This window comes from Grus americana, chromosome 27, assembly GCF_028858705.1.
Source record: "Grus americana isolate bGruAme1 chromosome 27, bGruAme1.mat, whole genome shotgun sequence".
NCBI classification, from domain to species: domain Eukaryota; kingdom Metazoa; phylum Chordata; class Aves; order Gruiformes; family Gruidae; genus Grus; species Grus americana.
In genome coordinates this window covers 1,784,504-1,854,070 of record NC_072878.1, presented here as the reverse complement: position 1 = coordinate 1,854,070, position 69,567 = coordinate 1,784,504, and the positions used below count along the sequence as shown (strand labels likewise).

The 69,567-nt window shown below is 54.8% G+C and overlaps 3 protein-coding genes and 1 pseudogene across 3 annotated transcripts; 1 reads left to right on the top strand and 3 right to left on the bottom strand.

Moving 5' to 3' along the window:
• Positions 1 to 1,918: 1,918 nt before the first annotated feature.
• LOC129196886 (olfactory receptor 14A16-like) lies at positions 1,919 to 2,846 on the bottom strand (annotated as a pseudogene).
• Positions 2,847 to 29,922: 27,076 nt separating this feature from the next.
• LOC129196885 (olfactory receptor 14J1-like) lies at positions 29,923 to 36,438 on the top strand (the record flags this gene model as incomplete). The annotated part of the gene is made up of 2 exons (XM_054804855.1): positions 29,923 to 30,384; positions 36,313 to 36,438. Coding segments are annotated over 2 exons (588 nt in total), but the record flags the coding sequence as incomplete, so codon positions are not given.
• A 5,970-nt stretch (positions 36,439 to 42,408) lies between these two features.
• LOC129196883 (olfactory receptor 14C36-like) lies at positions 42,409 to 43,206 on the bottom strand. Its single transcript, XM_054804854.1, has one exon. It carries the CDS (start codon positions 43,204 to 43,206, stop codon positions 42,409 to 42,411), a length of 798 nt encoding a protein of 265 aa, XP_054660829.1.
• Positions 43,207 to 53,627: 10,421 nt separating this feature from the next.
• LOC129196882 (scavenger receptor cysteine-rich type 1 protein M130-like) lies at positions 53,628 to 62,222 on the bottom strand. The gene is made up of 13 exons (XM_054804853.1): positions 62,012 to 62,222; positions 60,367 to 60,675; positions 59,821 to 60,139; positions 58,584 to 58,900; positions 58,184 to 58,498; positions 57,045 to 57,359; positions 56,498 to 56,560; positions 56,100 to 56,414; positions 55,648 to 55,683; positions 55,218 to 55,355; positions 54,361 to 54,456; positions 53,873 to 53,945; positions 53,628 to 53,652 (listed from the first exon to the last, which is right to left on the bottom strand). Exons 1-13 carry the CDS (start codon positions 62,220 to 62,222, stop codon positions 53,628 to 53,630), a joined length of 2,532 nt encoding a protein of 843 aa, XP_054660828.1.
• Between the last annotated feature and the right edge of the window lie 7,345 nt (positions 62,223 to 69,567).

The window sequence follows — 69,567 nt, the reverse complement described above, 5'->3', positions numbered from 1 at the left end:
GGACAAGAGATTTGAGGATGATAAGATCATTGAGCTTCAGAGTAGACATTGAGAGGTCTATGGGAAAACCCTCTAACCAAAGCAGGGTCAGGTATATGGTCAGACCTGGTTTCTCAGGCCTTGGTCCACCTGGGTCTTGGAAAACCTGCAAGGATGAAGGACTTCACAGTCTCTCATGGTGATCAATGCTTGTTCCAATGCTTGGCTAGCCTCGTGGTGAAAAAGGTGAGCCTCCCCTTGCTGTGAGGTGTCCCTCAGCCATCCCTTCTCCAGGCTGAAGGAGCCCAGCTTCATCAGCCTTTCCTCACAGAGACACTGATCCAGCCTCCTGACCATCTCAAGGCCCTTCACTAACCCCACTCCAGCTGGGCAACACCTTTCCATTCTTGGGGTTCCCAAAAGTGGACACAGTGTTCTGGATGTGGGCTAGAAAGTTCCACATAGAGAGGGGAAGTCCCTACCTTCCATCTCCTGGCCATGCTGCTGGTCCTACAGCCCAGGGCACTGCTGTCCTCCCCTGCTGCCAGGGCACACGGCTGCCTCCTGTCCAGCTCCCTGCCCACCAAGACCCTTCCCACAGAGCTGCTCCCCAGCCAGGCAGCCCCCAGCCTGTGCCATTGCCAGCGTGAGTCCCCTGCAGGGGCAGAACCTGGCACTTGTCCTTGGGGGGTTTCATGAGGTTCCTCTCAATACCTGCTTTCCTCCTCCTTGAGCCCTCTAAGCACAAGGACAGTGCTTGGCAAGACCATGGTATGTCTCCAGTGGCACAAAGGGCAAGGGAGGGCTGCACTAGGTCCAGCCCACAGGGTTTCCATGATGGTGTGATGAACCACTGTCTAGACTTATGTCCCTTTGCCTTCTGGCTCCTCACAGCCTCTCCTGCCATTGCAGAGCCCTCGTTAGCCCATGGTCTCCTCAGGTTTGCCTTCTCCTCTGGGACACTCCTCCTTGGATTGTCACTCATTTTATGAGGTGCCACTCACTGCCACTTCAGACTCACACACTGTCCCTGGAGATCCCCTCACTTCTCCTGGCAGATCTCCATTCTTCTCCAGGATGGCATCTGCCATCAGCCCCACCACAAGTGGGACAGCACCAGGTAGATAAGCCAAAGACCAGTTGCTGTCTGAATGGACATGTGCAACCAAGAAGGAAGGTCTTCATCCAGCCCTTGCTCCCTAACAGATCCCCCTGGGACTCTGAGCTTGTCCCCCTGAATCCATCAAGAACCCCAAAGAGCAAAAGTCCTTTGGAGGGAGCAGCTTCTTGGGTGTATTCCTGACAGCAGCTTTGGAAGGGGTGTCCAGCCTTCTGGCTGTGCCCTGAGGAGCCCTTCTGGTTATGGTGGTGCTAGCAGAGAGGCACGCTGCTCCACATGGCCTGCTCCTGCCTTCAGGCACAGGGATGCCACTGTAGAGACAGCAGGACTGTCACAAGTTACACGAGACCTTGGGGGTAACAGCAATGCCAGGACACAGCAGGACAGTGTGGAAGGGAGGAGAGAGCAGCCCTGTCCAGGCCGTCTCCTGCTGCTGGCCTTGGCCATGGCTCCAGGGCAGCAGCAGCCCCGACGTGAAGGCAGCGGACAGGGAGTGCCTGCTGAGGCAGCGAGGGGCAGCCCCAAGGGCAACCCAGGCTGCTGCTCCATGGGGCAGCTGGGCATTTGGCTCCTGAACCCTCCTGCATGCTGGGGCTGCTCCCCCAGCTCCAGAGGAGATGTGCACAGATGGGAACTGAGAGAATTAACTTCCCACTGCTTTCTCCATGGAGTTTATCTATAACCGGGAGCCTGGACCCATATGTACATGAGGTATATTGGTTAAGAAAAAAAACAAGTAGCAGGCTAAGAATAATAATATCACACGTATAAAACAAACAAACAAAAATTAAAAAACAAAACAAAACAACAAACGAACCCCTACAAAACCCAAATAGAGACAAATAAAAAGACAAGTAAGTCCTGGCTTTTCTTGAGATACAGTGGGAACCCTAGTGGGATCATTGGCGCCTTATTAATCACAAGTAAATGAAATTCAAATATTTTCCACAGGGCATCTATGATTTCCTGGTTCCTCATGCTGTAGATGAGGGGGTTCACTGCTGGAGGCACCACCGAGTACAGAACTGCCACCACCAGGTCCAGGGATGGGGAGGAGATGGAAGGGGGCTTCAGGTAGGCAAATATGCCAGTGCTGACAAACAGGGAGACCACAGCCAGGTGAGGGAGGCACATGGAAAAGGCTTTGTGCCGTCCCTGCTCAGAGGGGATCCTCAGCACGGCCCCTGAAGATCTGCACATAGGACAGCACAATGAAAACAAAACAACCAAATGCTACACAGACACTAACCACAAGCAGTCCAGCCTCCCTGAGGTAGGCATCTGAGCAGGAGAGCTTGAGGATCTGGGGGATTTCACAGAAGAACTGGTCCAGGGCATTGCCCTGGCAGAATGGTCTAGAAAATGTATTGGCCATGTGCAGCACAGCATGGAGAAACCCAGTGCCCCAGGCAGCTGCTGCCATGTGGACACAAGCTCTGCTGCCCAGGAGGGTCCCGTAGTGCAGGGGTTGGCAGATGGCAACGTAGCGGTCATAGGCCATGACAGTGAGAAGGGCGTACTCAGCTCCAAGCAGGAAGACAATCAGAAAGGCCTGGGCAGCACATCCTGTGTAGGAGATCGACCTGACATCCAATAGGGAATTGGCCATGGCTTTGGGCACAGTGGTGGAGATGGAGCCCAGGTCGAGGAGGGAGAGGTTGAGGAGGAAGAAGTACATGGGGGTGTGGAGGTGGTGGTCGCAGGCTATGGCAGTGATGATGAAGCCATTGGCCAGGAGAGCAGCCAGGTAGATGCCCAGGAAGAGCCAGAAGTGCAAGAGCTGCAGCGCCCATGTGTCTGCAAATGCCAGGAGGAGGAACTCAGTGATAGAGCTGCTGTTGGACATCTGCTGGTTCTTGGCAAGGGGACTGGTTGAAAAAAATGAAAGGAGAGGGAAAATTAGGACATCTTCCTCTGAGCAAAGCCACTCCATTTTTCATAGAAACACCCCCCAATTGAAATGCATTTCCCTTCTCTGGTTTGTGCTGGCTGAGTGTGTTGTGAGGAGCTGAGGAGTCAGCTGTGCTCAGCTGCAGTGAGTACATGGAGCTGGCTTGTGACACCTCCAATGTTCACAACCAATGTAATATGTTATCCACCTTTAATGGAAAAGTTCACTCTCTGCTCTCATGACTCAGAAGACTGTGGGCTTCAGAAGAGAGGCTAGGCATTTCCTTAGAAGAATTTTATCTGTGGTTTATTATTTTCCACCATCACATCTGGAGAGTTTTCTTTCTGAGTGGGAAAATACTTATTTTATCATGGAAAAAGGGAAGAGTCTTGAGACAGGACAGGCAAAAGGGTTCAGCTCTTTGTAGCTTAGTGCAGAGTCAGGACAGCTGCAGTGTTCATTAGACTGTCAGCCAGCTGCCCTGCACTTTTATTTGTGATGCCTTGAAGATGACCTCACACACAAATGACACTTTAAAAAAAACCCAAAACTAGACTGTGATGAGAGATGGGGAGTCCTGGCTGAAAGGGCAGATCTGCAAACTGTTCTCTTTCCCAGCTCAGATGTGGACTTGTAATTGAGAGAGGACACAGCCCCTCTCAGAGGGAAGCAAAGGCCTCTGAGAGGAGAGAACTGACCTCCAAGGGAAAGCTCAGCACTCCCTGGGATCCTACAGCACAGCCGTGCTCTTCTGGGGCAGCTCCCAAGCCCAGCAGCACAGGCAAAGCAGACAGTCCGATGTCCTGAAGATGGGATGTCCTAAAGGCAGAGTCAGCTCATTGCTCAGCAGACAACACCCAGCAGACATCTAGAGTGAGGGACCACAAGAGAGCAGCCTGAAGGCAGCCTAGCCCAGGGCTTGGCTGCAGTTTCCTCCCACTCCCTGCCCATGTCTCTGCTGCCTGGAGCTGTCCCTGCCAGGAGCTGGTGCTCTGCCCACACCTCTCCTCCCTGTCCCTGCTCACAGAGCCCATCCCACCCTCTGTGTGCTCAGCTCTGCCCTGCAGACCCCTCCTGGCACCAGGGCCCTGCCCAGGGGCACCTCTGTGTTGGCAGGTCTTAAGGAGAAGAGCAGATCAACCCTGAAGACACCACAAAGGTGATGTGAATGCTTTCTGTAGGCAGAGAAAAGGGTGAAGTGAATTTTTCAGGTGCCTTGAGAAACCACATTCATCACTCACTGTAATTCTAGAGGTGTTTCATTCTTGTGCAATCCTGACAGCTTCATTACCATTTTCACCTACCATCACAGCAAGAAATATAAAGCACCAACCCTGGGACGCACCTTTACTTCCAGGTAGCCCCTGCCTTGATTTCCTTCTTAAAAAGTTCCCTGTGAAATGTCCCAGGGGTGGTCTGGAGCTGTGAGCAGCCTGGAAACATGCAGCACTCTCTCAACAGCAGAACCACACTGCCCTGCCCTACCAGACATTCGTCCTTCTACCCACAGCTTCTGCCTGCAGTGCCATGGGGAGATCCCCAGGCAGGCTGAGCGTTGATCCTGGAACGCAGAAAAGTCCCTGTCCCAGCACACAAAACCCTGCGTTGAAGGGACTCTGATCTGAAATACAGCCCTGTGCATCTCCAGATGCAGACTATGTCTTCACAAGTTATTTAAAATTGTCTAAAAAAAGCCCCTCTTACAGATCCCATCAGCTGTGGGCTCTGCCAGCTTGAGGAGATGCCTCCAGGAACTACAGCTGCATTGCCCTGCACCCAGAGACTTACCATGTCAAGGGCTCTGAAGATTTCTCTTCTTTTCAGCTCTCAGTCAGCCTCCCAGTCCTGACCACCTTTAAACTCTTCACCTGCCTTGCTCATCTCCCTGAGATACCCTGGCAGAGCCCTTCGCCCTGCTGGGCTCTGCAGAGGAGCTGCTCCTGGCCAGAGATGTCTCTCTGCAGCACAGCCCACTTGCCATGAGCTCCCTCCATCCCAGGAGCCTGGAGCAGCTCAGCAGCAGAGGACCAGCCCAAGGCGGCATGTTAATGACCCCTCTGGTGGGTTTGGGGATGAGTCCATGAAGCTCAGACCCTCAGAGGAAGCTGATGAAACCTCTCCAGAAGTCACAGTCCGATGCAAACTCCACAGTTTCTTGGAGCATTAATGGGTCCCCCTGAGGGCCATCCCTGACAAAGCAACTCTGGGGCTGGTTAGAGCAGGCAAGTGGAGGCAGTGATGACAGGTAGGCAAAGGCAATGGCAAGGTGGCTCTGATGCTGAGTAATCCTGGGTGTGTTTGATCAACCCAAAGGGCCAAGCTGTGACCCCCAGCCCCTGGGAGGGGAGACCCTGTCCCTCACACACAGGGCTCAGGGCTCTTCCTGGGGCAGGGTGTTGTGGGGACGTGCAATGCCAAGTGCAGGACAATGGTACGACACCTCCCAGGCTCTTGGCTGGAGACAAGGAGGCCATGAGGCTCTCGTGCTGTAAGGCTTAGGTGTCTCCTGGTAGGCCTTGGTGAGACAGACAACAGCCACAGCCAATGGGAGCAAGACCTCAGCTCTGTTGGGGGCTTTCGACTTTGTCAGCTCCTTTGACCATCTCCACCACAGGTTGTCCTATGGTGTTCTATGCCTGCACCTGTTTTCTGGAAGGCTGTGGACATCCACTGTGCTTGCCAACTGTGTTGGGTTTGTGTGGCAAGGTTTTGGTAGCGGGGGGGCTACAGGGGTGGCTTCTGTGAGAAGCTGCTAGAAGCTTCCCCTGTGTCTGATATAGCCAATGCCAGCCGGCTCCAAGACGGACCCACCGCTGGCCAAGGCCAAGCCAATCAGCGCCTCTGTGATAACATATTTAAGAAGTAGAAAAACACTTAGAGAGAGAGCTTCTGCAGCTGGAGAGAGGAGTGAGAAGATGTATGGAACTCTGCAGACATGAAGGTCAGTGAAGAAGGAGGGGCAGGAGGTGTTCCAGGCGCTGGAGCAGAGATCCCCCTGCAGCCCGTGGTGAAGACCATGGTGAGGCAGGCTGTCCCCCTGCAGCCCATGGAGGAAGGATGAGGGCGTGTAGAGATTCCACCTGCAGCCCGTGGAGGACCCCACACCAGAGCAGGTGGAGGCACCTGAAGCAGGCTGTGGCCCGTGGGAAGCCCATGCTGGAGCAAGCTCCTGGCAGGACCTGTGGACCCGTGGAGAAAGGAGCCCACGCCAGGGCAGGTTTGCTGGCAGGACTTGTGACCCCGTGGGGGACCCCATGCTGGAGCAATTTGCTCCTGAAGGTCTGCACCCCGTGGGAGGGATTCCATGCTGGAGCAGGGGAACGATGAGAGGAGTTCTCCCCCTGAGGAGGAAGAAGCGGCAGAAACAACGTATGATGAACTGACCGTAACCCCCATTCCCCATCCCCCTGTGCCGCTGAGGGAGTACCTGAATGGGGCCTACAGGAAAGCTGGAGACGGACTGTTTATCCGGGAGTGTCGTGATAGGACAAAGGGGAATTGGGTTTAAGCTAAAAGAGGGTAGATTCACACTAGATGTTTGGAAGAAATTCTTCATTGTGAGGGCGGTGAGGCACTGGCACAGGTTTCCCAGAGAAGCTGTGGATGCCCCATCCCTGGATGGTTTGAAGGCCAGGTTGGATGGAGCTTTGGGCAGCCTGGTCTAGTGGAGGGTGTCCCTGGCCATGGCAGAGGGGCTGGAACTAGATGACCTTTGGTGTCCCTTCCAAACCCAAGCCATTCTATGATGATTCTATGATGATTCTAACAGAAGGAGACATTCAGAAAGCTGGTCAAAATCTCCTTTTATGAAGGAAAAAGAAACAAACAAACAAACAACCCCCCCCAACACCAGTTTAGACTTAAACAACAGATGAGCAGAGCTTTAAGTGATGTGGAGGGAAGTGATGCCATCTGTCCCAGGTAAGATTTGGTACTCCAGTGATAGAACAGAGTGGGGTAAATTCAGTGTTATAATCACAGTTAGTTCTTTGGCAGGTAGAACTGGTGGAGAATCTTTATTGTCATTCATGTTCTGTCTAGTGAGAGGGTGCATACAGATTGCGTATAACAGAAAGAATCTCAGAAGATTATGAAAAAGTGAAAGATTTGAAACAGGGAGGAAACATCTGAATAGAATAGAATAGAATAGAATAGAATAGAATAGAATAGAATAGAATAGAATAGAATAGAATAGAAGAGTTCAAGCTGGAAGGGACCATGTACTCAGGACTATTATCACTCAAGCCATTAAAGATCAAAGGGGCTTTGGATTATTGGGTGTGCGGTCACTGGTGTGTACATGTTCTGGCAGGGGCTTTTCCAAAGGCAACCATCACCTCAGCTGATGTACCTCCAGTGTGAACTTATCCACAGGTCACTGTCCATTTGACTCCAGTTCACACGGGAGTTTTAGCAAGTTCCCTTGCTGCCCCCAAACCTACTTGCTGGTGGGAGCAGAGTGGAGAAAAGAAGAGATGAATGCACTGCAGGACTACATGCTTACAAAGAAGGAAGAGCTGGTCAGAGATGTAACATTCAGGGGCGAGAAAGCAGAGTGTAGGATCCTGAGAGAAGGGAAGAAGGCCAAGAGCAGGACTTGAAGAGAGCAGAAGCTGACCTCCTGGCCGCCATGCTTGGAAGAATCCCTTGGGATATGGCCCTGCAGAGAAGAGAGGTGCAGAGAGCTGTTTGATGTGCCTAATGCAGAAAGTGAAGAAAAGGTGGCCAGAGGAAGGCATGGATGAGAAAGGAGCTCCTGACGAAAAACCAAGCATGAAGAGGAAGCACAGAGAAGGTGGAAGGTGGCTGCCTTCCAGCCTCAATGGTGCTGTGCTGTTGGGCTGGAGAGAGTCATTTGTACGTGAGTGTCTGTCTGTGCGTGGGGGAACTGGGGAGCTGAGGTGATCCTGGGGCCAGCGCCTGGATAGACGGAAGGTCTAAGACCAGCTCCTGGAGGGATCCATGCTGTCTGTGTGTCTACACAGCTATACATTTTCCTCTAATATCACCATGCGTCAAACAGCCCCACCCTAATTTCTCCTTTCTCTGCTGACCCTGGTTTAGCTTGTTTTGTACCCTCCTTTGGTGTTTTGCAGACTCTCTTCATGGCAATTCCTACCTGGGTCTGTAGAGATCTGCAACTCCTCATGCTGTTCTCTTGTGAGACTACACCACCATCAGGGTGAGCCACCCACACACAAACAGTAACCGCTGACCAAATGGAGCTTCAGTCCAGAGGGACCTGGAGAAACTTGGGGATTTGGCCAAAAGAAACCTCGTGACATTGACAAGGAGAATTGGCCAATCTGGCCTCAGGGAGAAGAACCAACGTGTACATCAGGGCCAGCTGGGACCTGCTGTGCTGAGGAGGGACTCTGAGGAGGAGAAGGGCCTGGCAACTGCAAGGGACACCATCCGAGCCAGGGGTTTCTGCTCACTGTGAAGAAGGCCACTTGCATACGGGGCTGCGTTAGGATGAGCGTGGTCTCCCAGAGCAGGGCAGTTCTTCTGGCCCTTGACACCGCACTGGTAGGGACCCCCACACATGGCTTTGTCCCAGTTCTCGGCTCCCTCTTTTGCTGGAGCTGGGAGGAGCTGGAGAGTGGCCAGAGGAGATGTGGCCAGGTGGAGTTTGGGGCCTTAAGCAGATGGGCTGTGTGGAGGGGCTGAGAGACCTGGGCTTCTTTGGCCCCTTTGCCCAGTGGTGGAGAGGCTCAGGGCGGTCTAGGAGTAGCCTGAGACTGCTTGAAAGGTGGTTTCAGAGATGGTGGAGCTTTTCTGAAAACTGGGAAACATCATGAGAAAGACAAGATGCCACCAAGTGCATGTTGGGAGGTTGAGATGGGACACAAGGAGAAAGAAATGTCCCTGCAAGTGCAGTTCTGTGGTACAAGAGGCCACCCAGCAAGAGTTTGGATCAGCCAGAGCTTTGCCTTTCAATGAAGAGTCTGTGAGGATGGAGAGATATCAGTAAGGGTAGGAAGACGCTCAGGTGAGACCCAAGTTGGTAAGCAGGCTGGGTGTCCAGAGCCTGCAGGGAAAGAGGTGCATGTGTGGGACACCGTAGGACATGCTGTGGTGGAGACATCTGGGGGCAGTGGCAAGGCTGAAAGCCCCCAAGACAGCCAAGGTCTTGGTCTGCTGGGCTGTGGCTGTTCTCTCTGCAGGGGATGCCTGTGAGGAGACATCTTCTCATTAGAGCACCAGGACTTCATCGCCCCCTTGTCACAACCTGTGAGCCTGAGAAAGAGTGTGTGGTAGTCCTGCTCTAGGCATTGCACATCCCCACATCACACTGGCCCAGGAAGAGCCCTGAGCCATGTGTGAGGGACAGGGTCTCCCCTCCCAGGGGCTGGGGGTCACAGCTTGGCCCTTTGGCTTGATCAAACACACCCAGGATTACTCAGCACCAGAGCCACCTTGCCATTGCCTTTGCCTACCTGTCATCACTGCCTCCACTTGCCTGCTCTAACCAGCCCCAGAGTTGTTTTGTCAGGGATGGCCCTCAGGGGGACCATTAACGCTCCAAGAAACTGTGGAGTTTGCATCGGACTGTGACTTCTGCAGAGGTTTCATCAGCTTCCTCTCAGGGCCTGAGCTTCATGGACTCATCCCCAAACCCACCAGAGGGGTCATTAACATGCCGCCTTGGGCTGGGCCTCTGCTGCTGCTCTCCTGGGATGGAGGGAGCTCATGGCAAGTGGGCTGTGCTGCAGCGAGACATCTCTGGCCAGGAGCAGCTCCTCTGCAGAGCACAGCAGGGCTAAGGGCTCTGCCTGCAGGCACCGAGGGGAGAACAGCGAGGCAGAGAGAGCTTAAAGGCAGTTGGAAATGGGAGGCTTGCTGAGAGCTCAGCGAGGGAGAAATCTTCAGAGCCCTTGACACGGTAAGTCTCTGGGTGCAGGGCAATGCCGATGCGGTTCCTGGAGGCATCTCCTCAAGCTGGCAGAGCCCACAGCTGCTGGGATGTGCCAGGTGCACTCCCTGTGCAGAGGCAAGTTTGAGTGGCTGGGAATGCAGGTGTGCAGGCAGGGGTGCCCAGTTGTGTCCTTCAGAGCAGGGTCCCTGCAGCCCAGGGGCTGTGTGCCGGGGCAGGGACCCTGCCGCCTGCCAGGGTCAGCCCTCAGCCTGCCCGGGGAGCTGCCCAGGGCACTGCAGGGAGCAGCTGTGGGTGGAAGGAGCGACCCCCTGGAAGGGCAGGGCAGGGTCCTTCTGCTCTTGAGAGGGTGCTGCGTGTTTCCAGGCTACTCACAGCTTCAGATCACCCCTGGGACATTTGCCATGGCACTTCTCAAGGAGCATTGCGATCCCCTTGGGCAGTGCCCTGGTGCCAGGAGGGGTCTGCAGGGCAGAGCTGAGCACACAGAGGGTGGGATGGGCTCTGTGAGCAGGGACAGGGAGGAGAGGTGTGGGCAGAGCACCAGCTCCTGTCAGGGACAGCTCCAGGCAGCAGAGACATGGGCAGGGAGTGGGAGGAAACTGCAGCCAAGCCCTGGACTAGGCTGCCTTCAGGCTGCTCTCTTGTGGTCCCTCACTCTAGATGTCTGCTGGGCGTTGTCTGCTGAGCAATGAGCTGACTCTGCCTTTAGGACATCCCATCTTCAGGACATCGGACTGTCTGCTTTGCCTGTGCTGCTGGGCTTGGGAGCTGCCCCAGAAGAGCAGGCTGTGCTGTAGGATCCCAGGGAGTGCTGAGCTTTCCCTTGGAGGTCAGTTCTCTCCTCTCAGAGGCCTTTGCTTCCCTCTGAGAGGGGCTGTGTCCTCTCTCAATTACAAGTCCACATCTGAGCTGGGAAAGAGAACAGTTTGCAGATCTGCCCTTTCAACCAGGACTCCCCATCTCTCATCACAGTCTAGTTCTGGGGTTTTTTTAAAGTGTCATTTGTGTGTGATGTCATCTTCAAGGCATCACAAATAAAAGTGCAGGGCAGCTGGGTGACAGTCTAATGGACACTGCATCTCTCCTGACTCTGCACTAAGCTACAAAGATCTGAGCCTTTTTGCCTGTCCTATCACATTCCCACTGCTGTCCTCTTCCCATTTTCCGTCCTAAAATGAGTATTTCTACCCCTCAAAAGAGTGCTCCCCAGATGTGATGGTTGAAAATAAAAACCACAGACAAAATTCTTCTAAGGAAAGGCTAAGCCTGTCTTTGGCATCCTGCGCTCTTCTGAGTCATGAGTGCAGAGATTTAATTTTTCCATTAAAGGTGGATTACATCTGACATCGGTTGTGAACATTGGAGGTGTCACAAACCAGCTCCATGTACCCACTGCAGCTGAGCACAGCTGACTCCTCAGCTCCTCACAACACACTCAGCCAGCAGAAACCAGAGAAAGGAAATGCATTTCAATTGGGGGGTGTTTATATGAGAAATGGAGTGGCTTTGCTCAGAGGAAGATGTCCTAATTGTTCCCTGTCCTTTCATTTTTTCAACCAGACCCCTTGCCAAGAAAGACCCAATGTCCAACAGCAGCTCCATCACTGAGTTCCTCCTCCTGGCATTCGCAGACACACGGGAGCTGCAGCTCTTGCACTTCTGGCTCTTCCTGGGCATCTACCTGGCTGCTCTCCTGGCCAATGGCCTCATCATCACTGCCATAGCCTGCGACCACCACCTCCACACCCCCATGTACTTCTTCCTCCTCAACCTCTCCATCCTTGACCTGGGCTCCATCTCCACCACAGTGCCCAAAGCCATGGCCAATTCCCTATTGGACGTAAGGACCATCTCCTACACAGGATGTGCTGCTCAAGGTTTTCTGATTGTCTTCCTGCTTGGAGCTGAGTGCGCCCTTCTCACTGTCATGGCCTATGACCGCTACATTGCCATCTGCCAACCCCTGCACTACGGGACCCTCCTGGGCAGCAGAGCTTGTGTCCACATGGCAGCAGCTGCCTGGGGCAGTGGGTTTCTCCATGCTGTGCTGCACACGGTCAATACATTTTCTATACCACTCTGCCAGGGCAATGCCCTGGACCAGTTCTTCTGTGAAATCCCTCAGATCCTCAAGCTCTCCTGCTCAGGCTCAGACTACCTCAGGGAGGCTGGGCTTCTTATATTAAGTTCTTTTTTATCATTTGGGTGTTTTGTTTTCATTGTGCTGTCCTATGTGCAGATCTTCAGGGCTGTGCTAAGGATCCCCTCTGAGCAGGGACGGCACAAAGCCTTTTCCATGTGCCTCCCTCACCTGGCTGTGGTCTCCCTGTTTGTCACCACTGCCCTGTTTGCTCACCTGAAACCCCCTTCCATCTCCTCCCCATCCATGGACCTGGTGGTGGCAGTTCTGTACTCGGTGGTGCCTCCATCAGTGAACCCCCTCATCTACAGCATGAGGAACCAGGAGCTCAAGGATGCCCTGAGGACACTAATCCAATGGACCTTGCACCACCAACAGTAATTTGTCTCCCCTTCTCTGCAGAGTGCCCAGGGTATATTTTATGCATCTCCTCAGGTTTTTGGTTTTTTTTTTTTTTTTTTTTTTTTCTCTGATAGTCATACTTTCAGGTAATTGCTTGGGATGATAGCACTTCTCTTGAGGTGCTGTCCTGTTGTGTCTGATCCTTGAAGAACCATGTGTCACCTTTTGCCTTCCTAATAGCCTCTCTGCAATAAAAGGGGATCTCCTGAGGGAGGTGCCTGCAGCCTGGGCTCTCCTTGATATAGTTGTGGCTAAGAACAAGCCAGAGGAATTGGACTTTCCAAGTCTCTTCTGCCTTGTTTTCTCCTTCTCTTTGGGGAAATAATCTCATGGTATCACTGTTAGACACCAAGCACTTAGTTGAAGGCTCTCGTCTTGGTGTCCAGGGGCATTGGAAATGGTGCACGAGCTCCCAGTCCCCTTCCTCAGGCTGTCACAGGTATGACGGGGCTGATGGCAGAGGTCAGTCCATGTGGAAAGGAATCTGGTGTGGTCAGGAGAGGATGGGGACACTGCAGGTACTCCTGGGTGGGAAGTGAATGGAGACTCAGAAGGTGAAAGACCCTGAGATGAAGTCCCCCCAGGGCAGAGCACTCGCTCCAGGTACCCGCAAAGAAAGACTCTGCAGTGCTGTGGGAGTCCGTGAAGATGCAGCAGGCACAGGGCAGGAGAGTGGAGAGATGCAGGAGGTGCCTGAGGAGCCGCAGGGCCAGGACTCTGCTGGTGTCCTGGGGAGCAGGGCTGGCGGGGAGGCAGAGTGGGGCAAAGGCGGTCAGGGCTGGGGATCCCCTGCAGCGTCAATGCAGGAGAGGCCGAGAGGGAGTGGCCTGCGCTGGCACTTGGGGCCAGCTGCAGGCCTGGGGCCGATGGGGAGGCTGAGACCCCCCTCTGCCTCCCAGCAGCTGCTGTGCCCTTCCGAGGGGCTGGGGCTGTGGGCTGAGTGCCCAGAGCTCTGCAGCAGCCCAGACTGCCAGCCCAGACTGGGCTGCTCTGCTGGGTGGTGCTGGGGAGAGGGCAGGGAAGGTGGGGGAGAGCCGGGGAGGGGATGGGCTGGACTGGAAAGTGCCCAGGACAGGAACAGCCTGACGTTATCGGAGCTCTGTGACCCTCCAGGGGGAGGACCCGCTCCAGTGGGCCTGTGGAGCAGAGCCTGATCTCCTCGAGAAGGAAGCAAGTCATCACAGGTGCAGGAGAGAGGAGCTGCTCTGTGCCATGTTCCCTGGACACGCTGGGGAAGCTGCCCCAGGGCAAGTGGGAGAAACCGCCCCACACATCGTCCATTTCCCTCTCTGGCCATACACCCAGCCCTGGGGAGGGACCTTTGTTGTGGGGCCAGCTCCGTCCTCCTGCTGGGCTCAGTGCCTGTCCTGGCACGGGGACTGTGCTGCTGGAGACATTTCCCCACCCCAAGAATGCACCCTGCTCTATCTAGTGCCTGCACTACAGGGCTTGGGGGCCATGTTGGGCAGCAGGGCTTGGCCAGCCCAGCTGAGGAGGTCACCTCTTCTTGCCCCGCACTCTTCAGACCACTGTCAGCCTATAGGCATTGCCACAGTGCCTCTGCGCTGGCTGTTGGGTGTCTCCATGTGCCCTGCTCTGAGCCCATGCAGGGACCTGCCGTGGGTGTCTCTGCTGGAGCTGGTCACCATGGCCTGCCTGCACAGTCCCAGGAGATCCTGGACAGGCTGCCCTTGGCGATGGGCTGTGATGGTCCTCAGCCCACAGCACGTTCTGAGCAGCAGCCCAGGAATGCTTCCCTGGGGATAAGTGCCTCACGCTGTGCTGGCTGCACATGTGAGCCTTGGGGGATGTCCTCACACTATGGTTCTTCTGGGTACAAAAGGGGAACCATCGTCTCCCAAAGTGATTTCAGCTGGGTGGGAGCTGCCAGTGTTGCAGAAAGGCTGGCACACAGAAAGACTATTTGAAAAAGGACAATCATTTCGTTGGACTCTAGTCCAAACACCTCCTCAGACAGCTCCTGATAGATCAGGTGCTCAGGGCCTTGTCTCAAAAAAATTTGGAATATCTCCACTGGCTGAGATCCCACCATCTCCCCCGGGCCCTGGCTCCAGTGTTTGGCTCTGAGGGATTTCTCAAAACAGGGCAGCTCTCTCAGCCTCTCCTTGGACATAACGTGCTCCAGGCCCCGACCACCCTTCTGGCCACTGCGGGAAAATCTCCACTCGGTCAGGGTTGGTCTGGCTGCTGCTGTGGACCAGAGGCTGGATCATGAGCTGTCCTGGTTTCAGCTGAGACAGGGTTAATTGTCTTCCCAGCAGCCAGTCTGGGGCTATGTTTGGGATTTGTGCTGGAAACAGTGTTGATAACATAGAGATGTTTTTGTTACACAGAGATGTTTTTGTTCTTGCTGAGCAGGGCTTACACAGAGTCAAGGCCTTTCCTGCTCCTCACAGTGCCCCACCAATGGGATGGCTGGGGGTGCACAAGGATTTGGGAGGGGACACAGCCAGGACAGCTGACCCCAACTGACCAAAGAGACATTCCATACCATATGATGTCATGCTCAGCTTATAAAGGGCTTGGGGAAGAGGAAGGATGGGGTGGTGATGGCATTTGGAGTGATGGCGTTTGTCTTCCCAAGTCAACGTTATGCGTGATGGAGCCCTGCTTTCCCGGAGATGGCTGAACACCTGCCTGCCCATGGGAAGTGGGGAATGAATCCCTTGCTTTGCTTTCCTTGTGCACACCGCTTTTGCTTTACTTATTGAACTGTCTTTATCTCAGCCCACGGGTTTTCTCACTCTGACTCTTCTGATTCTGTCCCCCATCCAGCTGTGGGGGAGTGAGGAAGCGGCTGTGTGGTGCTCAGTTGCTGGTTGGGGTAAAACTATGACACAAGCTGACCTCATGAGTCGGGGAAATGCATTCACAGGGAACACTCCTACACTGCCCTGATGGCTGAAGGCAACTCCCTGAACTGGAATTGTGTAAACTTACCCGTTGTCTCGCAGCACATGCCAGGGAAATGGCTTGCAGCTTTGTAAAGCTAAGAATAAGTGACAAAACCCAGAACAAATCCACCTCAGTTAATTTCTTGTATAAAATTAGGATCTGTCAGAACAGAAATATGCTGGAGCTGTTCACTGTGGTGGACAAATTGTAGCAAGACTTGGCAAAATATTAAGCTGGAACCGACTTCTCATTTAAACAGAAGGCTGATCGATGAATTGGTAGCATGCCATGTGTGCTCCTTTCTCTCTTAACAGCCCTTCTTGGTATATGCCTGGCAGTCTGCTACACTTGAGAGAGAAATAAGATTTTCATTCATTTCTCTTAAATTCCAAAAGGGGGACAGATTCTTTTGGACATAATCACTCTTTCAGTAAAACTGTCCAGGTGCCATTTTCCTCACCTTTGAAGTTGGGAGATCCAATTTTCAGTAATACATGCAGGCAACTGAGAAATATCTAGTGTTGACTAAAAGAATTGGACATTAGTAATATCCGATAGATCCAACGGACATTGTCCTTGATGTCACTCTCCAGTTATCGCCTCTGTCGGGAGAATGGGGCAGTGAAAGGCAGATGGTGGCCTTCTGCGCACTGGAAAGATCTCGAATGCTAGCAAGCTCTAAAAGCCATTCTTGTATGGTGCAAATTTTCTCAAGCGCAGGTTGTACAATGCAATAGGGAAAAGATGTAGGAAGTTGCTGTTTTGATTTAGATGTAATGCAAAGCTATTAAACATAGGCTTTCCTTCTGTATTTGTTATGGAAATGATATCATAAGAAGGAAATACTAATTATGAATATTTTTACTTGTGACGGGGAAGTTGACAATGCCTATGAACAAGGCAAGGCAAATTAGGTCAAGACCTCGTTACACTTGGAAGTAAACAGCCGTGCTGTGGAACGGCTAGGAGAGGCTATGTGACAATGTGGGTTCTTGGCATTGTCTTTAAGAAAGCAGAAAATGCAGGAAGCATTAACATTGATTTCACGTACGCTATACGGTCATTCACAGACAGAGGTAAGCCTGTATTTTCCTCTAGGCTTGTAGGCTTTCATTTTTTTTATTCTCGTGGAAGTAGCTTCGCACAGTGAGTTGTGCTTCCCTCTGGTATTAGCTCTCAGCTCTTTCTATAGAGAGCAACAGAGAGAAGATGAGCTTTAAAAACAGACTATTTTGACACTTTGTCAAAGGAAGTCCATCTGGAACCAAAAGTGTGTGTGTACTACAGTCATACACCATATCCGTATATGAAGTAACAGTTCTGCAGATCATAGTAAACACAAAGGAGCTGTGTTTCATGAAGTGGACAGTCCGATGTGAAGCCAGGAGATGTCCGTGTACTGCCTGTAGATACACTTGTCCAAAACGCTTGTCAGTTGCTGCACTTTGCAAGTGGGAATTAACTGTATCAGGCTCTAAAAGAAGTTGCTGATGCCTGTTGACAGTATTTTTCCAAAATTACAGTTTGTGTATGATGTCATCGCAGAACTTTGAAGGTCTGGGAGTTGTCACGTTGTAATTACACGCAGTTTGCATGTAAACCTTCATCTTCCATTACTACTTTTAGTAGATGTAATATTATAATAATATTATTTTATTATTAATATTAATTATAGTATATTAATATATTATAATATTATATTATAATATTATAATTTTATATTATTTATAATGATATTGTAATATAATTATAATTATAATATTATAATAATCTATTTTAATAGATGTAATACAGTAATATTGCAAGTGTTGTCAGACGATGCTAGAATAAAGGGGTGTGGAGTGAGGAGGCGTTTGAAAGCCCCCATAGATCTTTTCCATCACCTCTTCACTTCTTCCCAAGCTGGCTGCTCTTGTGCCTTTCAGACGGGCACGTGTGCTGTCAGGCTCATGCCCAGCTATCGCCGTGAAGAACTAAGGAAATCGGGTAACTCTTCTAAAGGGACAAGTGTGTTTGCAGAAAGAGTTCTGAATGGTGGACTCCTTTAAACGTTGGTTTGCACTGAGGAAGAGTTTATCCATGGTACCCGCCTGAGCTGTGCTCACACAACATGAGCAAATGCAGGAAGACCCCACCTTTTTAGCTCGTGCTTTGGCATATGAGAAAAGCCCAGGAAAATGCATCACAACTCTTGCCCGACTTTCAGGCCAGGTGGGGTGACTTCCTCCGACTTGCACTGATATCTGTACTGATGCTTGTCCTGTACAGGACATCCCGTGGCGCTGTGATTCAAAATTATGACAAAAAAAAAGAGCTACAACACTAAATTTCATATTAGTTTACAGGCAGGCTAATAACCTAAGCATACTAAAGAAAAGCATGAAGATTGAGGCAGCTCATGTTTAAAGAAAACATCTGCACCATTTTTTGCCTGCAGAAACCTGACAGAAAAGAAAGAAGGTATAATAAAATGTGGCTTGTCTGGCAGTATTTTTTTTGCTTTTGTAATTACTTGAAGGCATCATTATTTTTTTTAGCTGTTGCATCAGCAAACCATGCCAGATGTTAGTCAAAATGCTAGTGGGCTTCAGTGCAAAAAGACTTCTTCCAATGGAAGCTGTCTGAACAGTTCCAGAGACACGGATTCCAGAACTCCACCTATTTCTTCTTTGTTCCAAAAGATCCCCAAAGTGGACACTCCTACAGCAGAGATAGAAAGCTTAGCACCATAACCTTGGAACTGTGAAGCAGCTGCTTCTAACTGACTCACCAGGTGAGTGAGGTTGAGGATCTCTTGTTGGAATCTCTGTGGATCAGAAGCATGTGGAGGGCTCTAATGGCTTCAGAAACAAAGCTGGCACGTGACAGGAGACAGGTTAAAGAAATCCCTGAAAAAAATGATTTAATGTACAGGAACACATAAGAATGGAGAAAAGCTTGATAAGAAAACTAATACTGGGCAATGCACGTATGGGTAGAGCAGATACATTCACTAAAAGCAGCAGAAAGCGCTGGATATACCAAGCTGGAAAACAGCACCAGTACATGGAGACTCACTGAAGAAAATGCTTACGTTTACATTGGCGGTCTGAAGTTCAGCTCAACAAAGATCTCGTACCAGATTGCCTGCGAGTTTGTGTTGTTTAGTAGAGCTGTGACAATTGAGCTAAGAAGGTAGATGTTTTCTTGTGTGTACTTTCTGGAAATGAAATGTACAGTATTTCACAAACTAGCATGTTATAACTCTAGCATCTGACTTTTACAGAAACACTGTATATCGGAGATCTGATGGCGCTAACAATAGAGAGAAGCTACCTCCTGTAGCTGTGCCATCAGTGTCATCAGACATCTGTCCAGTGTCTGGAGCCCATGACCTGCCTTCCTGGTCTGTGATGGGGGGTGTCCCCAACAAGGGTGTGGGGCTGGGGGTCCAGGAAGGCACATGGGCCCAGCATGGGGCTCTGAAATCTCCTGTGAAGCCAGGAGGGCTGAGTCCATGGGGCAGGGAACCACCACCCCTCCCAGAGCGGGGCAGAGGACCCGGGGCTCTGGGCTGCCTCTCCGTGCTCCTCTCCTGCCCCGACACCCCGTTGTGTGATGTGGGGGATGGTGCTCACTGGAGCCCTGGTAAGAACCTGTTTCCCGCTGTGCCTCCAAAGCACCACGTGCCCCAAGGGCTGTCACCGTCTGCCCCTTGCCTCTCCCAGCCTCCTGGGGGGACACTCCTGTTTGCTCTAATTTGCCCTGATCGGGGGCCACGTGGTGGGTGGGAAGGGGATCTCCTTTACAGAGACACCCCAGGCATCCGGGCTCCCTCAGCCGCTCTGCTCATGGCGGTGGTGCAGCCAGAGAGGACCCGGGGCACTGGCAGAGGAGAGGGGACATAGAGACTCGGACACACAGACACACACAAGAGCATAGCTTTGCTGAAGGGGTTTATTGATCATTAGAAGGAAATGGCCCAGGGCTCCCAGGGGGTAGGGAGGGTCATCCAGGGATGATCATCTCCTCATGCCTCTGGAGGGGGAGGGCAGGACAGGGCTGTCACCACCAGTTCCAGTCCTGAAAGACAGAGCCCAGAATGTGACCCCCAGTGTCAGCTGGAACAATGAGAGGGGCCTTGCCCCCACCATCTCTGTCTGCAGAGACCTGGGGAAGGAGAAGGGAATTGGAGCCCCCAATACACCCAGGACAGCACTTGGCTCTCCTGAGATCAATATGGCACCCAGAGGGATGCCCCTAAATCCCCCAGAGCCCTACTCAGCCCTCACAGTGGGCCTGGGCGTCTGTATGGCACCAGAGCCCCTACCTGGTCTGCACGGTGACCCTCTGGGTCTGTAGAGCCCCACTAGGTAGAAGGAAAGGCAGGGGGGCAGCTGTGTCCAGCCTACCCTGGGGCATGGATCATGGACAGTCCCCTCTGTTTCCCTCTCCCATACCCACATTCTGCCCACCCCAAAGGGCTCAGGCATCCCCCGGGGCCCAGGATCCTTTGTGGGGCTGGAGACACCATGGTGCTGCTCACCTAGCCATCAAGAGAGGCAACCAGGCGTTTCTGGCGCAAAAGCCTCTCCAACACGTCAGCCAGACGGGGCTGGGGAGAAAGGGAGGGTTAGGGACACGCTTGGGTGCACTGGGGTGTACTGGGAGGCAGGGGAAAGCAATGGGGTCCTTGGGGAAGGTGGCTCTGGGGAAAAATGGGGTACAGGAGTTTGTGTGGTGGTGCACAGGAAGCAGTGGGGGCCCTGGGGAAGGGGCCCACCTGGGTGCGTGGCTGTGTACTGGGGCATCCTGGGGTGTACCGGGTTGTAATGGGATGGATGGGAATGCAGTGGGAACCCTGGGGAAGGGCACCTCTCTGGGAAAACACTGGGGTGCAGGGGTGTTCTCTGGGGTGCACTGGGGTGTACTGGGGCACACTGGGATGCCCTGGAGTGTCGTGGCCATGGAGGGGAGAGTCTGGGGCCAGCAGAACTCATGGTACCCACCTCAGTGCTCCTCACTCGCCCGTCTTTGACTAACCCCACCTGCAGAGAGACCATGAGACCTCACTGGTCACTGGCATGTCCCCGGTCCCAGCAAGGGATGGGAGGACCAAGGTGCCCTCCAGTTCCCCAGACTGGAGACCCTCCAAGTCCACCCCACTACTTACATCCAGGCTATTACTTCCGCTTCCATCCAAGAGAACCTAGGGAAGATGAGCAAAGGGGTGGTCTGAATTGGACCTTGGTGGGGCTGTGGGTGGGACACAGGTGTCCCCAGTCCCCCCAGGCCCATGGCTTCCACCTGGTCTGAGGAGAAAAATCCCTTCTGCTCCCCCCTCAGGATCATTCCTCCAAGTGTCACCTGGGATACCTGGTCATGCAGGGACCAGGGGTGGGGATGGAGACAAGGATCGCATGGGGAATTCAGGGCATCCAAAGAGAATGGGTGTGTGTGGCAGGGACACAACCCAGTACAGGGCTCTGGGGTGAATTAGTGGACCCCAAGGGACTGGGCTGGGGGTGTTGAATGGACAGGGCTGCGTGGGATACAAGTGAGGGGTAAAGGAATTGAAGTGGAGGGGATTTGGGGACTTTGAGAGAGGTGGTTGGTGGGGACAGAAGGAAGAGGACTGCAGAGGACAGAAACAAGGGGATTGGGAGAGTGTTTGGAAGTGGGGGTTGAAGGAAGGGCATCTGGGGACACTACTGCAGTGGAAAGGCAAAGGACTGAGGGGAAAGACCAAAAGAAAGGCATTGGGAATGATCAAAGGGAGGGCATTTGGGCACTGTAGGTAAGACACAGAGGAGATCCTGGAGAGGAGATGTCTGAGGGGACCAAAAGGATGAGATGGGGAGGCCCAAAGGGAGAGATGTGTGGCCACCAAGACAAGAAACTAGCAGGGGCCCTCACAGGAGTTTGTGGTGGACCCTCCCAGGAGGGGGCAGGTCCAACCACTCACTGAGGAACTCAGGCTCTGGGCACAAGAAGATGAATTGTGGAGGGAAGAGGCAGAATTGTGGGAGGGAGAAAGCTGTCTTGGCTGGGGCTGGAGGTGCAGGGGAGCCTGGAGGAGCTCCTTGCTTGGGAAGGGGAGAGGCCAACTCAAGGGGGTTTGGGCTCTCCACTACAATTTCGTGCTGCAGGAGAGCTGATGTCCTGCAGCCATGACCCATCCCCAGCATTGAGCCCCTCCCCGTGGCATTGTGGACTCACCTGAGCATCTCCCGGGGTGCACAGCAGGATGGTGAAGAGCAGGGCCACGCTGAGCACTGCAACCTTCATCTTCCTCTGCAGTGTGGTGAGTCCTGGGTGAAGCTGGAGAAGGTGAGGGGCAGATTTATCCCTCCCAGGACTCCTCCTTGCCCCTCCCCAACCTGAGAGCTCCCGGGGCAAAGCCAGACTTGGCCGAGACACCAGGCTTGGCAGAGACACCAGCCCTGGCAACCAGCCCAGCCTGGCACAGTCACCCCTGCCTCCGGCTCTGATCCAGCCCCTTTCCTCGGCATCAGTCCAGCTTCCGGCATGGGGCAGGTGCACAGGGAAGGACCCAGGCATCTGTGGGTGGTGAGGGGGGTGGGCAGTGTGCCTCTGACAGCCTTACGGTGACAACCCACTGCTCTAACACAAAACCTTCCTCCCACAGCTCTCCAAAGCCAGATCCGCCATCTCCCAGTGCCCCTCACCTCCCAGCACTGCCATCTCCCCGTGCTCCTCACCTTTCAGGCCAGTCGTTCCCTCCAGGACTCCCCCAGAGATGACGCCAGCCTCAAACCAGGGGTCTCTAAGCAGGATTGTCTCTGACCCCTCTCCAGCCCCTTGGGTAGAATGGGGGCTGGGACTGATCCCTCTTCTTGGGGCATCGTGGACTCCAGGATTAGGGAACGCTGGGAGGTGAGAGGACAACTGGGGACATGGGCAGTGGGCACAGCCAGGTGACTGGGATCTTCAGTTGCTGGAGGCAATGGGCAGCACTGATGAATGTTGGGCACCGGGAGACGATGGCTCAGTTCGGGGGCAGTGCTGAGGTGGTCGCAGTGCCCAGCTCCAGCCCCTCCGCCATTTCCCTTGTACTGCAGGCCCCAAACTGGGCCAGTCCCCAGGCACGGCCTCCCCGGAGCAGAGGGCAGAGGGGAATATCCCCTGCCCTGGCCCTCCCCCTGCCACTGCCTGGGGCCACCGTGCCCTGCCAGACAACATGGGTCCCACTCTGCAGAGCTGCCCCCGGACAGTAGGTCCCTGTGACCCTGTTCCCAAGAAGGCTCTGGCTCCAGCCCTGGCCCTGGCTGGGACTTGGTCGCAGCTCACCAAAGGCCCTTGTCCCCATGAAGTGTCCCTTCAATGCCCTTGTCCTTGACCCAGGCCAGCGCTGTCCCTGAGCAGGATGTGGCCATCCAGAGGGACACGATGAAGTGTGCACTTGTCTCCAGGCAGTGACTCGGAGCTAATCGTGGAGACAGAGCTCCCCTGGCAAGAGGAGGGATGTTTGTCCCCACAGCATCTCTGATAAGCCGTGTTTGCCCTGGGCCCGTTGGACAAGGAACCCTTTCAGCAATCATGGTGCTTCACGAGAGTGCCTGATCGGGGGGAGTCTGGGGGGGGTAAAGCAGCCTGGACACCTGGGCTCCCTCCAGCCCTGGCAGTGGGCAGAGCCCACAGAGGAGGGCAGTGCTGAGGGACCGGGGAAGAGCAGGTCCTGGGGCACCCTGCACGCCTGGGTCGCCCCTGGGGACAGGCTGGAGCGCAGAGGTGGGGGCAGTCCCAGGGGAGCAGCCTGACAGCCGGGGTGTCACTCAGGAAAGCCTGGTGGCAGGGGAGTCCTGCAGGAGTGGAGCTTAGAGCAGCCTGGGTGATGGAGCTGTCTCCCCAGGGGCGCTATGTCCCTTTCCCTCTGCCCCCCTGCCTGCCCTGCAGCTCTCCCTGGCTTTCCAGGGGGGGTTCCTTCACAGCACCCCTGACCCAGACATCACCATCCTGGGGGCCCTGGGCAGCATCCTCTCACCAGTGTGGGGCAGGAGCACTGTGGCATTGTACGCAAGTGGTTCAGCTCTGCCCTCTGAGTGGGGAGAGCTGCTGGGGGAAGCTGCTGGCCTGGCTCGCACAAGCCAAGCAAGACCTTCTCCAGCAATCCGGCATCGATGCACCCATTCCTTCTAGTTGTGACACTCACACCATCTGGCATCACTGCTCTCTTCAAGGATGCACGTGCCCCAAAGAGCAGAGGGAATAGCTGGCACCTCTGTTAGCAGGGACATACTCGTAATGAAGACGGGCATATTCCGGATCAACGAGCTCAGGCACCCCTGTTTTGCCTCCCCGTAGATGCCCACAGCTATCAGAAGAGATAGATAACAGGACAGATAGTTATTTATTTATTTATTTCTGCATGATGAGAAGACCAGCATTTTTACTGGTGGTGTGAGCTAGCACTGGCAGGAGATAGGGCCAGTAAGGTCTCAGCCAGGAGATGCAGCACGTATTTACTTGTCTCTACCCTCGGTAGCTGAGGATCAGAAGTAACCACGTGTAATGACCAGCAAATCCACTAGCCGCACTCAGCAACAGCAGCATTGAATGCACTGGACTCCTTGCCTGTACTGAGTCCATGGGACATCACCATTATGATAGCAGATCCACGAATCCTTTGTCAGGCTGGCATGTTCCTCTGTAAGGTCATCCTCTCTTTGTTATGTGCCACAGTAATTCAAGCGACCACGCTGTGCTTCCCCATCACCATTCACTTCCCAAACCATCCAGCAGTCCATGTCACATGTCTGAAATGGAAATAGTGCTCTGTTTTAGTCCTCTGGCTATGAGGGTCTGAGGATAGTTCATTCTTATGAGGCACAAGGTGGGAATGAAAGGCTGGTGGTAAAAATCTGGTTTAGGTTTTGAAGGCAGTGGATGGTTTGCCCGAGTTTCAGTGAAACCAAGGTGTCACTGGTTTTGTTCCCATGATGATATGGGCTGCTGTCGCGGCTTCAAAGAAATAAAAATAGACTGAGAAGTGGTTCACGAGAACTGTACATGGCTCAGATTCTTCACTGACGTTATATGTCATTTTTAAGGATTATGGATATGGCTGTATCTTTACGGGACACTAACTATAAATAAGAGACCTGTTGTGGATCAGTTGTGAAAAGACTGAAGGCCACTTATTGGAATATTTGCTTTGGAAATTGCCCAAAGAGCAGGCAGTCACCTGGAAGATGTTCATTTTGACTGCTTAAATTTTTTAAAAACTTTTTTAAAAAAAATGTTTTTAAACATTTTGACTTGTTTAAATATGCTGTGACGTGATTTGTATTCTGAAGTTATTTTGGAAAGAATTGATGAATTGTACGCACTGTCATAATTGAGGAATATTGACTTAGCAGAGGTCAAGGGTGCCTTTGAGGCAAGTGCCAAGCAGGCGGATGGCATTTGATAGCCACTTAACATATGCCAACACCCCGGCGATAAAGAGCTGGACAGAGGCAGAGGCACCAACTGTGGATGGATTGGCCAGCACCCTCCAGAAACTGAAAGAGAATCTCGCTTCCTCCCTATGGGTCTGCTTCTCAGCTGTGGTGAAACTGTCCTAGCAATTGTCCCTGCATTTAAAAGCAGATGCCCTCCTCTCTCATAGACACCAAGGTTTCACCTATTAAGACTCAGCCTTTTTCTGATCAGAGGACAAGGTACTGGTGGCACACACCACGTGCCATCCTGCGGTTCCATCTGTGTGACCAGGGGGAGGGCATGAGGATGTGGGATGGTGAACCTACCTGGAGACTAGAAGCTTGGGTACTGGAACTGCCAGACAAAGAACCAGCCAAAGGGCATGCACCCAGGGAAACTACTGCTCCAGGTTCTGTTGGGCAGAGTAGAAAGGCTGATCTTACTTTCAGCCCCGATGAAGGGACTTCTGCTTTGCAGTGACAAAACCCAAGGAATGAATATGCTGACCAGGAATAAAGGGGCCCTGTCTCCAGCAGGGCAGAAGAAAGGGACAACCGAGTTTACTGGGCCGTGTGGGATGGATGGCCTGACACATCAGCCCCATGGGAGTATAAAGGTCTGGGGACACCGGTGCGCATGTACTCTAATGCCATTAGATTAGAAAGGGGCAGAACCCAGCTGCATTTCTGGAGTGACAGGAGGATCCCAAGAACTGTCTGTGTTGGAGGCTGAGGAAAGCCTAACTGGGAAAGAGTGGCAAAAGCACCCCGTTGGGACTGGTCCAGAAGCATCCTTGGCATAGACCACCTCCAGAGAGGGTACTTCAAAGACCCAACAGGGTAACAATGGGCTTTTGGTATAGCTGCCTTGAGTACAGAGAAGATGTTTAGCTGTTAGCTTGCCAGGTCCCTCAGAGGATCCTTCTGTTGTGGGGTTGCTGCGGGTTCAAGAACAGCAAGTACCATTGGCCATGTGCTGATCCAGACTGCACTGGAAGAGGGTGAAGCTCCTGAGCACCTGCAGTGTATTGATGACATCATTGCGTGGGGCAAGACAGAAAAGGAAGTGTTTGAGAAAGGGAAAAGAGGGATCTAGATTCTTCTGAGAGCTGGTTTTGCCATACAATAAAGGAAGAGCAAAGGACCTGCACAGGAGGTCCAGGGTTTAGGAACAAAATATGAAGATGGGCATTGTTATAGCCCAATGGATGTGATCCATAAAATAACAGGTTTGTTGCCACCTACTAACAAAAAAGAAACACAGGCTTTCCTAGGTGTTGTGGGTCTTTGGAGAAGGCACATTCCAGGTTATAGTCTGATCATAAGCCCTCTCTATCAAGTGACCCAGGAGAAGAACAGCTTTGAATGGGTCCTGAGCAGCAACAAGCCTTTGAACAAATTAGACAAGAGATAGTTCGTGTGATAGCCATTGGGCCAGTCTAGACCGGAGGAGAAATGAAAAACATGCTTTACAGCACAGCCAGGGACCACGGCCCCACCTGAAGCCTCTGGCAGAAAGCACCTGGAGAGACTCAAGGTTGACCCCTGGGTTTTTTGAGCCAGGGATATGGAGGATCCGAGGCCCACTGCACTCCAACTGAAAAAAAGATATTGGCAGCATATGAAGGGCTTTGAGCCACTTCAGAAGGAGTTGGTACTGAAGCACAACCCATCTTGGCACCTCGATTGCCTGCACTGGGCTGGATGTTCAAAGGGAGGGAACCCTCTCTGCATAATGAAACTGATGCTATGTGGAGTAAAGGGGCTGTGCTAATAACACAACAGGCTCGAATGGGAAACCTCGACTGCTCAGGAATCTTGGAAGTGACCATGGACTGGCCAGAAGGCCAAAACTTTGTAGTGTCACCAGAAGAGGACGTGACACGTGCTGAAGAGGACACACCATGTCATAAACCACCAGAAAATGAGAAGCAGTATGCCCTGTTTGCAGATGCGCCCTGTCATATTATGGGAGCAAATCTGAGGTGGAAGGCTGCTGTATGGAGTCCTACACGACGAGTCATAGAAACAGCTGAAGGAGAAGGTGAATCGAGTCAGTTTGCAGAGGTGAAAGCCATCCGGCTGGCTTTAGACATTGCTGAACGAAAAAATGGCCAGTCCTTTGTCTCTGTACTGACTCATGGACGGTGTGCACACTGAGCTGAGGCAAGAGGAATCCCACCTCCTGTGGGTCTGTGGGGTGCGTGGGGGAGAGCTGAAGCCCACTCCAGTCTCCAGACTACTCACCAGAGAGGAGAGACCTGATGGACACTGCTGAATCCCTGCCCTGCGTGGGGGGAAATGATCCCTGCCTGTCACTGCTGCGGTGTCCTGCCTGGCCATGGGACAGGGAGAGGGGTTAAGGGAGGGGAACATTTCAACCTCTCATAGACCACCATGCCACGGGAGGAAAAATCCCACTTCTGAAATCCATCTCTCCAGTGCTCAGAGAGGGACAGTCAGTGATGACTTCAGTCTGCATCAGCCTACGCTCCCCAGGAGAGACCCTGATGCCTTTGAGAAGCTTCAGCCCTGGAGCCCCAGGGACATCTGCAGGGAGTGTGGGAAGGCAGAGAAAGTGTTGCCCTGGGCTGGTCCTCTGCTGCTGAGCTGGGCCGGGCTCCTGGGACGGAGGGAGCTCATGGCAAGTGGGCAGCACTGCAGAGAGACATCTCTGCCCAGGAGCAGCTCCTCTGCAAAGCGCAGCAGGGCTGAGGGCACTGCCTGCAGGCACCGAGGGGAGAGGAGGGAGGAGAAGAGAGGTTAAAGGCAGCCTGGGGTGAGAGGATGCTGAGAGCTGATTCAAAGAGAACTCTTCACAGCCCCCTACGTGGTAAGTCTGTGTCTGCAGGGAAAAGCAGCTGTGGTTGCTGGAGGGACCTCTTCAAGCTGGTACATCCCACAGCCTGTGGGATCTTCTGGGACGATTTTTTGTGCAAGAGGACAATGTGGTGCCTCTGCGTGAGGCAGGGAGAGGTTAAAGGCAGTCTTGGGTGGGAGGATGCTGAGAGCTCACTGGAGGAGAAATCTTCAAAGCCCTCTATGCAGTAAGTCTCTGGATGCAGGACGACACAGATGAGTGTCCTGGAGGGTTCTCCTGCAACTCAAACATCCCACAGCCTGTAGGTTCTTTCAGGAGGACTCTGGCAGTTGCCTAGTGTAGAGAAGGACATGCTTCAGAGCAGGGATTCCCTGCTTCATCATCAGAGGGACAGGGCATGATGGCTGCCTTCTCCTGGGGATGGCTACAGCGCTGTGAAGGGATGCCCATAGCTGTCCTTCCAAACAGGGACCCTGCACCCCAGGGGAATTTGTGCTGGGGCAAGGACTCTGCCACCTGCCAGGGTCAGCTCTCTTCCTGCCCGGGGAGCTCCCCACAGAGCTGCAGGGAGAATCTGTGGGTGGCAGGAGTCACCCCCATCAGCACAAGGCAGGGTCCTTCTGCTGCCGAGAGGGTTCTGCATGGGTGAGGGCTGCTCACAGCTCCAGACCTCCCCCAGGCAGTTTCTGAGGGGACTTGTGAAGAAGGACATCAAGGCAGCATTCACCTGAAAGGAAGGAGTCTGTGCTTTCATATATCTCCTCTTTGTCAGCGGGGAGGGCAGGAGGAGATGGGAATTTCTTTTTGTGCTCTGGAGAAGGCACTGAGAGCCCAGTTCCCATTAGGACTTGTCTGAGCTGCTCCTTAGCCCCTGCACACAGAGGTGCCCCTGGGCAGTGCCCGGCTGCCAGGAGGGGTCTGCAGGGCAGAGCTGAGCACACAGCCGGTGGCGTGGGCTCTGTGAGCACAGGCAGGGAGGAGACCTGAGCACAGAGGAACAGCTCCTGGCAGGGACAGCTCCAGGCAGCAGAGACATGGGCAGGGAGTGAGAGGCAGCTGTTCCCAGAAATGCTGTGGAAGGGGGGTTGGGGCACCTCCCTGCCATCCCCTGCAGTGCAGACACCTTCCCCGGAGAAACCCCCTGCTCTGCTCTCCCACCCAGCGGAGCCTCTGCCCTGAAGGTCACCTTCTCGGCAGCCTGACCCCTGAGGAGCGGACATTACCAAATACCCGAGTGCCTCCATCGGCAGCAGCACTGTGGCATTTCTCTGGGTTTCCCCTCCTGTCTCTGCTCCCCTTGATCGTATCACCAGGTTTGCTGGGATGGGGGGGTGGGGTTCAGATGCAGCTCAGAGACCAGCCCTGTGGGTCTTGCCATGCAGATGTGTCCATGGGAATGAAGTGTCCAAGTGCCTGCCTAATGCCTGGGCTGCAGGGGATACAAATGACCCCATTCTCCCTTCTTTAGGACACCCCGTCTTTAGGACATTTGCTTCTTTCCCTGAGGGGTCTTGCTGGGCTGCAGGCTGCCCTCCCCCAGGGCACAGCTCTCCCATGGCATCCCGGTGTTCCCCAGGAGCCCCATGGAGAAGACCCCTCAGTGCTAAGACCATGAAAACGTTGCTGGGTGGCTGTCTGCAGACAGCTGCAGAGAGCCCTCTGTGTTCCCAGCTGGGAGGGGAGGGCTGAGATCCTGCTCAGGTAGAGTGAGACAGGCTGAGGGGGTTGGAGATGTGCACTTGGGAAATGGATTCCTCTGCTCTCAGCAGGGCCCAGTTCCTTTTGGGGGGAACGTCCGGGTGCGATCATCCTGCAGCTCAAAGAGGTGCCAGCACAGGGCGGCTGAGACCAGGGCTGATGAACCAACCGGCTCTCCTCACTCATCACTAAGCCTCTTCCTCATAGAAGTCTCCCCTAGCTCTTCACTGACTTTTCCTCCCTGGACAGGTCCCAGTGCCCAGCGGAAGCACATGTCCAACAGCAGCTCCATCACTGAGTTCCTCCTCCTGGCATTCGCAGACACATGGGAGCTGCAGCTCTTGCACTTCTGGCTCTTCCTGGGCATCTACCTGGCTGCTCTCCTGGCCAATGGCCTCATCATCACTGCCATAGCCTGCGACCACCACCTCCACACCCCCATGTACTTCTTCCTCCTCAACCTCTCCCTCCTCGACCTGGGCTCCATCTCCACCACGGTCCCTAAAGCCATGGCCAATTCCCTCTGGGACACCAGGGCCATCTCCTACACAGGATGTGCTGCTCAGGTCTTCTTCTTTTTCTTTCTGATCTCAGCAGAGTATTCTATCCTCACTGTCATGGCCTACGACCGCTACGTTGCCATCTGCCAACCCCTGCACTACGGGACCCTCCTGGGCAGCAGAGCTTGTGTCCACATGGCAGCAGCTGCCTGGGGCAGTGGGTTTCTCACTGCTGTGCTGCACACGGCCAATACATTTTCTATACCACTCTGCCAGGGCAATGCCCTGGACCAGTTCTTCTGTGAAATCCCTCAGATCCTCAAGCTCTCCTGCTCACATTCCTACTTCAGGGAAGTTGTGATTATTGTGGTTAGTGTCTGTGTAGCATTTGGTTGTTTTGTTTTCATTGTGGTGTCCTATGTGCAGATCTTCAGGGCTGTGCTGAGGATCCCCTCTGAGCAGGGACGGCACAAAGCCTTTTCCACGTGCCTCCCTCACCTGGCCGTGGTCTCCCTGTTTATCAACACATCTGCATTTGCCTACATGAAACCCCCCTCCATCTCTTACCCATCCCTGGACCTGGTGGTGGCAGTTCTGTACTCGGTGGTGCCTCCAGCAGTGAACCCCCTCATCTACAGCGTGAGGAACCAGGAGCTCAAGGAGTGATTTCATGGATGTTTTTGAGTCATTATAAACCTTCCATGTCTCTTCAGAAGTGACTCTCAGACTATCTAATAGCAGACCTTTATTTTGTTTGTATTTATCATTATCGTCAGTGTTATCTGTTTGGTTTTTGGTTGTGCTGTGGTTTGTTTTGTTTGGTTGTTCGTTTGTTTGTTTTTAATATTTGTGTTGGTGTTTATTCTATTCCTAAATGAATATTTAGATTCTTCTGACTGCTACTGAGGAATGAACTTGCTGTGTCTCACCTGTATAAAAGAAGTGCCTAACCCTGGGTCAGAGAAGACTCTCTCATAGCACCTCTGCAATAAAGTGGCATGTCGTCAATGCAGTTCCTTACAATTGAGCTGTTCTTCAAAATCTGATGTAAGCAACAGGCCCAAGGAATTTCACCCCAAAAGGGCCTGTTTCTCCTTGTGTTTTGGAGAGGAAAGCTCATCATTGCCTGCAGATGTCTGTGGTGGGCAGTGACTGGACCCACCCCAAGGTGAGCGATGGCCCAAGCTGGATTCACCCATAGAGAAAGTGCTAAATCCCGGTATCTGCAAGGAAACAAAGATGGACAGAGGTGACCCGTCACAGACCACCTCCAACCAGGGACAGCACCTTTACAGCTACCACACCTCCAGCAGCACACACACCACCATGACCACCACAAACAGACCCCTCCCAGTCCCCTCTCCGGCTGGTCTGGTGTGAAGGTGACAAGTGGTCTGTGCATCCCCTGCAGCACGTACCCACCAGAACAGACACAGCCACAGTCCCTCCAGTGTGGGCCTGGGCTTTGGGTCTGCCCAGGTGCCATGCACAGCCTTGGGGCCATTCCTCACCAGGCCACTCCAGCCCTGGGTCTCTCCACATCCTGCTGTCCTCCTCCTCCAGCCTGCCCTGCTTGACGTGGCCACAGAAGCACGTACATATCTTCACCCCCAAACAGACACACGCTGGTGAGAAGAGTCACACAGCAAACAGCCAGGAGCAGAGTTGAAGAAGAAGGCAGGACAGACCACGGTGAGCAGGCACAGGGTTGGGCTGGACCAGCACTGACCTGACCCTGTCCCACATGCAGCTGGCTCCTTGCATCCCTCGCCTCTCCCCTTCCACACGATTCTTCTTCTCAGTCCACTTGGATCCCTCCCTTTCTCTGCCCCACTCTCCTCCCCACTGAACAACCCTCACCAATTACTTCTCACCCATTGATCCCAAGGTTGCTGTTCCCATCCCCAACTTGGCTAGTTCCTATACCATTGCCTGCGTCACCTGGCCCCTTCAATGGCCTCTCTGATGGCTCCCCAGGGCACTGTAGGCCTTGCAAGACTTGACCGACAACAAGATCCCTGATGCTCCCCTTCAGTTATCTCTGCAGTCCGGTCACTTCTCACATCTCTGCTCTTCAACCGCCTGTGAGACCCAGCTGGGACACACGGTGCTGCCTGTACCTGTGTTCCCTTCTCACACTGTTCTCTGTCACCTCTGGCAGTTCTCATGCCATGCCCCACAGTTTCCCATATCTGGAGGCTGTCTAGTACAACCCCTTCCTACTCAAGCATGGTCAGCTGGAGCAGGTTGTGCAGGACCATGTCCAGACAGTGTTTGGGTATCTCCATGGATGGAAACTCCACAATCTCTCTGGGCAACCCGTTCTAGTGATCAGTCAAAAAGTGTTGCCTGATGTTCAGAGAGAACCTCCTGTGTTTCAGTTTGTGCCCATTGCCTCTCGTCCTATGGCTGGGCATCACTGAGAAGAGCCTGACTCCCTCTTGTTCACTTCCTCCCGTCAGATATTCGTCTAGATTGACAAGAACCCCCTTGCAGCCTTCTCATCTCCAGGCTAAACAGTCCCATCTCTCTCAGCGTCTCGTACGAAGGACGCTCCAGTCCATTAATCGTCTTTGTGGCCCTGTTTGCTGGACTCACTCCACGAAGCCCATACCCCTCTTGTCCTGGACAGCCCAGCACTGGACACAGCACTGCAGAAGTGGAGTCACCGGTGCTGAGTAGACAGGAAGGATCACCTCCCTCAACCTGCTGGCACTGCTCTTCCTAAGGCAGTCCAGGAGGCTGTTGTCCTCCTTTCCACCAGGGCACACTGCTGATGGGGGCATCCCCTCAGGACCTGTGGACTTATGTGTGTCTGGTTTGTTTAACTGGTCCCTACCCTGAGACTCCTGCACCAAGCGTTAAGTCTTCCTTGCTCCAGATTCCCCTCTGGTCTCAGGGCCCTGGGATGCCTGATGGCTACTTTTTGCAGTGAAGACTAAGATGAGGAAGGCACTGAGTGTCTTGGGCTTTTCCATATCCTTTGTCATCAGGGCCTGTGGCCCATGTACCAGTGGGCCCACATTTTCCCTGGTCTTGCATCTGTTCTCTCTGTACCTGTAGAAGCCTTTTCTTGTTGTTCTTCAGGTCCCTCACCAGATGTCATTGTTTTACCCCAGCCAGCAACTGAGCACCACGATGTCGCGGGCTCGTCCACGGCCACACACTTTGAGGTGCTCCAGCATGACCCCATGCACAGACACAGATGCTTCCCCGGTGTACCTTCTCTAGCATGGACTTATCCCTGGCTCACAATCCCTCCAGAGCTATACTTGCTGCAGCACAGATATAACCGTGGCCATAGATGCTTTGGGGTGTCCTGCTCCCATGTGGACTCATCCACAGGTCACAGTGCCTTCAACTTGAGTGCACACAGGAGTTCCAGCCTGTCCAGGACAGCGGCACAGAAACAGCAGCAATGCCCTGGCTATCTGCCAGCCCAGACACATTGCCATTGCTGTTGTCAAACTGCTCCCAGGCACAGCAGAGTAAGATGATAAGCAGTACAGCAGCACAGCGAGCAGCAAAAGCAAAAAGCAGCCACTAACGAGCACAGGACTCTACTACACAGTAAGGCAAGCAAGCCCATGGCAAGCACAGGAGCCTGCCAATTAATAGCTAAACAGCAATAACAGCTATAAATTCAATCCAGCACATTCCAATCAAATCTGTTACTATCTCAAACTCTTCGTGTCCCATGTTGGGCGCCAAAAAAGGACTGTTGTGGTTTTACCCCAGCCAGCAGCTGAGCACCACGCAGTCACTCGCTCACTCCCCCACAGCGGGATGTGGGAAAGAATTGGAAGTGTCAACGTAAGAAAACTCATGGGTTGAGATAAAGACAGTTCAATAAGCAAAGCAAAAGCCACACGTGCAAGCAAAGCAAGACATCGGCAGGCAGGTGTTCAGCCATCTCCAGGAAAGCAGGGCTCTGTCACATGTAACAGTGACTCGGGAAGACAAACGCCATCACTCCAAATGCTGCCGCTCCCCCCTGTCCTTCCTCTACCCCAAGCCGTTTATAAGCTGAGCATGATGTCATATGGTATGGAATGTCCCTTTGGTCAGTTGGGGTCAGCTGTCCCGGCTGTGTCCCCTCCCAACTTCTTGTGCATCCCCAGCCATCCTGCTGGCAGGGCAGTGTGAGGAGCAGAAAAGGCCTTGACTCTGTGTAACAACAACAACAACAACAACAACAGCAAGAACAGCAACAACAGCAAGAACAGCAACAACAACAACAAAAACATCTCTGTGTAACAAAACCATCTCTATGTTATCAACACTGTTTCCAGCACAAATCCCAAACATAGCCCCAGACTGGCTACTGGGAAGAAAATTAACTCTGTCTCAGCTGAAACCAGGACACCAGATTAAACCCGAGATGGGTTTTGGTTTTCCTAATCCCATCTCTGCATCCTTAGGAAGTTGTCACTCATGTCCTCCAGAAGCCTTCTGGATGGCTTGTGCCCTGCTATGTTGCCCCTCAGGCAACTACCAAGGTGGTTCCATTCCCCCATGAGGACCAGCGTGTGAGAACATGAGGCTTCTTCCAGTGGTCTGAGGAAGGCCTTGTCCACTTCTTCCTGTTCAAGCACTCAATAACAGGCAGTCACTAAAAGGTCACTCATGTTGGTTTGCCTGCTAATCCTGACCCATAAGCTCTCGACTGGCTCATCATTTATCCCAAGGCAGAGGTCCATGCCTTCCCAATGTTCTCTCACTTAAAGGTGAACTTCTTCTCTGCAAAAAGCTGTCCTGGTCATTCTGAAGAGGTGTCATTCACCCTCCCTCCCTCCTAGCACTCCAGCTGTGTGAGGTATCCCAGAATGTCTCTTTTCCCAATGGGATCACAGCTCCATAACTGCCCACAAACTTCTAATTCCTCTTCTTGGTTCCCCACGCTGTGCTCATTAGTGCACAGGCACTTCAGAGAGGTGCCCAGCCGTGCTGATTGTCCAGAAAGGGAATGAGATCGTTCACCACAAGGCTGTCCCAATGCCACTGTCTGACTTGGGTGCATTCGCTTGAGGTGATTCCACTCCAGCCCTGATTTCCTGATGGTTATCTTCCTTTTGTTCATATCACACTTTGCTGGCCTATTCCATCCATCACTGCCTCACATGACTGTTGGCTATTCTCACTGCTCCAACGTTCCCAGTTTAAAGGTCTTCCTACCAGGTTTGCCAGTTGTGGTGGGTTGACCCTGGCTGGGGGCCAGGTGCCCACCAGAGCCGCTCGATCACTCCCCTCTTCAGTAAGGCAGGGAGGGGAGAAAGGAGGATGGAAAAAACAACCCCAAACTCGTGGGTTGAGATAAAGGTAGTTTAATGTAGCTAAAGCAAAAAGCCGCGTGCGGAAGCAAAGCAAAAAGAAAAAGATTATTCTCTACTTCCCATCAGCAGGCGATGTCCGGCCACTTCCCGGGAAGTAGGGCTTCAGTATGCGTACCCCTTACTCTGGAAGACAAACGTTAAAAAAAAAAAACAACAGTGAATGCCCCCGCCCTGTTCTTCCCCCTGTTCTCAGTTTCTAATTGCTGAGCAGATGTCACATGGTATGGAATACCCCTTTGGTCAGTTTGGGTCAGCTGCCCTGGCTGTGTCCCCTCCCAAGATCTTGCCTACCCCCAGCCTGCTGCTGGGGAAAAAGAAATGTTGGAAAGACAGCCTTGATGTGTGCTGGCACTGCTCAGTAGTAGCCACAACTCTGGTGTGTTATCAACAGTTTGCTAGCTACCAATACACAGCTGTCGTGGTTTTACCCCAGCCGGCAGCTAAGCACCACGCAGCCGCTTACTCGCTCCCCCCAATCTGGATGGGGGAGAGAATTGGAAAAGTTAAAGTGAGAAAACTCGTGGGTTGAAATAAAGACCTTTTAATAGGTAAAGCAAAAGCTGCGTGCACAAGCAAAGCAAAGCAAGGAATTCATTCACCACTCCCCATGGGCAGGCAGGTGTTCAGCCATCTCCAGGGAAGTAGGGCTCTGTCACGTGTAACGGTTACTTGGGAAGACAATTGCCATTGCTCCAAACGCCGCCGCCCCCCCCTTCTCTTCCCCCAAGCTCCTTATAAACTGAGCATGACGTCATATGGTATGGAATATCCCTTTGGTCAGTTTGGGTCACCTGTCCTGTCTGTGTCTCCTCCCAACTTCTTGTGCACCCCCAGCCATCCCGCTGGCAGGGCAGTGCAAGAAGCAGAAAAGGCCTTGGCCCCATGTAAACGCACAATAAGTCCATAGAACAAAAACATCTCTATATTATCAACACTGTCTCCAGCACAAATCCAAAACATATCCCCACACTAGCTACTATGAAGAAAATCAACCCTCTCAGCTAAAACCAGGACAACAGCACAGCACCATGAGGGCTGCTGTGGGGAGAATTAACTCCATCTCAGCCAGACCCAATACACCAGTCTGTTAGCAAAGATAATTTTACCCCACTTCATCAGGGGATAAATCTCCCCATCTAGTCCAAGCAGGTGCTGATCCTCAGTGAGGGTCTCGTGGTCATGGAAACTAAACCCCTGTTGTTGATACCAGCTCTGCAACCAACCGTTGACCAACAGGATACGTCCAGGCCTCAGGTTCCTCATCCTGACTGGCAGGATCAAGGAGAACACCACCTGGACCACCAAGCCCTTGACCATCACCCCCAGAGCCATGTAGTCATGCTCAATACTTTCCCAGTTTGGATGCATCATTGGTTCCTACATGGAAGAGCAGCAGGGGGTAATAGTCCAAAGGCCAGAAAAGCTTCATCAGCCTCTCAGCAATGCACCTGTTGATCAAGGACGGTGGACAGAGTTTGTTAGAAGCTTCTGGATGTTATAAGCAGATTGCTGGGAGTGAAGGAATCCTGTGACTCTCCTGACCTGGCAGCAAAAGGCACCCGCAGCTTCCTCAGAGAGTTCCAGGAGGCCCCCAACGATCTCAGACAAAATCCCCAGGAAACATTTTCAGGACACTGTTGAAGAAAGCCCTGAGGAACATGGTGGGAATTTACTGTTCATCCTGAAGTGGGTGGGAGGTTGGTCTGGAGTACCCGCAAGGTCCCTTCTGGCCTGAATGCCTTGGTGTTTCTGTTGCTTCTGGTTGTAGCTTCTGTGAATCTTGATTTCCTTCTTGTGATTCTTAAATTGCTCCTGTGTGGGGGGGTGAGCACCAAGCATGGCATCCCCAGAGCCAGCCTCTCCTAGTGATGTAATGTTGTCTTGTGAGCCTGAAACATTTTAACTTCAAAGTTCAATTGTGAATGATGGCTTGTTCAGGTTGGGCTCTCCTCAGAGCCTGCAACGTCTGTGCATAACATCATGATGACATGCACAAGTGAGAGTGACCGATGTAGGAAGGCAGGTAGGTGATGATATTCTCACAACCCTGAAGTCCTTTGCAGATGCAAGAGAATCCAGCAGGACTGCAGGGACTGACACATCTCCAGCATGCATGTCTAAGGTCAATTTTCTTACTCTGGGAGGGTGAGGCAGCTGGGTTTGTTCGGTCAGGAGAAAAGGTGGCTTTGGGGAGACCATAGAGAGCCTTCAGACACCAACCAGGAAGGAATCAGGCAGAGACAGGTGCTTCACTGTTGTGAATGCATGATGGGAGGATGGGGGCCAATGAGCGATGAGAAGGTTTCCCAGGGAGTTGGTGCTATCTCTGTCTTTTGAAGGTTTCAGGTCCAACATGAGTGCACTCTTAGCAAATGTGCAGGTGACACCAAGCTGTGTGGTGCATTTGACATGCCTGAGGGACAGGATGCCATTCAGAGGGACCTGGACGAGCTCAAGAAGTGGGTCCATGCGATCCTCATGAAATTCAGCAAGGCCGAGTACAAGGTCCGACACCTGGGTCAGGCAGCCCCTGGTATCAATACCTTCTGGGCGATGAAGGGATTGAGAGCAGCCCTGTGCAGCAGGACATGAGGGTACTGGTCGATGAAAAACTGGACATGAGCTGTCAATGTGCACTTGCAGCCCAGCAATCCAACTGTATCCCGGGCTGCATCAAAAGAACCATGGCCAGCAGGTCAAGGGAGATGATTCTGCCCCTCTGCTCTGGTGAGAGCCCACGTAGAGTACTGTGTTCAGCTCTGCCGTCCTCAGTACAAGAAAGACATGGAGCTGTTGGAGTGAGTCCAGAGGACATCATAAAGATGATCAGAGGGCTGGAACACCTCTCCTGTGAAGACAGGCAGGGAGAGTTGGGTTTGTTCAGCCTGGAGAAGGCCCTGAGGAGACCTTATTGCAGGCTTCCGGTACCTAAAGGTGGCTGTGTTGGGTTTGCGTGGCAAGGTTTTGGTAGCGGGGGGGCTACAGGGGTGGCTTCTGTGAGAAGCTGCTAGAAGCTCCCCCTGTGTCTGATAGAGCCAATGCCAGCTGGCTCTAAGACGGGCCCGCCGCTGGCCAAGGCCAAGCCAATCAGCGCCTCTGTGATAACATATTTAAGAAGTAGAAAAACACTTGGAGAGAGAGAGCTTTTGCAGCCGGAGAGAGGAGTGAGAAGATGTAAGAAACTCTGCAGACACCAAGGTCAGTGCAGAAGGAGGGGGAGGAGGAGCTCCAGACGCCGGAGCGGAGATCCCCCTGCAGCCTGTGGTGAAGGCCATGGTGAAGCAGGCTGTCCCCCTGCAGCCCATGGAGGAAGGATGAGGGCGTGTAGAGATTCCACCTGCAGCCCGTGGAGGACCCCATGCCGGAGCAGGTGGAGGCACCTGAAGGAGGCTGTGGCCCGTGGGAAGCCCACGCTGGAGCAAGTTCCAGGCCGGACCGGTGGACCCGTGAAGAGGGGAGCCCACGCCAGGGCAGGTTTGCTGGCAGGACTTGTGACCCCGTCGGGGATCCCACGCTGGAGCAGTTTGCTCCTGAAGGTCTGCACCCCGTGAGAGAGACTCCATGCTGGAGCAGGGGAACGATGAGAGGAGTCCTCCCCCTGAGGATGAAGAAGCGGCAGAAACACCGTGAGATGAACTGACGGTAACCCCCACTCCCTGTCCCCCTGTGCCGCTGAGGGGGGGAAGGTTGAAGCCGGGAGTGAAGTTGAGCCCGGGAAGATGGGAGGGGTGGGGGGAAGTGTTTTAAGAGTTGATTTTATTTTCTCATTCCTCTACTCTGTTTTGCCTAGTAATAAATTAGATGAATTCCCTCTCTAAGTTTGGTCTGTTTTGCTTGTGATGATAATTAGAGAGTGATCTCTCCCTGTCCTTATCTCGACCTACAAGCATTTCGTTATGCCTTTTCTCCCCTGTTTAGTGAATGAGGGGAGTGAAAGAGCGGCTCTGGTGGGCACCTGGCCTCCAGCCAGGGTCAACCCACCACAGTGGCCTAAAGGAAGGATTGAGAGGGACTGTTTCCCAAGGAGTGTAGTGATAGGACAAGGGGTAATGTGTTTAAATTAAAAGGGGGTAGATATTAGGAAGAAATTCTTCCCTGTGAGGGTGGTGAGGCACTGGCACAGGTTGCCCAGAGAAGTTGTGGATGCCCCATCCCTGGAAGTCTTCAAGGTCAGGTGGATGAGGCTTTGGGCAACCTGGTCTAGTGAAGGGCATCTGATCTTCAAGATGCCTTCCAACTCAAACTATTCCATGGTTCTATGATTCTATGAACGCACTCTCCTTCACTATAAGCATGTCCAAACTGCATCTAGTGAGGTTCACCTTCCACAAGGCATAGTCACACAAGAAATGATTTAGACAGTGAAATAGGAAAGGAGAGATAGAATACAATTAAGGAGATGACTATCCATGGCCACTGGTAGCTGAGGGGCTTGCCTGGGACTGGCAGCTGTCAAAGAGGAGCTGTGGGAGACCAGAGCCCCTGGGGAGCTGCAGGTGGAGGCTGGGCAAGGGGTCTCAGGGCATCTACACTGGCACCGAGCTTCTGTGTCCCTGAGACTGAAGGCATTCGTGTCCTACAAGTAACCCCAGTTCTGGAAAACAAGTTCCTTTGCAAAAAGGAAAAAGAACACCAAATCCCATGAAAGACCAGAATAGTAGAAGAAAAGAAAACTATGAAGAATTGTAAAACCTGAAAAGTGTGTTGACACATTTTCTTTTCTTTACTTTTTTTTCTTGTCTTCTTCATTTATTTTTTATTTCAATGGCAGAGAATATATTAGCATATGTAAAGCAAGAGCATAAAAAAAAATAAAATTGTGTCTTGCACAAAATCCCATGCCCACTCCCAAAACTTTCCCTCCCCAGGACTGCGTATGTATGCACCTTACTCAAAAGAGAGAAGCAGCAATATGTTGTGTTGAGGTAAAATGATAATTTGACAGAGTTCCATAAGTTGGCTGGAATTTAACAAAGTGGATTCAACAGTGGTTTGACAAGGTTCAGCAGGTTTGGCCCTGTGAGGTGCCAACACCTGAGCTGTCTGTCCTCATGCGCTTCTCATGCACACGGGGTGTTCAGAGACATGAGTCCTTCCCTTGCAGACGCAGAGGCAGTGCATGGCAGCAGTCACAATGTCTCGCTGGGCTCCTGTTGCCACGTCAGGAGGCTGGGAGGCACCTCAGCCCTGCGCTGTATCGCCCTGCTCTGCACTCGCCTGAGGTGCCCCAAGGCAGGAGGAATGGACACGGGGACCTGGGTTCAAGGAAGCCCACCCCAGTGCTGCATGCAGGTGGTTTCCCAGGGGATGTTACTCTCTCAGTCAAGTGACCTGGGGACACTGTGTGTCCCACGCACCTTCATGGTGTCCCCAGGAACAGCTGTGGGCATTTGTGCTCACTCAGGTTCCTCCCACCCCACGCACACCATGTGCATGCTTACGAGTCGTCTGTACGATGCCAAGATGGACTTGTGACCTGGTCACTCGGTGTCCCTCCGTGGAGGCACAAACAACCCCTCTGAGCTGGGGTGGGAGGCCAGTGCTGGCAATGGTGGTTGTTCTTGGCTGCTGTGTGACGATGACCCCGGGGCAGCTTTCCCGGGGTGCCCAGCACACATGGGCACAGAGCAGGTCCTGCTCTGCTGGTGCTTCATGGCTCTGCCAGGAGGCCTGGCTGTGCGAGGACACTGCTGTCTGCCCCCACCCTGCACACTCACGCAGCTGAGGTGGACGCCGGTGTTTCCCTCTCGCTGGCACTTCCCAGCCCAGACATCCCGGCCCCTTCCCAGCTCTCACCACTCCCCAGATGAGCAGAGCATCCCAGTCTGTGCTGGTCTCTCAGCAGGAAATGGAGAAGATGGAGGTGAGTGACAGTGTCTCTCTGGCTGGCATGCTGAGGAGATCTCCACGCCAGGCAGCCTGCAGCCCCCCTGCCAGTCCCGCTCCCCAGGACAGCACAGAGTCCTGGCCCTGGGGCTCCTCTGGCAGCTCCCGCTGCCCCAGTGGCAGGGCAGCCTGCCCCAAGCTGGCACCCGCAGCCAAGGCTTTCTCTTTCCATGTCTGCCCTGCACACACATGGTGCCCTGCTCTTCTCCCAGGACATCCCATCTCCCCACAGAGCCTTTCCGCAAGGTGGGCACATCTGTGCTGGCCTGGACAGCCATTCCTACACCCCCTGCCCATGCTCTCCACAGCCCTTGAGCTGGTGGAGCTGCTCTGCAGAGCAAGTGGGCTGTGGGGCCTGGGGTCACAGGGGCACTCTGCAAGGGACGTGCTGGTCAGGCTGGGAGGCAGACCCAGCTCAGGGACATCACTGCCACTGACTGCCTCCCACCGAGGCTCTTATATGGCCATGGAGGCTGCTCAGAGGTGACCTGCCTTATTGCCAATGCCATGAGATGTGTTTGGGTGCTGCACCGCATCCAGTCTATGGCAGTCCACTGATGGTAAAACGAACCACTCACCAGGCTCCTTTCCCTGTGCCTGCTGTGTCCCTTGGGCTTGCAGAACCCTCACTTGGTGGTTCACACCCACATTTAGCACTTGATCTCTGGGGCACTTCACCTTGCACAGGCTCGTGCTCAGTGGGCTCCATTCCCTGCTGACCTCCTGGCACGTGCTGTCCCTGCAGATCCCCTGGGCTCTCCTGGCAGCTCCTCATTCCTTCCAGAAAAACACTCCTCTGCCATCAGCCCTACCACAGGCTGTCGAGCCCCAGGCAGCTTAGTTGGAGTCCATTCAGCATCTGTGTGGGTGCTATCCACCCACAAGGAACACCTGAGCCATTCCTCAGTCCCTGGAAGAGCACACTGGGACCCTCATCTCATCCCTCTGCGCCCATGGAGAAACAAGCAAAGCAACAGTTTTCTTTAGAGCCTCTTCCTTGGGCATGTTCTTGAGAGCAACACTGGAAAAAGAATTAAGCCTTTGGGCAGTGCCCTGAGGAGATTGCCTTTCCTGGTGGAAATGCTGTTACAGAGGCCAGCTGTGTCAGAGATCTGCTGTGCAGGGACTCTGTACACAGGAACTGCCTCTGCAGCTCCAGAGAAGGTCTCGGGGGATAAAATCTCAGTCAGAAATGTCACTGCAGGGTCCTTTTTATTATTTAAATGCACAGAGGCTGTGGAAATTCATTAACATTGTCTTTGGGTCAAACAAATGAGGTCGATAATGAATTAGTATTGGTATGAATATAAAAATTCTTTGTAAACAACATTATCACAAGTGAAAAAAAAAGAAAATAAAGTCAATAATAACAACAATGAGAAAACATATAAAAGACAGGCTAGGCCTGTACTTAGTTATGTTACAAGTGATATGGAGCAGAAGATGGGCAGTGTATTACTTCTAAAAAACCTCCAGTCATCAGTTTCCACACTGCATCCTTGAGCTCCTGGTTCCTCATGCTGTAGATGATGGGGTTTGCTGATGGAGGCACCACCGAGTACAGAACTGCCACCACCAGGTCCAGGGATGGGAAGGAAATGGAGGGGGGTTTCATGTGAGCAAATAGGCCAGTGCTGACAAACAGGGAGACCACGGTCAGGTGAGGGAGGCACATGGAAAAGGCTTTGTGCCGTCCCTGCTCAGAGGGGATCCTCAGCACAGCCCTGAAGATCTGCACATAGGACAGCACAATGAAAACAAAACAACCAAAAACTAAAAAACAGCTTAATATAATAGGCCCAACTTCCCTGAGGTAGGCATCTGAGCAGGAGAGCTTGAGGATCTGGGGGATTTCACAGAAGAACTGGTCCAGGGCATTGCCCTGGCAGAGTGGTATAGAAAATGTATTGGCCGTGTGCAGCACAGCATGGAGAAACCCACTGCCCCAGGCAGCTGCTGCCATGTGGACACAAGCTCTGCTGCCCAGGAGGGTCCCGTAGTGCAGGGGTTGGCAGATGGCAATGTAGCGGTCATGGGCCATGACAGTGAGGAGTGAAAAATCTGCTGGCATCAGAAAGAAAAAGAAGAAGACCTGAGAAGCACATCCTGTGTAGGAGATGGCCCTGGTGTCCCAGAGGGAATTGGCCATGGCTTTAGGGACAGTTGTGGAGATGGTGCCCAGGTTGAGGAGGGAGAGGTTGAGGAGGAAGAAGTACATGGGTGTGTGGAGGTGGTGGTCGCAGGCTATGGCAGTGATGATGAGGCCATTGGCCAGGAGAGCAGCCAGGTAGATGCCCAGGAAGAGCCAGAAGTGCAAGAGCTGCAGCTCCCGTGTGTCTGCAAATGCCAGGAGGAGGAAGTGGGTCATGGAGCTGCAGCTGGTCATATCCTTGTTCTTGACACACGGACATTGTCCTAAGGAGGAAAAGACGGGAAAATTACAACAGACTTCTCTGAGCAAAGCCACTTGATCTTGCATAGACATCCCATCCCCCTCCCCCAATTCCAAGGCATTTCCTCTCTTTGCTTTGTGCTGGCTGAGTGTGCTGTGAGGAGCAGGACCTCTGGCCCTGTGCTGCCAAGGAGTCAGCTCTGCCCTGCTGCAGTGAGTACATGGGAGCTGGTTCTTGACACCCCCGATGGTCACAAGAGCTGTCAGATGCAATTCACCCTTCATGGAAATGTTCAATATCTGCACTCACCACTCCAGAGAGTGTGAGCTGCAGAAGAGCGACTGAGCATGTCTTTATGGTGATATTCTGTGTTTTCTTCTTTCCACCACCACATCTGGTGTGTGCTAGTTTTAAGGGCAGAATTCCTCTTTTTTTATGAATGAAAGCGTGGACTCTTAAGACAAGAAAGGAAAAAGGTCTCAGCTCTCTATGTCTCAGTGCAGTTAGGAGAGCTGCAGTGTCCGTCAGTCTTGTTCCCAGATGCCCAGTGCCTTCAGTTCTGCTGTCCTGAGGATGACTGCTCACAAAAATTACTGTTAAAAAAAAAAAAAAGGCAACTGGACTCTGATGAGAGCAGGGAATTCCTGTTTCAAAGGGCAGATCTTCAAACTCTTCTCTTTCCCAGCCCAGAGGTGGAGTTGTGATGGAGAGAGAAGGACACAGCCACTCTCAGAGGGAAGCAAAGGCCTCTGAGAGGAGAGTACTGACCTCCAAGGGAAAGCTCAGCACTCCCTGGGATCCTACAGCACAGCCGTGCTCTTCTGGGGCAGCTCCCAAGCCCAGCAGCACAGGCAAAGCAGACAGTCCGATGTCCTGAAGATGGGATGTCCTAAAGGCAGAGTCAGCTCATTGCTCAGCAGACAACGCCCAGCAGACATCTAGAGTGAGGGACCACAAGAGAGCAGCCTGAAGGCAGCCTAGTCCAGGGCTTGGCTGCAGTTTCCTCCCACTCCCTGCCCATGTCTCTGCTGCCTGGAGCTGTCCCTGACAGGAGCTGGTGCTCTGCCCACACCTCTCCTCCCTGTCCCTGCTCACAGAGCCCATGCCACCGGCTGTGTGCTCAGCTCTGCCCTGCAGACCCCTCCTGGCAGCAGGACACTGCCCAGGGGCACCTCTGTGTGTGCAGAAGCTAAGGAGCTGCTCAGACAAATCCCATAGATACCACCAAGGTGATGCTGTCGTGCTGTCTTTAGGCTGAGAAGTGCCTTAGGGGACTCTATGAGGTTCCTTGCAGATCTGCCCATCTCTCAGTACAGTGCTCCTGGAACCTCAGTGTCTACTTCAAACTCCACAGCTCCATTACTCTTTCCTGACCCCCCTCCTCTCTCCCAGTGCAGAACATGAACTGGACATGAACTGAGGGCCAGGTAAGCAACTTTGGTCTCAGAGAGTAACTTCATGGACCTTCCTATGGCAAAGTCTCCTCTGGAAATAGTCCCATGGTGAGTTAGATCTCGGATCTCTTAGTGTAACCCTAACAGTGTCTCAGAGTGTTGTCCACACCTGACAGATCCACTTCCATTCCCGCCAAAACAAATAGAATAAACCTTAATGCCATGACTCAGGAATGCACAAACTGAAGAAGGAAACCCTTGCTTTGACTGTCATCTCTGAAAGATCCTCTCCAGAAATGTCCTGGGGGTGATGTGGAGCTGTAAGCAGCCCTCACCCATGCAGCACCCACACAACAGCAGAAGGACCTTGCCTGGCTCGAGGTGACTCTTTCCATCCTGAGCTTCTCTCTGCAGCACTGTGGGGAGCTCCCCGGGCAGGCTGAGTGCTGACCCAGGCAGACAGCAGAGTCCCTGCCCCAGCACACAGCCCCTGGGCTGCAGGGACCCTGCTCTGAAGGACACAACTGGGCACCCCTGGCTCCACACCCATGCTCACACCCCTGAAGTCATCCCTGGGAGAAGGCAGCCGTCATGCTCTGTCCCTCTGAAGGTGCAGCAGGCAATCCCTGATATGGAGCACATCCTTCTCCTCTGTACTAGGGCATCTATGAGAGTCCTCCTGAAAGTTCCTACAGGCTATGGCATGAACCAGGTCTAAGAGACCCCTGCAGAATACTCATTGTTATTGCCCTGCAGCTCAGAGACTTACCATATAGAGGGCTGTGAAGATGTCTCTTCCAGTGAACTCTCAGCTCCTCCCAACCCAGACTGCCTTTAAGCTCTCTCTGCCTCACTCCTCTCCCCTCGGTGCTTACAGGCAGTGCCCTCAGCCCTGCCGTGCTTTGAAGAAAAGCTGCTCCTGGGCAGAGCTGTCTCTCTGCTGTGCTGCCCAGTTTACGTGATCTCCCTCCATCCCAGGAGCCCGGCCCAGCTCAGCAGCAGAGGACCAGCCCAAGGCAGCACTTTCTCTGCCCGCTCTGGGCTCCCGCCAGGTGTCCCTGGGGCTCCAGGGGAACCTGCTGTGAAACAGGCTGAAGGAATCACTGATGTTCCCTCCCTCAGCTGGGGAGAGACACTTCTTTCCAGCACTGTCATTTTCCTGCTCAGAGATAGAGTTGCATCTAAATAGCACCTTTCCTTGTGCCATCTTTAGGCAGAATACCCAGACAGTGAAAGTGAGGGATCTGCTTCACCACTGCAGAGGGAAGGGATTCAGGTGAGGCAATCGAGGCATCTTATTCTGGGTCTGTAGTCCTGGGGCTACAAGGGGTCTCAGCTCCCTTCCATGACTGCCACAAACCCACAGGAGATGGGATTTCTCTTGCCTCTCTTCAGGTGTGCAAAGAAGGACATTTGCACGTGAGCTTTTTGTCTCAGCTCCCCTGCTAATTAATGGAGATGGAGGGCAGGAGTGAGCTCTTCATAGGCAAATACCTGGTGACATTTGAGGTGCCAGAGCTCACCCAGGGTATGTGCAGGAAACTGCAGGCTCCAGTGGAGCAGTTCTTATGGACAGGACAGTGTATGGGGCTTCATCTTGGAGGCTCTTGGGAAATCCCTTTGGCAAACTGAAATGACAGGAGATGGCCACATTTAGGGCAATGAAACTTGTCCCTGCTCAGTACGGGCAGGGCAGCCTATAGAGGTGTTCTTCTGTCCCAGTGGAGTTATTTTGCACAGGGAGAGCCAAGTTTCTCTCTTTCTCTTCTCCATCACCTCCATTTACTAGATCGCCATTGACTATAGTGTCTCGTGGTCTTCTGGCAGGGCTGCGCAGCCCAGGCCTTCTTCCCTCTGGATTTGGTGACAGCAGGCTTTGCTCACTCTGTGGGCACCTCGTGTCATCTTTATCATCATCTACATCTCATATTATCTTATACATTGCCGTCTGCAATCCGTTCCGAGCACATCTCTACCATAAAGCAAGGTCTTTACGTATATGGGGTCTTGGGACTCAGTTCCAGTTTTCTTTGTGACAAGTCTGAGGGTGGCCCCAGTGTCGCAGCTGAGGTGCTGCAGCCCAAATGTGCACCGATGCCCTCAGCCTGGGACACAGACAGGAGGAGCTGGAGCCCTGCATGCCATCACAGACGTGCCACATGGGATGGAATAACTGCCGAGGTGTGATGGGACAGCTTGCACAGCTCGGGGGATGTGCAGGATGGATACAGGCTCTTCAGGAGATGCTTGCCATCTGTTTGATGGAGCTGCTGGGAAGTATGGACCTCCACTATGGGATGGACAACAGGTTGGCTAAGCACTTATGGGTGAGAGTCAGAGGAGAGGCCATTTAGGGTGACATTGTGGCAGAACATAAGGAAACTACTGTCAGGGCAAAGGAGCGAGCAAAATCTTCTTTAAAAACCTGAGGATTTCTCTGGATCAATGAGATCAGGTCTTTCCTGCAACTTTAATGACCCTGGCATTCACTGGATTGGGAACACAGTGCAGGAGGTTTCTGGAGGTTTTTGGGAAAAATTCTTCTCACAGCTGCCAGGTAGCCCAACAAACATGATGCTTGCTTAGGTGTGGGACTTGCAAACATGGAAGGGCTGGTCAGGGATGTGAAAACCAGCATCAGGCTCTGTTGTAGTGACGATGAAATAGGGGTGGGTTCCGGCTCCTGAGCAGAGCGTGCAAAGGATAGTAACAAGTGCAGGTAGTGTAGTCCGTGGCTTGTTCTGGGGGTTTTCAGTTGCAGAACTTATGGTCAGGAGCCCTGAAGGGCAGAGCACAAGTACTGAGCTCTGAGCAGAGCTCAGTACCGCTGGTCTCTAAGGATGGCCCATAAGGATATTCAGTTGACTCTCTCAAGGGAACTAAATGGCACCAAGATGAGCTCTTACTACTGAAGTTAGAGTTAAAGAAGAAACAAAGACAGGGAGGGGCCATTGCAGAACTTAGCAAGAGCAGGTGTAAATAGGTCTGAGATGCTCTATGTTGCCTTTGGCTCAATCTTCATCAGCAAGTTTGCCCAGGCCCTTGCACCTTGAGGCAGAACCCATGGAGAACAGCTGTCAGTGGGTGGGGATGAAATCTAGGGTCACTTGATCAAACTCAACCCTTGCCAGTCCATGAGATGGGAGGGACTTCACCCAAGGATGCTGAGAGAGCAGGCCAAAGTCATGGGGACACTGCTCCATGTCATATTGGACAGGTTATCAGTTTAGCAGAAGCCACTCAGCTGGTACACACCAGAGGATCTGCTAACCTTCCTGGTCCTGCCCAAACAAAGCCTGCGCATACTGTGGGAGGAGGTAAGGTCCCCATAGTGCACACAGGGAGCTGGCTGGGGAAGGCAGTGTGGGCTGCTCCTCCCCTGGGAACAAGCAAGTCCATCTGTGAGATTGTCTTGGCTCAAGGACCTGGCTGTACTCGGTGGGTAATGTGGAAGGATGGGAGATCTGGTGTGTACCTCAAGGAGATCTAACCTTGGGGGAAAATACTCCATGATGTGAGTTGCAAGTGCCAGGAAGCAAGGCAGCAGGAACCACTTGAACCAACAGCGGGCAATCCTCACGAGGAATGGGGCGAGTACTTCACCTGTCCTGAGTGATCACCTTAGCAGATGGGACCCAAGTCATTGACACGTGTGGGGGTGGAGGGAGTGGGCCTGGAATGAGTGAATAATATCAGCGTGTGTCAAGGAACAGGGGGTAGTGGTTAATGAGGATGTGTAAACCTGACTGTTGGAAGTAAAGATGGTTTAAGTATGTAGTACAAGTTGTAAGTGTTGGTAAGAGGGGATTGTGGGAACGAGAAAGAGAGAGAATGGAAAGGCTTGAGTAGGGTGTAGAAATGCAACAACACAGGAATCGGGCGATTGTGTACATCCTGAATGTGTACACTCAGGTGTATCAGTCAATGTGGGACCTGAGCATGACGGAAATGCTGTGGAATAAGGGTGCGGATTGTACTGGGACTAGGTGGGATGGGGTTAATTTTCCTCATAGCAGCTCATATGGTGCTTTGCATTGGTGGCCCAAACAGTGGTGATAACACACCCATATTTTAGCTATTGCTGAGCAGTGCGTGCACAGTGTCAAGGCCTTCTCTGTTTCTCTTCCCCTCCAATGAGTAGTTTGGAGTTCTTGACAGTGGAAGAGCAGGGCCAAGCATTTTGCTCTGTATGGGTTTCAACATCCACATTTTTGGTAGTGGAAGGGCGACAGAAGCCCCTGTCAGAAGAGACAGTGGGTTGCCCCATGCCCTACACAGCCAAGTCCAGCCAGCACTGCAATAGCCCTACTGCTGGCACAAGCTGAGCTCATCAGCAAAGCTTGTGGTGCCTCTGTGAAAGCATATTTCAGAAAGGGCACAAATGCCAGAGTGAGACAGGAGTAAGGTAGGAAAAAAAACAGTGAGGAAAAAATCCTGCAGACAGCAAGGTCAGGGAAGAAGGAGAGGGAGGAGGTGCTGCAGACACCAGAGCAGAGATTCCCTTGCAAATCATGGAGAAGACCATGGTGAGGCAGGCTGACCCCCGCCAGCCCATGGAGGTTAATGTTGGAGCAGACAGTCACCTGCAGCCCTTGGAGGACCCCATTCCAGAGCAGGTGGTTGCCCCCAAAGGAGGCTGTGACCCTGTGGGAAGCCCATGCTGGAGCAAGTTCCTGGCAGGACCTGTGGACCTGTGGAGACAGAGGAGCCCATGCCAGAGCAGGTTTGCTGGCAGGACTTGTGACCCCGTGGGGGACCCACACTGGAGCAGTCTGCTCCTGAAGGTCTGCACCCCATGGAAGAGACCACGCTGGGAGCAGTTCATGAAGGACCTGTAGCCTCACCCCAGGGAGGGTGTTTCCCTCACCCTGTTGCTCTGCTCCTCCTGTGGAGCTGGGGACAGATGGGAGACAGACGGCTGTTGCCCTGGGTGGCAGAGGAGGCTCGGGGATTTTCTCCTCTCCATCAAGCCCAGAGTGGGTCAGAGCGTGGGAGCAGCGCCTGCAGCAAGAGCCTCCTTCTGCCCCATTGCCCTGCCGAGACATGGAAGGGGCAATGCTCTGCAGTGCCTCCCTGTGCCAGGATCAGGCCCCCGTGGAGAGGCCGTCCTGACTTCCCCCATCTCAGGAGGCTTCAAATGCTGTTTTCTGCAGAGGGTCCCTGGGCACCCAGGGGACAACAGGGCTGTGCTTGTCATAGACATGTCACGGCAGCAGAGTGTCTGTCCTGCTGGCAGGCGTGAAGGGGATGTAGCTCAGCGGCAGAGCGCCCGCTTTGCATGTGGGAGGTCCTGGGTTCGATCCCCGGCATCTCCAAGGGTGCTTTTTCCCCCAGTGCCCAGCCTCAGGTGGGTACAGGCTGGAGCTGGAGCACTGGTCCTCTCCAGGCACTGTGGGCCTGCCCTGCCCACCCAGGGCCCCTCTGTGGGGTGAGGAGGGCTGTGTGCGCTGCCTCTGCTGAGCCACCTCCCAGAGGTGCTGGACCTGAGCTCAGGTGCAGATCCCATCCCAGCTGGGAAACACCCCCCTGTGCCAGCAGCTAGGGGTGTCTGAGCTGGACCAGCCTGGACAGGCCTGTGGGACTCCCAGCTGGTGGAATGGCATTTCTTACCCTGTCCCTGTCTCCAGGTCTTTTTCCCTCTGCCATCACCACTGCCTTGAGCAGAGGAACCCAGAGGTGCTGAGGTCAGGCACAGCCCTGCAGAGGTGGGACTGCTGGGGCTGGTACCCACCTCTTGTTCCTGGGGGTTTGGTGTCTCCGTCCAGCCCATGCTGGTGGGATCAGGGAGACACAGGCCTGTCCAAAGCCATGCACAGGCAGCAAGGGCCAGGAGATGGTGCCTCAGCTGTTCCCCCACCAAAACCACCTGCAACCCAAAGTGGGACATGAGACATGGCCTTTCACTGCAGAGTGCTCAGTGCCCCCCAGCAACGGTGGGCCCAAATTCAGAGAAATAAGGTATAAAAGTGAAGTACAGAAGAAGGGCAGTGGGGTGGGGATATCTTCTGAACACAGGATGTTTGGTGCCAGTATGGACACTGACCTGCGGACTCAAGCTGCCCCAGGTGGGGACCAGGGAGAAGAGCCCAGTGTCTGCCCCATGCCACTTCTCTGCCAGCTCTGCCCTCCCCCAGGGGTAATATTTCTCCCTTACGCTGGCACCTGGCAGAGCTTTGCCTCCTCCTCCTCCTCGTCCTCAGGGAGATGAGCCACAGAGCCCAGGGGTGTGTGTGAGGGGGCAGCACACCTGAGCAGAAAGAGCCCGTTTCAGGGTGTTTTGGGGCCTGAACAGTCTGGGCCTGTGGGCTGGGTCTGTTCTCTGCAGCAATGCGGGATCATCACTGTACTCCAGATCTGTGCTTGCTCCTGCAGCAGCTCCCCAGGACCTACACAAGGGGCCTGATGGTGAGACCCCAACCCTCTGCACTGCTGCCCCACGCTGGGCAGATCACGGCTGTGGAAATCCCTCAGGAGAGGAGAGTTATCAGGGAGAGACCCTCAAGTTCATCATCATGGGTGACACTCATGGACACTGCAAACAAAGCCTCCATCCCTTGGGAAACTACAACTGGGGGAGGCTCCAGCCCTGCATCTCCACAGGGCCAGGGACTGCCAGCAGGAAAGCTTTAGGGATCAGGGCAGAGAGGTCTGTGAGCCTGGGCTTCCCCCATATCCCTCAAGGTTACCCCAGGGGTGGAGGAGCTCTCAGCAAGGAATGGGGCAACACTGCTGTGGGAGATGCTCTTGGTGACAGCTGCCTCCTCCCCTCTTCTGCTCTAGGGCCAGATCCTGGTGTTTGCAGTGCTACCCACCTGGGGCTGCTCCCCTGCAATGGACACCCAACACACCTTCTGGTCTGCAGCAGAGAAGCCCATCAGGGAAGAGCTTGAGGGGTCTGAAGACCCACCAGTGGGACCTGGGAGGGCAGTTTGGGCTTCAGGTTCCTGCCCAAGTGTCAAACCCTTGTCCCTACCCAGCTCCTGCGTGAGTCATTTCTCTGCCCATGGGAGCTGGGGGAGGTGAAAGCCCCAGCCCAAGGAGAGGGACCCTGGCTCAGCTCCCAGCAGTGCCGGCTTTAGGGGAGGGACACAAAATACCCTCTGCCATGGAAATGTGCCCAAATTAGCCGCCTCCCAGACAGGACCATCTCCAGAGCAGGGGCTGGATGATGGCTTTGGGCAGCAGCCCATGTCTCCTGGGGATCCTTTGTCCCTCCCCTGGACTCTCCCTCCTCTGCCTCCCACAGCACTGAGGGAAAGGTCCCCCCATTGCTCCTGCTCTCATCCCCCCTGCACCTGCACACAGGTACTGCCCCGACACAAACCCTCACTGACACCCCTGGGAGGCAGCAGGAGGGCAGGGCTGGGGGCTGGAGTGCAGCAGGACGAGGGGGTCCCAGGGCTGCCGTGGGGCCTTACAGTCCCTGCCCAGGAAGGAGGCAGCTCTGGGGATCTACCAGCACTGCTCCAAGGTCTGTGAGGGCCCAAGGGAGCAGGAACAGCTCATGGAGACTGGGGACCTGGCAGAGCCAGGGAAGGGGCAATCCCAGCCCCGTGTGCCCCAGCAAGTGCCTCTGTACCCTGTGCCAGGACAGTGGGCAGCGGAGCTGCCTCCTAACCACTGTGGGAGGTGATCCATGGGACGTCAGACCCCCTGGGGCTGGATGGGGTGTTCAGGGCACCGTGGCCACCTTAGGGCTCGTTTCTGTGGGGCCACAGCCCAGGGTTCACCCCAACACAGCAGCTCTGTCATGGCCTCTGTGCCACGGGACCAGTGTGGCCCAGGCAGGGCCTGGGGGAAAGAGCAGCTGGGGAACCCCAGGGTGAGGAGATGGGCGCTCCCTCTGGGGTGCATCACGGGACCTTGCAGGGAGCCATTTTTGCTGGAAACTGTGGCTGGCAGGATGGAAATGTCTCTGTCAGCAGGAATATTCCCCAGGGAACATGGGCTCTCGCAGCTCCACAGCCTGACCCTGAACCCACTGTCCCCAAGACGTGGCCCTTCCTCACTGCCATCTCCTTGTGCTCTGCTCCCCCCGATCAGCCTCAGGAAGACACCCTGACATCTGGGCAGGCAAGCACCAGCTCTGGGTCATACCCCCAAAGGCTTTTAATAAGAACAAATGTGGAGGCAGGGGGTAAACACAGGAAAATAAAACCAGAGGCAATGCCCGGCTGTTTCTGCTGCCCATGGGAAAAGGCAGACGGTTCCCTGGTGCTCACGGCTCTCCCAGCTGCACAGACCTCTCCTCCCTCCTGGCTGCACCCAGCTGCACGGCAGGGACGGGCTGTCCTGGCCCGGGGCCCAGGGACTGTTGGGCACTGAGCTCTGGTGTCACAGCCTTTGTGTCCTCAGGGGGATGTGCCAGAGACACCTCGTCAGCATCGTCATAGCCTGTGCTCTCCGGGGACAGGGACCAGGCATCTCCCTCAGCTCCAGGGGCCCCAGCACTTCTCTGGCAGCGCAGCTTTGCACCTGCAGGCAGCAAGGCAGCCCATTGCACATTCGTCCCATGAGGTGCCCTCCTGGTCTCTACATCACCTTCCCCCCTTTTCCTCACCACTCCTGAGATGGTCAGATCCCTCTCCCACCCCTGGTCTCCCCAAGGAAAACTCCCAGGGCAGGTTCCCCCATCCCAGGATTTTGGGGTCTCAGTATGGCAGTGATTCATCCAGCAGCAGGGATGGCACCCCAGGAACCGGCAGCGCTATCTTTCCCTCTCACCTCCAGGTGCATCCCTGGGCCCTGCTCTCTCCTCTGGGGCCCTGGGCATTTCCCAGTCTCCCTGACCAGAGGCAGGATCCTCCCCAGGGTCAGAAACCTCCCTGGCATCATCATAGCCATCTGCTGGGTCACCTCTGGGCCCGACAGGGACGTCTGAAAGGAGAGGAGAGTTGGTGACAGTGAGAAGACACGTCCTGCAGAGAAGAGGATGGGAGGATGTGCAGGGACATGGGGCTCAGACACTGGTTTTGGCAGCACCACAGGAGACCCCTGCCTGTGTCCTCCTCAACTCTAACAATGACACCTCTGTCCATCCCAAGTCTGCAGGGAGGAGAGATCCACCCCTTCCTGCCCCCCGTTACCTGGGGCTGACCCCGGACCATCCTCCTCCTCACTGTCCCCGGGCTGGGGCTGCACCTTGGTCAGGGATCCCTCTGAATAGGAGCCTGGAGAGAGGCGATGCAGGTGTTATGGGAGTGCGCTCTGCTGACCCAGCTTGGGCTCAGTGCTGCTGGGGACAGGGGACCCACCGAGCCAAGGCTGTGTGGGGAGGAGGGCTCAGGACTCAGCCTGCTCCCCTGGGACAAACCCCCTCTCACAGGGGCTCCCAGAGCTGCCCCGGGACAGCCCCTTCCCTCACCCCTCAGGTGTCCGGTGGGACACAGGGACAGGCAGAGAGGGGCTGTCCCCAGCTGGGATGGGCAGAGCTGGTGGGGAGGAAGCTCCTCTCCCACGCCCACCACCTGGCTGCTCTCCCCACACACCCCACAGCCCCACAGCTGCAGGGACCATGGGCCAGGGGGCTGGGGTCCAGGGCAAAGAGCCCTGCAGATGTGCCCCCCATCAGGGACCCACACCCACCTGAGCCGCTGAACCTCGCCTGCTTCTCCCATGCCGGGCTGTAACCGATCTCCTCGTACAGGGCCTCAGGGAAGGGCTCCCAAGCTCTCTCGGAGCCTGCGGACAGAGGCAGGGCTGGCTCAGGGACGGGCAGAGAGGGGACAGCATCCTGCTCTGCTCCACCAGCCCTCTGCCCCTGGGACAGCCCAGGGCTGGCCCCACAGCACAGCCCCACTGCGCTGTCCTGTCACCGCTGACACTTGCTCAGGAAGGGCAATGTCCCCATGGAGATGGTCAGGGGCAGCGACACCCTCACACCATCCCCTCAGAGATAGCCCTCGTGCCCCTCTGGGCCCTGGGCCAGGTCCCTGGTGCTGACCTTGGAGCAGCTCCTGCCTTTCCTCTGCCCCTGGAGCTGCCCCCTCCCTGCCCCATGGATCCATAGCACGGCCCCTGCCCTGCTGGGGGGGTAGGTAAGGGTGGGACAGAGGAACAGCCTGGGGGCCTGACGCCACAGGGATGGACCCTGCTGTCCCATGCTTCTCCCAGCATCTCCCCTGCCCCACAGCCCCCTCCAGAGCTGCCCAGAGCACTGCCAGTGGCAAATCCTCACCTGTCTCTCCTCTGCTCCCATCTCCCCCAGCCCAGCTCGGCCATTGCTCTCCTTGCCCCATCCCTAACTCCCCCCGAGTCTGGACTCTCTCTACCCCTTGCTGCTGGTGGGCCATGGTCAGGCAGTCAATGGGGCGGCACATGGGGATGCAGGCAGCACACACTCTGGTCCCCCCAGCTCTGCCTGTACCCCTCACTGACACCCCACAGCACCCCTGGCCTTGCCAGGAGGCATCTTCCCCATGGACCGTGGGGGAAGGACCCACCTCTGCGCCCAGCCCTAGCACTCCACACTTGCCCAGCCAGGAGGGCCAGGAGCAGGCAGAGAAGGGCTCCCAGGATGATGCAGATGATGACAGGCAATGAGACTCTCCCGCTGCCCGTCGGACGGCCCTGGGTGGGATCTGCATGGGCAGGAACATAGAAATAGCAGCAGCAGGCCTGGGAGAGGTGGGGGGCTGGGACAGCCCAGTCCTGACCCCCCCTTACACCGGGGGGTAAGGGACCCCAGGGCGGGAGTGATGGGGAAGCTCCCACCCTACCGGGTAATGACAGCCCTCCCGAAACCCCTCCCCCACTGCTAACCCGGGGACACCTCTTGGGAGTTTCACACCCCGGCAAGGAGCCCCTTCCCTCCGGCTGTGGGTCACAGCCTGGCCCTGGGAAGACCCAGCGCTGACGGGGAGGACAGCTTACCTGCTCGGGGGGTTGGTGCTGCCGTCCTGGGTGCAGCTGCAGAGGAGGAGAAGGAGAGCAGGGCTGAGAGGCTGGGTGTGCAGGTACCAGGGAGCCTCCTCTCTGGCACGCCGTGTGTGTGTGTGCACGTGTGCGGACATCCCTGACACATCCCACCCAAAGTGTCCCTCCTGCGGGGCTGGTCAGGGTGGCCAGGAAGGAGCCCAGGGCCATGGGCAGGACAGTGCAGGCAGCCCAGGAGATGCCCCTGGGGGCTGCAGGGCCCTGCAGGCAGAGGCTGGAGGACATCCAGCCCCACAGAAGCTGCTGCCCACTCGGCACCAGGCTCCCAGGCTCTGCACAGACAGCCTTGCTCTCAGGAGCTCTACAGCCATGCTGGGACCCAGCGGGGAAAACGCCTACCCCAGCTCCTTGCCAATATCCCCATGAGGGGTCCCAGCCCTGCCCCTCACCCGAGCAGTTCACGGCAGCGTCCTCCTTATGCCGGCAGGCACCGCTGTCCCCAGGCTGGGCCCAGCAGTCCTGCAGAGACGGCTCTGTCCCCCGGCACTCCACCTTCTCCAGCCAGATGGGGCCCGTCCCCTCCCCAAAGGCAGCCTCGCCCAGGGCAGACACTGCGGGGCCACAGCCCAGCTGCCTGCATGCCACCTCAGCATCCTGCATGTCCCACGAGTCGTCGCACACCGTCCCCCAAGAGCCACGGTGCCACACCTCCACTCTGCCCGAGCACCCCTTCTCGCCTCCCACGGCACGAATCTTCTCCCTGTCTGGAGAAGGCAGAGACCTCTCAGGGCATGGGACAGCAGGCAGAGCCCTGCCAGCTGAGACAGGCACGCAGAGGAGCAGCTACCTGTGCAGCTCGTGGAGTTTGGGCATGTGGCCCCCAGGGCCGGGGGCGTTTCTGGCTGTCTCCCTGGAGAAGGAAATGCAGCGGTGAAGGGGCTGCTGCAGGGGGGTCGTGTGGCAGACAGCGGGGCTGAGTTCTGCTCGCACATCCCTGTGCCACCTCGTTCATGGATGCAGCTGAACCCTGGTCATTCAGGGGACACACACGGCACACGGTGGGGGACCCTGACTGCTCAGCCCCAAAGGGAGCCTGGTTCACAGAGCAGCAGGAGGAGGGGACGCTCCTTGGAGCCCTGACAGGTCCTTTCCGAGACCTTGCCTGGAGACACCTCTGCCTCCCCCAGGCACTGCTGGGAGCCCGGCTGGCAACTGCTGGTGAATGTGTGGGGCTCTGAGAGCTGAAGTCCCCTTTGTGCCACCACCAGCAGCAGCAGCAGCAGGAGGGTCTGGCATGGGAAGGAAAAGCCCCTGTGGGCTCTGCCTCTGCGTTTGACAATGCCCAGCAGCGAGCAGGAGCTGGGGATGCTGGTGCCTGGGTGGCTCAGAGTTACCGTTGCAGCTGATGTGGGTCTCATCTCGCAGGTCATCGCAGGACTGTGGGTCCCAGGGAGCAGAGGGACACTGCCAGAAGGAGCTGTTTCTCTCCCCACACTCCACGCGATCCAGCCAGGCGGGGCCAGTCAGCCTGCCAGAGGTCGGGTATCGTTCCAAGGATTTTGCATCCCCACAGCCCAGCTCCTTGCAGGCCAGCGACACCGTTTTGGGAGTCATTGAGTTGGAGCAAACGCTCCCCCATGTCCCGTTATAGAAAACCTGCAGGCGCCCGGAGCAGTTGGTGCTGTTCTCCAGCCTCAGGGCCACGAAATCTGGGATGAAAGGCACCGAGGGGGAACAGGCTGGTCTGGAGCTGTGGGAGCAGGGTTACCCCTGCAGCCCCCATGCCCTCAGCCAGGCAAAGGTATGGCCAGCATGTCCCCCTTGCACCAATGGACAGAGAAAATTCATAGAATCATAGAATGGTTAGGGTTGGACAGGATCTCAAAGATCATCTAGTTCTGACCCCCCTGCTGCGGGCAGGGACACCCTCCACTAGACCACGTTGCCCAAAGCCTCATCCAACCTGGCCTTGAACACTTCCAGGGATGGGGCATCCACAACCTCTCTGGGCAACTTGTTCCAGGGCCTCACCACTCTAACAGTAAAGAATTTCTTTCTAACATCTAATCTAAATCGACCCTCCTTCAGCTTGAACCCATTACCCCTTGTTCTGTCACTACACTCCCTGATAAACAGTCCCTGACCATCTTTCCTGTAGGCACCTTCAGGTACTGGTAAGCTGCAATTAGATCTCCCTGGAGCTGCCTTTTCTGCAGGCTGAACAATCCCAACTCTCTCAGCCTGTCCTCACAGGAAAGCCCTCTAATCAGCTTCGTGGCCCTGCTCTGGACTCTCTCCAACAAGTCCCTGGTGGACAGACAACCCTGCCTTCCCCACTAACCCATGGGCACAACTGAGCTCCTCAGAGACCATTGATGGGACTGAGGGGACCTGTGCATGGGTGTCCCCAGGATGGCCTTGGGCAGGGGCTCAGAGGCAGCCAGCGACAGCCTCGAGCATTGCCAGCTCTCCCCTTAGCCCGGCCTCCCCAGGCACTGGGCTCCCACCACAGCTCCCAGCTCCCAGCACAGACCTGAGCAGACGACTCCTGCATCCTCTTTGTGCCCGCAGTCGTGCTTCCCCCAGGACCCTGCCGGGCAGTCCCAGAGAGCAGCTTCAGCCCCGGAGCAGTTCACACTCTCCAGCCAGATCTGCCCGGAGCCTTCCCCAAACCGAGCAGAGCCAACCGCCTCCACCGCCCCTCCGCAGCCCAGCTGGTGGCAAACGACAGTGGCATCGGGCAGGTCCCAGCCATCATCACAGATGGTCCCCCAGCTGCCCTGGTAGTAGATCTCCACTCTCCCAGCACAGCGCCCGGACCCGTTTACCAGCCGGACCTGCCGGCTCCCTGCAGCGGGAAGAAACCCCAGTTGCTGTCAGGGGCTGGTGCCCACCCAGCCCAGAGCCTGGGGGGCCCCTGCAGTGCCACTCACCCCAGCAAACGACCCCCACATCCTCTGCAATCCCTGCTGCCAGTGCACTCTCGGCCAGGGAGGTGTTGCAGAGGGTCAGGCTGGCCTCATGCCCTGAGCACTGCACCCCTCGCAGCCCCACGGGACCTGTCCCTCTCTCAGGCTTCGGGGGGTTGTAGGCTGTCTCTGCCTCTCCACACCGCAGCTGCCGGCACACCACGCTGGCCTCCTGCATGTCCCACTGGTCATCCAGGACTCTGCCCCATGTCCCGCGCTGGAAGATCTCCACTCGCCCGTCACACCGGCTCTCTCCACCCACCAGCCGCAGGGATGCGGAGCTGGCTGAGCCTGGGGAGAGCAGCCACGTCCCAGCCCTCAGCAGCACCAGAGAGCCCAGGAACCTGAGGTGCCTCTCCAGGCTCTGGAAACCTCACGGTGCCCTGAAGCTCATCTGCCTGCCCCCAGCCCTCCACAGTTGAGCTTCAGGAGCAGGTTTCCACACTGCTGGTTTCCCAGTCCCTGAGCCTTCCTGGGCAAGACACTCTCTTGGCTCTTGCTGGGGCAGAACCACCCAGCACGTCCCTGCTGAGGCAGATGGGGCAGCTCCCGCAGGAGGGAGCAGCAGGTGGTGCAATGGCCTGGGGATGGGCAGCACAAGGACAAGCCTTGCCCAACCTCAGCAAGCTGGCACTGGCACTGCTGAGACACGGGGCAGCACACACATCTCTGTCCCTCTCTGCGCCCCTGGGGAACGGGGGCTGGGAGCCAGTGTCCCTGGCAGGGAGCAGAGCGAGGGGGCCCTTTCTGACCAAACAGGCCCAGCTTGGGTCTTGTGCTGAGCAGAAGCCAGGGCAAAGCCCAGTCCTGCTCTGCAGCTCACACCCCTGCTCTGCTGCTGCTGCTGCTGCTGGGGACAGGCAGGCAGCCCCTCTGGGTGTGGGATTGGGCTCTGTGGGACTCTCTGTGGGTCTGGGACAGGGCTGTCTGCAGCCGGAGGGATGGAGCTGAGCCCCACAGCCCCATCCTGGGCCTGTCCCGCAGCATGAGAGCAGGGGACCCCAGGCCTGGCTCAGTCCTCAGCTCTCCCACATCAGAGCGTTCAGTCTGAGCACATCAAGATCTCCACATCACTCCTGGTGAAGCTGGGGTTTCTCCAGGGACAAATTCACCCTGCTGCTGCTGCCATGGGGTCCCTTGCTTTGGGTGGCCATGTCACACCCCAGGGGAAAATGGAGTCAACACTGTGTTCTCCCAGCACTCACCTGAGCAAATGACAGCAGCGACATTCTCGTGGGAGCACGGTGAGGCTCCCAGGGCAGTCACTGGGCACCATCCCAGGTGGCCTTCAGTCCCATCACAGTGGAATGACTCTCTCCAGGTGGGGCCCGTGCCTCTCCCAAAGTGCCCTCCTCCAGGAATGGACTCAGCAAACCCACAGTTGAGGTGGCGACAGAGAACGTGGGCATCCAAGAGGTCCCAACGGGAAGCACAGAGGGTGCCCCAGGTCCCCAGCACCTGGACCTCCACTCTTCCATCACAAGCTGTGCTGCCATTCACCAGCCTGAACCCTGTGTACTCTGGGGACAGAGGAAGATGAGAGAGGCTGCGTTGGTGCTCTTACAGCGTCGGTAGCTGGGGGACAGTCTAGAGGGACAGCCTTCCTTTCTGCTCCTTCTGCAGTCTCTTAGGGCTGTAGAAAACCACATCACCCCTCCTGACTTCACACCCAGCACAGTACAGGCCCCGTCCTGCTCCCCGTCCCCAGCTCACACTCAGCATTCAACACCCCACCCTGAGTCCTTACTTGTGCAGGTGAGACCGGCAGTGTTGGCTTGGGTGCAGGGCTGGTCCCTGGGGGACCCTCTTGGGCAGGAGGCGAGAAGGGATTCATTCCCCAAACACTGCAGCTCTCTGTCCCAGATGGAACCACCACTTTTTCCAAAATGAGCTGCCCCAGGCATGGACAGGGCTACGCCGCACTGCAGCTCCCCACAGACCACGTCAGCGGCTTTGGGACCAAAGTCTGAGTCACAGACAGCTTTCCACTGGTCCTTGTCATAGATCTCCACTCGTCCTGAGCAGGGGCTGTCCCCTCCAACCAGCTGGACAAATCCTGGAGCAACCAAAGACCCCTGTGAGGTCCCAGAGCCCTCTGGCTTTTGCCTGGCCATGCCTCACCTCATCTCCAAGGTGGCCACAGGCAAAGAGCCTCACAACTATCCCAGCTGCTGCCAGTGGGTGCTGATGGCACAAACACACCAGAGACCCCCCGACCACTCTTCATAAATCAGCGCAGCACTCGGGGGCTGGCTTTTCTCCCAAACCCACAGGCACCACTTAAGTCAACTGCTGCTATTCTGGAGACCCTGGGCTGCTGGGAACTGGCCCCAGGCCCTGCAGCACCCAGAGCTCTTGGCCCCAAGGAGATGGGCCCAGGTGCTGTTGGCTGTTGCAGCCTGCTCTGCCCCACCCAGCTCAGGGCCAGGCGCAGGAACCCCTTGGAGCCACCAGAAATGCACCCCAGTCCCAGATGGTTCTCGGGCTGTTGGGGCACTGCTGGGAGATGGGACATGTCACAGGGCACAGATGCAGTGCGGGTGTACCTACAGTCACTGTCTGCACCAGCCCCCAGCTCCAGCACCTGCCCGGGGAGGGTCCTCAGCCAGGGCCAGAGTGCAGTGCCAGGCGTGCACAGCCCTGGCCAAGGGCTGGTCAGAAGGCAGGAGAGCGGGCAGAGGAGCAGCCCTGGGCTGACACGAGCTCCCAGTGCAAGGACAGGCACCAAGGAGAGCCAGCAAGTGCTGGCCAAGGCCCTGTGACACAGGGCAGCCAGGGGCTGGGGTAGGCAGGAGAGGCTGGGCAGCAGGTCAGCACTGCCTGCACAGGGGTGTTTCCCTCTGGGCTGGCTCTCATGGGGTGACCCTGCAAGAGGCATGAGGTGGCCATGGGCCACCCTGCTCTTCTGCCCAAGCCCAGTGCTGCTCCCCTCTCAGCAGACCCTCAGCTTTGGGGGGCTCGGGCCTGCAAGTGAACACAACCCAGAAGTCCCTGATGACCCTGGGCCCTTCCGTGGGGCTGTGGGTGGCCACGTGAGCTGCTCTCAGTGTCTCTGGCATGGGGGAAACAGGTCCTCGGTGCTGCCAGACAGCTCCTGTGTGAACAGGAGGAGAAAGATGGGAACCAACAGAGACTGCAGGGAATGGTGGGCTTTCATGTCCCAGCCCCAGGCACCCACGGAGGGTGGGCTGAGCCACACCAGGGGTCAGGCAGTGGCAGGTTCCCCCTGGGCTTTCCTCAGGGACCAGGGAAACCAGCAATGACAGTCCCAGCTCAGCAGTGTGACTGGTCACACTGGGCCCTTCTCCAGTACCCCCATGTTTCCCTGAGGGCACAGCCAGGTCCCTTCCCCCATCCCAGCCACAAAGGTGGGGAACGGGCTGGCCCCTTACCTGAACATGTAACTCCAGCATCCAGAATGTGATCACAGTAATCTCGATAAAATTCTGTGTTTGTGCAGTCAGACAGGGCAGACTCATTGCCGTCACACTGAACGCCATACATCCAAATGGGGCCAGATCCTGGCCCAAAGTATCCGTACTCGTGAGCTTGAACAGCAGACCCACAGTCCAGCTGCTTGCAAACCACTGCAGTATCAGCCATGTCCCAGTCAAAACCACACACAGTCCCCCACTGGCCCTCTTGTTTCACCTCCACTCTTCCAGCACAGCGTCCGCCACCATTTTCCAGCCTCACTTCCGCAGCCCCTTCAAACACCAAAATGAGAATGGCAAGGAGAGCACCGAGCCACAGACCACAGGTCTGGAGGTACCTCCTGACCAGGCTGAGTCACAGGCACCAGCATGGGAGCCCTCCTCCTTCCACGCTGTCCCCAGGGCAGTGTCAGGGTCCCTTTTCTCTCCATGTCCTGCAAAGGGCTGGAGGTGCCCAGCTCTGGCCCTGCTGGGCCATTCACCACCCCACAGCCTGCAGCACCTCCTCCCACCTCAACGACCCCCTGCCCATGCCAACCCGCGCACCGTGCCCGGCCCTGCACAGGGCACCGTCTCCTCACCAGCCCAGAAACCCCTGTACAGCCCCGTGCCCCCAGGCCCACAGCTCCCTCTCCCACCCAGAGAGCACAAGCAAAGGCAGAAGTTCCATCGACTGGAGTAACATCTGTCCCTCATCTCAGCGGCACCTTCAAAGCAACCCCATTCCAAGGGGTGTCCCAATGACCCCACTGGAGCCCGCTGGCCCCATCTCTGGGACAAGGATGTCGGCACTTACCCCTGCACAGCTGCACCCAGAGGAGCAGCCACAGCACCTGAGGGGACAGGAGTCCCTCCATCCCCATCCTCAGCCTTCTGCCCTGCTGGCACAGCCCTGCGGAACCCCACTCCCTCTCACGCCTCCTGGGGACTCACAGGGACAACGATCATGGGAGGGTAATATATCTCTGTCGATGCCGACCCAGCTGCAGGAGGAGCCAATCAAAGCAGCAGCACCTTTTTAGACATTATCGGGAGCGATCTCCCCTCCGACACAGCCAAGCCCTCCAATGAACTTCTCCAGCGCCATTCATGACCATATATGAGGGACATAGATGTTTCGCTGTGGGTGTCATGGTCACTGCAGTGGGGGATCGTCACGGGACAAGCTGGGTGTGGAGGGGAAATGGGTTTGTCACCCCTCGACCCCTGCTGTGGGCACGGGGAGCAATGAGCATCTCCTCTGCTGGGCTCACCCAAGAAGCCAAGGCATGAGTGTCCAGGCACCGTCAAGCCATGGGAACCACGGAGCTGTGTCAGCTTGGAAAGGAAACAGCCCCTGCCCCTGCTACAGCCCCCGCTGTGCTGGGAGCAGCAGCTGGGAAAAGTCCTCGGCCAGGGGAAGAGCTCCATGCCAGGACTGCTGGCTCACCCGTCCCTCCCCGCAGAGCCCCACGGCGGGTCCCTCGCAGGAGCCCGAGCTGGGACATGTCCCTGCCCTGGCAGCAGACACGCAGGCCCAAGGCTCAGACGTGTCCCTGACTCTCTGCGTGTCACCCAGGGGCCGTTATTCCCCGCGGGCAGATCGGGAGCCGGAGCCTGCAGGTGCACAAACCACAGCCCACGTGGCCTGGCAGCGCTCACCGCGCTCCCCCCGCAGCGCCCCGGCAGGCAGTCTGTGGTTTCCTCCTGGCACCGTGCCCAGGCACATCCCTGCGGGGCCCCCGAGCCACCCCCACCCCGACTGCTCCAGCCAGGGCTGCAGGGGCTGCTCCTTCGGCCTCGCAGGCACGGGGCTGGGCAGCTCCCGGCCCCCGGCATGCCCCTCTGATGCACACGCCCACTCGGCACTGAGCCCCACGGCCACGGGCTGCCGTCGCTGACGTCACCTCACACCCTCCTAGTGCCACCACTCTCTGAGCAGCACTTAGACTGACGGTAACCTCACAGCCCTCCCACTGCCAGCGCTCTCTGCTCGGGAGTTACAGTGACCGTGACCTCACACCCTCCTACTGTGTGCTGCTGTGTGCTCATGGGTCACGCTGTCACACGTGTGTGTGTGTGTGCTGTGTACAGGCTTCTGCTGATGTTGGTTCTTCCAAAAAGCCATGTTTGGGTGGGGTCTAAATATTATTTTGATGACATCAGAAACACCCACACAAGCCATATCCCTGCTCTTGGCCTAAAAGCTACTCCAGCAGCAGGGAAATGATGAGCTCATGCACAAGCCATGGGCATACTCCTGGCCTATCCACTACTCAGCCACAGGTGATGTCATAGCATCTACCACTGCCATGTGCCTCTTCCTGGCTTATCAGGTACTCAGGCACCACTGACATCACAAGGACATTCACCAGACATCTGCCAGCTCCTGGCCTATCACCTCCTCAGGCACCAGGAGCCTCACAAGCACCTGCACTATCCATAAGCCTGCTCCTGGCCTATCAGCTCCTCAGGCAAGAGAGACCTCATGAGAACCTGCACAGCCCACGGACCTTCTCCTGGCCTAGCAAGTGCTCAGGCACTAATGATCTCACCAACCCCTACTCAAGCTTTTGGCCTTCGCCTGGCCTTCCAGCTACCTGGGAACCAGTGACCTCGCAACCACCCACACAGACATCTGCCTGCTCCTGCCCTGTCAGCTATTCGGGAAGCAGTGACCTCATAACAACCTACACAGTCCATGGGCCTGCTCCAGGCCTATCAGCTCCTCAGCTGAGAGTGACCTCACAAGCACATATCCTCCTATATGCCATGTACTCGTTGTTGAGGTATTCAGTCTCCAGGGACCTCACAAGCATCTACATAAGCCATGAGGCTACTCTTGGCCTATCAATTACTACGGAAGCTGTGACCTAACAAGCTCTTTCTGTAGCTTTAGAACTGTATATGTAAAAACCGCATATATCATTATATAATAATTAATATAATTAATATGTTATAAAATATATTAAATTATATTATCATTATAATTAATGATATATTAAAGTATTGTATCTATTTATAAATAAATAAATAAATTTCTTAATATAATTATACACCCCCTGTTATAAATCTCTTTCTATATATCATATATATGGTATCTCTTTTCCTATTTGAGCACTTCCTGGACCAAAGGAGACAGGCAGCCAATTGCAAGACTGCCTGAGAACACCTGGCTATGATGCTGTCAACGAAGGGCTGCCAGCCAATCACCAGGCAGGATGAAAGGAGGCAGGCAGTAGCGGCTTCCTCCCTCTATGTAATGACAGGGCGCTTCCTTTGTGACGCGCCCCTGAGGACAGCAGGACGGGGCGGCCGGTCCTGCCAGCCAATCACAGGGGCTGCTTGAGAGCACACGAGGGTGACGGTGTCAAGAAATGGCCGCTAGCCAATCACAGAGCAGTATGCCGTTCACCAAGACGGCGGCTCACGGCCAGGGAACGGCAGGACCCCCTGTCCTGGAAGGGCGGCCAGAGCAAAATGGCGGCCACGGTGTGTGTAGGGGAAGGGCCTTCCAGGTCTGATGTAACCCGGCAGGGGTGGCCGGTGCTGCCAGCCAATCCCAGCAGAGCACATGGCCAGGAGAGGAGAGGGACTTGCGGGGCAAGTGGCCCCTGCGGCTGCTGGGAGGGGGCGGGACTTCCCCCGGCAGCTGGTGGGCGGGGCAGCTGTGGCGGCGTGTCTCCCATAGCAGTGGTGCCTGTGCTCCTGGCGTGTTCCAGGGCAGGGATCCCCAGGCACACCAGGAAGGCACCCGGGGAGGGACAAACAGCCCAGCCAGAGCTGGGCCGCCAGAGCTGTGAGAGCCTCCGGTTCCCTCCCATCTCCAGAGCCCGTGCGGGACTGTCTCAAAGAACAGACGCCTCCTTCAGCTGACAGGAAACACCGGCCCTGGTGGAGCTCTGGGGGCAGCTTGTCTGAGCTTCTCCTCCTGGGGAACCTGCAGCTGCCCCAGCACCGCCTGGAGTCACCGTCTGACACCGTCACAAAAGGACCCCTTGCTCTGGGGGTGTGGGACTGCCGGCACCTGCACCAGCAGCATCCATAGTTTACTGTCACTCACGGCATCCAGCCAAAGCCTCTCTTCCTCTCATCTGTCTGTGGGGCTGTGCCAGGAGTGTGTCTGATCCCTTAGGAGTATCTGGTCAAGGACCTGTTTCAGTGCAACCAGGGATCCTAAAACAGTGAGCAAAGGAGGAAGCCATAGACAAGACCCTACAGGGACCCAAACCTGAGCAGCAAATGAGAAGGGAGGCAGTGATGGGAACCAAAGCTGGTCAGTCACGCTAAGGGATGAAGGCATGTGAGAGGGTGAGAGGGTTTATTCCAGCAAGGTTGTCTGATTGGGGACCTTCTCATTTGGGAAACCAAGAGAAAAAGGGGCAAGCAGGAGCAACATCTGCTGAGACACAGACTTGATAAAGTAAGCACAGTCAATGACAGGAAAGGAACTTTGCCAGGCACACTAATGGATGGGCCATCAGGAAACTACAGATGCTGCTTCCAGGAAGATCAGCTGGACTTTTCAACTGACATGGCTGTGAATCAGAGGGACCCTGGACTGGGAGGGATGCTGGAATCAACAGAGCTATGCAAACCCATGAGGGACATGCAGCGGAAGGGGAAGCAGGGAGGAAGAAAGAGGGGAGTAGACAGAAAATCGTATGACAGAGGCCAATTGCATGTAAAACTAGGTTTGGCAGGGGAAAGGGGATGGAGTTTTGAACAACAGAGAAGGGCCAAGGGCACTGCTGGTGTCTGAGGAACCACCAGGGAAACAACTGAGAAACGTTCATAGGGATGAGGGTGTGTTCCTCTAAAAAAGTTGTCCTGCTCGATAGCCCAGCTGACGTGCCTCTAGACCAATGGATGCAGCCTGGGTAACAAAGAGGAGGAGCCCAGCACCATCGTGCTGCTAGAAACCTCATGGCTGGTGGTTGCTACAGGCCACCTGACCAAGAGGAGCCTTTTGATGAAGTCGTCTGTCTTCAGCTACGGGAAGCATCACGCTCAGAGGCTCAGATCCTACTGGGGAACTTCAGTCCCGCTGGCATCTGCTGGAAAAGCAGCACAGCAAGCTATAAGCAGCCCAGGAGAGTCGTGGAGTGCGTCGAGCACAATTTCTTAATCCAGGTGACAGACAGCCCAGCCAGAGGAGAAGCGTTACTAGACCTGTTGCTTCCAAGCATGGAAGAACTAATCAGAGAGGTCAAGACTGATGGCAGCCTGGGCTGGGTCTACGACCCTTTATTATTACCATGCTTTTCCACAGATTCTTCCACTGGAGCGTTCCAAGACTGTGAAGGGCTGTTTTGTCCTTCACCTCTATGTCAGCGCATGCATTTTTGCAACTAGTCGCAAGCTGCCCTAGCTAATGGAGAGCTAAGTATCTGCCTTTACACAGATTTAGTTTTTCCTCTTGCTTTGCAGTTATCTTCTAATTGCTCTTCCTTTTGGTTTTCCCCTCACTCTTAAGGTTTTAAGAGGAATGTTTAGGAAGAATTCCTGTTACTTCTTTCTCGGACTTGATCCAGCATAGGTGAGATTCCACGCTTTACCTTAACGTACCCTGACTCAACGCTTGGCCTGGTGCAGAGTCACATTGCTGTTCTGGAGCTTCCCTGGGTGTTACAGAAGTGCAATACTGCCCCAGGACTACACAGATGAGATTTCAGCTGTTTTAAATAAAGTTCAGACTGTGGCAATTCCACTTTAATGCTTTCCTTTGTTTGTGGAACAAGTCCTCTGTTAGAGCGACTGAAAGGACAGTTACTCATACCTAAAGGCTTGGTGAGGGAGGCTCTTTGATATCAGACTTCCTGCAAACTTTGCTGTTTTCTATTTGCTTTCTTAGCCAGTTGCTGTACGTGTGGCTTGGAGGTCCAGATGGAAGGGGTGAGGGATGCCTGATCAATCTCCTTCAAGAGGAGCAGCCCTGGATTGAAACTGTGTACAGTTAGTAACTTTGAGCAAGAAATTCCATTGCAGGAATTAGCGACTCCTTTGAGCTTACTTGTATAGTAAAGAAACAGTTAATGGGAAGTCACCTACACTTCTGCTGTCGCAATGGATGTCCCCATAGAAACTAAGAGAGAAAGTTATAGAATACTTACTTTTTGCCTTACTGAGTAAAAAGCAAAGGGAAAACAAAAAAGTATCTTGAAATCGTTAATCTTGACTTTGGGAGGGCTGGGTCTTATTAATATGGCCTTTACATAACACTTCGTGGCATAAGGCATTAGCCTAAAAATACAAGTGAAAGCTCCTAGCTGTATTTTTGCATTTCCCTCATCACGCTGCTTATCAAGAATCTGGTCCTGTGCATTCTTCCAGGAAATGAAAAGCCGTGGTTGCAGCGTGCTGTGTGTCTGTGTGCAGCCGAGGGGCTAATAACCACCCTGGGCTGGAGGCACTCTGTGCCCTGGCCCCAGAGAAAATCCAATGGCTGCAGGGGGCACCTCGGCCTGAGCCATAACCCGCTCCTGTGAGAACCAGCATCTTCCTCTCCCCCAGGACCACCCCAGTGGGCTGCAGCCTTTCCTCGAATGCTGCTGGGCCAGGCTGGACTAAGCAGAGGACAGTGGGGTGTTTTCCAGCCCGGAGCTGAGAAGGAGGGGAGTGGTGGGCTGTTGAGCACTCCTTGCTGCCTCCCAGCGTGCTGGTCAGCATGGACTGCCCTTCCCTGTGGCTGAGGGTTTCTTCAGCCATCATCTACCCCTGTGGCTGGCTGGCCTGGGGTGACAAGCTCTGAGCATGGCCCAAGGGCTCAGGGCTCCAGGCTGCTGGACCTTGTACATTTTTCTGGGGGGAATCTTAGCAAAACAGTAGTGTGGGGGCTGATTTCTCTCCTGTTCCAGAAGATACAGCCTGTTGACCATATCAGCTGTTTGACCTTCAAGAAATTGACAGAAATCAAGAAAATCAAACTGGGACTGCGTGTCCTTGGGCAGCTCCTCTTTGCTGGGAAGACCCTGTCTGAATCAGCCCGCTCTCTTCACCCAACCTTGTTTCTTATTCACACCTCATCTCTTTTCATTTCCTCTGATCTCAAACTTTTAGAATCATAGAATGGTTTGGGTTGGAAGGGACCTTAACAATCATCTTATTCCAACCCCCCTGCCATGGGCGGGGACACCCTCCACTAGACCAGGTTGCTCGAAGCTGCATCCAACCTGGCCCTAAACACTTCCAGGGATGGGACCAGTCTGCTTTCTGCAAGCCTAAAGTCGCATTAATTAACGTCCTCCAGTGGATCGCCCAGCTCTGGCTCTCCATCAGCCTGTGGCCACCATGCCTGGCTGACGGATGCTTTCCAGTGAGTCCTTTTGCTTAGCGGAGCATGAGAACTGCGCCTACCCCTAAGCAGGTCTAGAACAAGCCAAAAAAGGTCTAGCCTTGGAGGGTTTTTTTAAAAAAATTACTGTTTTTATGAAAATTGGAGGGGTTTTGGATAAACTTTCCAGCTCTTCAGTCCCCGGACATGCTGTGTTCTTGTCCTGGTTTCAGCTGGGATAGAGTTAATTTTCTTCCTAGCA

Coding starts and splice junctions, on each gene's coding strand:
- LOC129196883 (XM_054804854.1), bottom strand. CDS start 43,206: ATGTACTTCTTCCTCCTCAACCTCTCCCTCCTCAACCTGGGCACCATC.
- LOC129196882 (XM_054804853.1), bottom strand. CDS start 62,222: ATGGCTGATACTGCAGTGGTTTGCAAGCAGCTGGACTGTGGGTCTGCT. Junction 60,676..62,011: donor TGCTGGAGTTACATGTTCAG/GTAAGGGGCCAG, acceptor TGGTTGCTCCAG/GATTTGTCCAGCTGGTTGGA. Junction 55,356..55,647: donor AGCACCAACCCCCCGAGCAG/GTAAGCTGTCCT, acceptor CTGCCCATGCAG/ATCCCACCCAGGGCCGTCCG.